This window comes from Neolamprologus brichardi, chromosome 20, assembly GCF_056152115.1.
Source record: "Neolamprologus brichardi isolate AB-2024 chromosome 20, ASM5615211v1, whole genome shotgun sequence".
Taxonomy (NCBI): domain Eukaryota; kingdom Metazoa; phylum Chordata; class Actinopteri; order Cichliformes; family Cichlidae; genus Neolamprologus; species Neolamprologus brichardi.
In genome coordinates, this window is record NC_142123.1 from 31,995,072 (window position 1) to 32,064,976 (window position 69,905).

General features: G+C 40.7%; 1 protein-coding gene across 1 annotated transcript; it reads right to left on the reverse strand.

The window, feature by feature from the left end:
- Positions 1–7,642: 7,642 nt before the first annotated feature.
- cacna1fb (calcium voltage-gated channel subunit alpha1 Fb) lies at positions 7,643–55,552 on the reverse strand. The gene is made up of 51 exons (XM_087834062.1): positions 55,189–55,552; positions 42,179–42,438; positions 41,907–42,007; positions 41,309–41,414; positions 36,935–37,074; positions 34,721–34,875; positions 34,486–34,638; positions 34,035–34,231; positions 33,826–33,929; positions 33,304–33,455; positions 32,295–32,369; positions 30,667–30,748; positions 30,504–30,530; positions 30,254–30,414; positions 29,934–30,159; positions 29,643–29,850; positions 29,445–29,565; positions 29,211–29,286; positions 29,067–29,115; positions 28,928–28,988; positions 26,623–26,725; positions 26,203–26,332; positions 23,552–23,611; positions 23,349–23,455; positions 23,099–23,186; positions 22,823–22,930; positions 22,317–22,369; positions 20,980–21,126; positions 20,703–20,904; positions 19,114–19,272; positions 18,911–19,021; positions 18,573–18,656; positions 17,570–17,698; positions 17,273–17,338; positions 16,829–16,920; positions 14,852–15,011; positions 14,425–14,552; positions 13,816–13,912; positions 13,611–13,713; positions 12,887–12,988; positions 12,665–12,795; positions 11,481–11,612; positions 11,314–11,368; positions 10,965–11,184; positions 10,113–10,220; positions 9,893–10,029; positions 9,705–9,817; positions 9,432–9,630; positions 9,285–9,347; positions 8,266–8,366; positions 7,643–8,180 (listed from the first exon to the last, which is right to left on the reverse strand). Exons 1-51 carry the CDS (start codon positions 55,208–55,210, stop codon positions 7,917–7,919), a joined length of 6,228 nt encoding a protein of 2,075 aa, XP_087690188.1. The 5' UTR covers positions 55,211–55,552; the 3' UTR covers positions 7,643–7,916.
- Between the last annotated feature and the right edge of the window lie 14,353 nt (positions 55,553–69,905).

Consider the following 69,905-nt stretch of genomic DNA (forward strand, 5'->3'; position numbering starts at 1 on the left):
CCTCAGCTCATAATTTGATTTAACAGTTAATTTAAATAAACATTTAATGTTTACACAATTTAGGTGCCAATATATGTTACAAATATAAGTAGATCTTAATCCTGAATCATTCAGTGGCTTTAATTCAATGTTTGTCAAAGTTTAAAGCCAGATTTCTGACAGACGTTCGTATTGCAGCGGCATTCATCCTGGTCCCTCTGTGCCTGCGGGAGCACTCCTATACAAATGTTCCAAAATGAAATTCAGAGTAGACAAGGAACTGTTCCCATCAGTATCCACATGTAGACTGAGGTATAAACAACATCTTTGACTGCATTATGGAGCTTCGATACAACAATAACTACTAATAATTATTTGATGCTAGCCACCTGATCACTTTTGGTTTTATGATACTACAGTCATCCTGGTGTCAGTCAGAAGTCATGTGAGTCTGATAATGAACCACAGTTAACAAAAATGAACATTGTGCTGTATTCAGGAGTACTTTAAGCCAGGACTGATTTTATTCATACCATAGTCCGTGAGAGTCTAGGTCTATTTTTCTCAGTCTTCCAAGAAACTGCAAATATGAAGTCTTCTTTCATTTTTGCAGTTACTGGAGTCGCCCCCTGGTGGTCATTAAAAAGAATAAGACCTTACTTAAACCAGCGTGCTACATCTATCCTTTATTTACAGTCTGTGCCTCTCTGTCACCCCCCCACCCTGCCACTCAGAGGTCATTATGATTAACATCATCATCATCACTTGTTGATTTGTTAAGAGATTGACGACTGAAGTTCAAAAACATTTAGGTCACTTCAGTAAGTTGGTGCTTTTTAAAGATAGTTATATTTTTAAGTTAAAGTAACATTGATTGCATTTAGTGGAATGATTAATTTAAAAAAATTGTCTCTTTATAATCTTCATTAACAACAACCATTTGCAAAAAAACACGTTCCTTTGATAAACTGTTGCACTCGTTTCCCTAAAACTTGAAGAATTGTCGTGTGTCAAGACTTTTGCACAACACAGTATCTTAAACAACCGTCACCCTGGTGTTCCAGCAGTACTCATCATGCAAAGCCACTGTTTAATCAATAAATAAAACCTCTAACAATTAGCACAGCTGGAAAGTGTGGTGCTGATTAAAAACACCACTTATGACTTCCTGCTATGGTGTGCACTACTCCCTTCACAGAAGAGAAGACACAGGCTTTGACCCGACCTGGTGCGTGCTAACCAAGAAGACAAGACGTCTGCAAGAACCAAATGGTGCTGCTCATGAAGGGAGTAGTGTGTACAGGTGGTGTGTTGTATTCATTTTGAGGGGGAAGTTTTTACTGCATGGAGCTGTTGACCATGATGTCATAATTAAACCCATAAAGGCTGATGTGCCAGACACTCATCAGTGTGTGCAAGCATCTCTGGTTAGCATTTTAACTTTAATTTGAATAAAAACAAACAAAAAAACCGAAAACACTACGTACTCCCCTAAAGATATTACATAAAAATCACCTGTGAATTTAACGTCATATTAGCTCAAACATACTTTTCTGTCAAAACAAGGGCTGTTCAAAGTGACCCCAAATCTCAGAGTGGCAGTTTTTAAGTCAAAGGACAAACAATAAATTCTCGTAGCAATTAGCAGCATCATTTCAAACAGACCTACAGGTGTGTCGGGATGGCACAGATCAGACAAATGAGTTGGAGAACACACCCAGCCCTTAGATGACCTCCCCGCCCCTTCCCCTTCTCAAGATAATTTGGACTGAAGTGACTCTAAAGAGGTAAAACCTCCAGCTACTGTTCCTAGATATGGTGGATATTGGCTTTATAAATACAGGAGAAGGTTTAAAGTGAAACAGATAAAGAGTAGAAAACAAACCAATCACACGCATATCTGCCAATGAGGAGCCTGGAAGATGGGGTTTTACGTGTGGTCATGTGGTATCCCTGGCAGAGGGAAGATTATGTCATGGCTTTCAGGTGGCACAGGTTTCCCTGACTTTTGTGCAACAAGGGCAACAGGCTACATATGTCTGCTGGTTTGGTGTGTGTGTCATGGAAATGGGCTGTTAATTCTGTTTGAATCAAATGAGCTAGCTGAGCTCCAGTTAGGGCTGAAAGACGGATTTTGAGTGAGTGATCCTTTCCATCCATCCATCCATCCATCCTTCCTTCTTTCAACCGGAGCTCATCCTTCAGTCAGCCAGTAGAGGGAGCTCAGACCACATCAGATGGGTCAGACCTGTCACTGCACACAGGTAGGTACAATGGTGACACATTTTGTTTCACAGGTAGGCCCTTGTGATATTTTATGCTACATGTTTTTATAATGTTCTTTTACAGTGGTGGGTTTTGGCCCTTTGTAACAAACCCAACCTTCAAACAGAGTTTGGGCTTTTTCAAGATAAGATTGGGAAACTGAAGGATCTCAGTAATATGCATGTCTCTAACACAGACTGGGCAGTTGAAAAAATTCAGTGTGCATTTCATCCATACATTTGATGTCAAGACAACACTTGGAAGCTACTTTTCTGATGAGAATAAAAATATAAACTTATACTGCAGCATCCCCTATTTTAGCTGTGAGTTTATGCATCTCCACCAGGGTTGCTTCCAGGATTTTAGTAGGTGGGGGACCAAAAAGCATTCAAGGGGGAAACTCACTGAAAGCTCCAGGAGTTCTAAAGCACACAGCTCCTTATTCTATCAACACGCATTGAGAAAAATGTTTGCCCTGTAACAATACGGTGACCACACTAAAACACATTTAACACAAGATAATGGAGGTGATCAAAATGCAGTTTAGTTGCAACAATAAATACATCGGATTTCATTTAATATAGTCTGTACCTGCCCATGGACCGCAGGCAAAATGAACCAGTATCTGCATTTATTAAAAGGCATCTTTTTCCTGATGACAATGATGTTTCCGTGACAAATAGAAAATAAAAACAATGAAATTAAAAGTAAAAATGTCCCACACATCCTTTGGTTTAAGTTCATTTTTACAACATGTTTTTGAAGCAGTGGACAAATACACCTATATTATTTATCATCATATATTTACAAAGGTGCATTGTTCAGATTCCTTTATTAGCATCCACAGGCACAGCCATCTATCCGCACATGCATGTTTTCAAAAACAAACAAACAGATGAGCATAAAGCGACTTAATGAAGAAGTAAAATAATCATAAATAATTCACACAGCGTCAGGTAGGAGATCAAAGCCACAGTCTCTTTCTCTGAATGAGGCCTGTTGCAGGAAAGCTGCCGTGTTTATACCATGCTGTTCTGCACCTTGGGACTCGAAGCCGTGTCCAGAAGGAAGAATGACGCGAGCTGAGGCTGCAAGTCGACAAGTAAAATTGATCCAGCCCGTCTGGGTCCATCTGGGATTCACCAATCAGCCTGTTTGAATGAGAGAGTTTCTGCTCTTTACAGATAAATATTTAAACTATGACACAGAGGAAAACAACAGAGTCAATATAAACACTATAATAATGAATAATTGTCCAAGATATTTAGAATACCTTAAATTTTCAGTCCACACAAATATATCAATTCAGTGTATAACTGAATACAGTAGTGAGATCTTTAACCAGGTCTTCCCATTAACACCTGACCTGTCCAGAGGTTCAGTCAATGAGCTCGTCAATAGCTTCAATGCTAAAATGTTAAATGTGATGGACACTATTGCTCCCATTAAGGTGAAGCTTATCTCTGGAAGGAAAAAGTCTCCCTGGAGAAACTCCACACTGGTGAAAACTGAAAAAAGAGAGTGTAGGAAAGCTGAGTGCAGATGGAGAAAAACAAACCTCCAGGTTCATTACGACATCTATAAAGAGAAACTTCACAATTATAATTTACAACTGAGGAGTGCAAGAAGGTCCTACTTCTCTGACATCATCACCAAAAACAGCCATAATGCTCGGGTCTTATTTTCTATATCAGCTTGACTAGCTAGATCAGCTAGTCAAGTACACACCTACACAGCATGTTAACAAACCGTGAAAAAAGCCACACAAAAAATGAATGATTGCTAATAAGGGTTTCTATACATTAGTATTTACGAAGGGTATGTTGTGACTTACCTTCAAAATTACAGTGGTCCCTCGCTATGACGCGGTTCACCTTTCACCTCGCTGTTTTGCAGATTTTTCAGTGCAAGTTTGCAAGCTTATTTTTTTTTTTACGTCACATTGTGTCCTGCGTCCTGATCGCTGCAGACGATCTCCTCCGTGACGTCTCTCCTGTACAGTACAGAATCGCTGCATCGATCGCTAGCAGTGTGACTCTGAAGTACAGTACTGTATGTCCACGATGTCCACGAAACGTTTTGCACCGTCAAAAAATAAAATTGGCTACTTGATTTCACCTATCGCTGGTTATTTTTAGAACATAACACCCGCGATAAACGAGGGACAGCTGAGAAATATAACATTTGAATCCATTTTCTCTTTTGCCCTGAGGCGCGGGGAAAAATATCGACAAGTCGATGAACATCATTTACAGATATATTGGGTAAATGCCCAAGACATCTATAGAAATGTAAATCGCCGCTTGATTCATTCAATTGCTTAACTTGTTTTGGACCGTAAACAAGGCGCGAATAGGACACCGGAAACAAAGCTCCCCACAGGAGTTTCCGCACCGGAAGGAGCAAATCGAGTTCAACACTGCCCCTAGCGTCCTGGAGCACTTCCGTTGTGTTTTGGAGTTTGTAAGTGTTTTGTCTCTAGGGGCCACCGTACTTACCAGATACTTTCACATTGAATAATTTGGAGAAAAATGTTGGATATAGATTGTTGTGCATCCTGCTGTATATGTTCTGCATTTTTATATGCTGTGAGTTTGCATGGGTGCCAACTGGGTCAAGTCTCTCTCGAATAAGATAAAGTTGTTTTAAGTGTGCTGTCTCACAGTATTGTGCACTGGGTACGAATATTAACACAGAAGAGTCCTGCAGTAGGTTGTTTTCAGTCTTTATTTGAGGTAAATGAAGGTTCAGACAGAGCTGTTTCTCAGCTGAACATGGTAGTTTAATGTCTGAGGGCGCTGTGAGGAGAAAATCCAGGTGTGGAATTTAAAGCCCTTAACTGCTGGGAAACTGTGCAAACTGTCGGAAAGAAAAAGAAAAAAACGAAAACACAAAAGTTCAGAAGAGACATAAACACCACTGGACCGCTGGCCGGCACGAATGAAACGGAAATCCCGTCCTTTCTGTGAAAGTCAATAAAAAATATCAAACATCTGAAATAAGAAAAGCTGAATACATCAAACAAACACACTCCTGACAAATAAAAAACAAACAAAAACAAAGTCTTTTCAGGTCTTCGTGTGTAGATAAGACTTTCATTAAAAGACGTTAATGAAACATGAGAAATAAAATGTTCCCCACAGCTGTACGAATCACAGAGCACATCCTTCAACGGCAACATCAAACATCAATAGTCCTGATAGAAAACCTGTGACTGAAAACTAAATGAAGCTCAGCTTACGCTCCACTTATTTATGCTTCTTCATCACAAGCGTCTCGTTCCCAGCCTCAGTCACATTTTCCTTACTCACTGCACAAACCTAGCAATGGAAGTTCAAGGATACCTCTCCTTTGACTTTGACACATTAAATTTTAAACTTTTTTCCCTTAATTCTTCCATATTTATAATTTTACTTCAATTCCTCTTTTTTTAAATTCATGTTTACAAAGACATACAAATGGATTATTAATTACACTGACATATCTGGAGTTTTGACATGAGCACTTGGAAAAATAAATAAATGCTATGGAAGAAAACAATCTTTTTATTTCTGCATCTTCTGAAGAAAATTTTTTCTACCACAAGAACTTTTTTGATCAACAATTTCAGCAAAATGTGAAAAGATTTATCCAGTTTATACGTTAACCTCTTCTTTCTGCTATCATTCAAATGATTAAATCATCTGCTAACAAGATGGGAACACAGCTAGCTCGTATTTATTTACTTCAGTTGCTATATTTTTATTAGCATTATTGTGTTACTGCATAAACCTTGCCTTCTTATTACCAGCTCATCGGCTTTATTCAGAGACTGCATTAGAGTAGCTTTATCAATACTGGCCATTTTTAAGTGCCTTTGTTCATTTTTGCCCGCTTACTTTTCTGGAAGCTCCTGGAACTTCTGGAAGCCGAAAGAGGGGCAGCACCAGTGCTGGTGAACTGTACTGCCGCTAATTGTTTGGTGTGTCTGTTGTTTAAAGATATCTTTGAAGTTACACGGATTAAACTTTATCTGACTGTGACATTATATAACATAAACTAAAGAAAGAAAGTAAAGACAAGCAAAGGTCCCCTTTAAAATTTTTATTAAACATTACTGAGTATTAGCTAGCAACGCAACCGTTAGTGGTTAGCAGAAGTCAGCACTTAGCTTAGCTACCCAGCAACTTGCTAATCTTTATTAAATTATGACATTTATTATAGAGTTTTATAAGTATATAGTAAGTATACATGATAGTGGTTGTATAATTTAGTGTCTGACAAAGTATTACATGCCAATTTTTTATCAGAAGTTCCAGTTTGTATTTTAGGCTAACAATAGCATAATGCTAATTATTAATCAGCTGGTTAACTATGGTATTAAATGTATCTGAACTCATAACCTTTTGTGTATTTTCTGTGTCTAAATGTAACATAATATGCCGAGGTGCCTTGCAGTTGTCAATAGCTAAAACCTTTGTGATAAAATAATAGTAAAAATTATATTATTAACATTCATTTATATTCTCTTTTGCTAGTTTACTCACAATTTAGTTAAAATAGCATTTAAGTCTGATAAAAAAACATTTTAAAAATGTATTCGTGTTATGTCACTAAAATTGTATCATATTCAAATTTTATCCTTCTAATGTCCACCAGGGTATAGAAGTATTACCCTATGGCTCTCTTAAATTATCATTACATACGTTCCTGATGGGTTTAAAGTAAAAAATGATATTGCAACAGGGTAGTCACTAATGCTCTGCTTGCTTCAAGGCAAGTGGACGATGTCATTGAGGCTCTGTTCATCTTTCATTTACAGTCTATGGCTCTACATCGCACACCACTCCAACTGTCATGTGAAAAACTGCCTGCAGTCATTGAAACAATATGTAATAAGTATAACATCAGGACTTGTGTTTGGTTTCCTCTCATTTTACTACAGCACATTTTATCAGCAATACATTTCCATATTTTCCATGTTCGCTGGCATTGGATCACTTTGAGCTGGCGGCGACATTTTGGACAAACAGGTTGCAAAAGTGAAAAGTTTTATTTCTACCTTGTTGTTTGAGTCACTGGCACACATCTGAATTGATGCAGAGTGAACTGGAGTAAACCTGTTTAACCTTTTAAACCTTTAGAGAGACTTTGTCTCCAAAAAGGCCACCAAAAAATTCCCGGAGTCACCGGAAGCTGCTGTGTTGTTGAATCACAAACACACCTGTCTGCCTAGGCCCTCCTGCCCCTCAGCTAGTCAGTGACTTGAGTATTAGCAGGAGTTGCCTCTCAAGTCAACATTTTCTTTTTTTAAAAAAAACCCTCATGTCCCTCTTTGTTTCTCATCCTTCTTTCTCTATTTTCCCACCTTCTTTCATTGTTTTCCTAACTTGTGACATTTTTAACCCTTTAACATTTGTTCTTCCTTCCCTTCTTCCATTTGTATCCAGATTTCCATCCTTTTTTATTTTCTTCCTTCTCCCTTGATTTCGTTCCTTCTCCCGATCCCTCCATCCTCTTCATCCATCCCTCAACAGTGACCTCGATCTCTCCTCATTCACCAAAACTTTAAATTAACTACTCCCCGACTCCTTCCTCTAACTGGTTAGGTGTCCTGGAAGTCAAATTCTAAACATGGCTCCTGCTGATTGCAAATGTCCCATCTCCATCTTTATCCTGATTGGTCCAGAGCCTCAGAATGATGTCACGCAGGTCATCTCATCAGCCAGCTCATCCTCGTCATGGCCTGTCCTGATTGGCTCCTCATCGCTATAGAGCGCAGCTTGGTCGCTGGCAGCGTTGCTGAGAAAGCTGTGGCTCCCTGAGCCAAGAAGGTCGCTGGCAGCCGACTCCATCTCATCCACTGTCATGTGGCACGCGTCAGCGATCTCCCTCTTCGCAAATGCCACAAACTTTGGATCTCGAGCGTAAAGACCGAGGCCCTCTGAGATCAGAACCTGCGGGGAGATTAACACAACCGGGATAAGTCGCTGATTCTGGACACAGAAACTGATCAGAGATCAATCAGCAGTCAGTTCTTACCGCCTCCACCAGACTGTCAGCTGACCCTCTTTTCTCAGTGAACGGTGCTCCAAGGTGAGAGGGGACTCTGAGGGTTGTGTACGCCCTGTATGGGGGCGGAGCTGCAACACAATCACGTGACACATTCAGACACGGAGCGTGGACACAAACTGGCCTGGAGGCCTGCTCCCTACCCAAGAGCATGCACACAGAGTTTGATGGCACAAACGCACAAATAATCTAACCATAGCACTGACTTTGGATGTTACATCTCTGCAGTTACAGCACAGCAGATACTCCTGTGCAACCTGCTGTACATGTGAATGAGCGTTCTTTAGAGAAACCTTATTGATCAAGTCGGTAAATTTCTAATATCCTTAAAAATGACAAAAAAAGGCCGTTCTTTTGTCAAATAATCTTAAAATTTTGATGCACCTTTTCCCTCCACAAATGATATCAAAGGGCACAGACGGTTTCCCTCTGTGCCCACTCTGGTCCTCCGCTGCTCCACCACTGTGTCCTCTGAACTTGGGCCAGCAGCATTAGCATCCAGGCCCTGCACAGGAGGCAGTAACTGTGCCAGAGCTGCTGTCAGTTTATACTTTGCTGACCTGCTAACTGCACCTTCCTCCCAGAGGCTGTGTGCGGTTACTGCCAGAATAACAGTTTTCACTGCCTAATTAAAAAAGAGGAGGAGGATACATTTTCAAGTTCAACTGATTTCTGAAATTTAACCTGATGACGCAACACTGTCTAGAGCACAGGTGTCAAACTCCAGGCCTCGAGGGCCGGTGCCCTGCAGATTTTAGATGTGTCCTTGATCCATCACAGCTGATTTAAATGGCTAAATTACCTCCTCAACATGTCTTGAAGTTCTCTAGAGGCCTGGTAATGAACCAATCATGTGATTCAGGTGTGTTGACCCAGGGTGAGATCTAAAACCTGCAGGACACCGGCCCTCGAGGCCTGGAGTTCGACACCCCTGGTGTAGAGTTTGTGTGTAAAAACTATCTTACTGTGCAGTTGTTCGTCCCTCTTACCTGATGTCCCTGCAGGGCCGCCGTACCAGGCTGGTCTGGGTGCCGCACCTGTCACGCTGACACCTGATGGATGAGAAAGGTGCGACTTTAAACCACAGGATCACGTTTACAGTGCGGCTAAAATCAACAAAACTGTGGTGTCCTCACCTCTTCCTGCTCCTGCCTTCTTTATTTCACCCGCAGGTCCTCCTCCTCCTCCCCAGGGTGGGCTTCCTTCCTCCTCCACCAGGATTAGAGGAGCATAGAGGAGGCGACCGCGGCGAGGGCAAGGGTTCGCCCAGGATGCCGAGGAGGCCGCCGCGGAGCGACCGGAGGAGTGACGAGACTCGAAGTTGTTGAACGTTTGCTGAGGAGAGGAACGTGTTTGATTTCACTGAAGAAGAGAGATTTGTGTGTGTGTGTGCTTGCTGTGTGTTTTACCTGTGCGCGCGTGCGACGCGGTGGCGATGTCGGGTGGTAGGTCCCGGGGATCGGCAGGTCGTCGCTGCTGCCCTGCCTCCTCAGGCACTGGATGTTAAACGACGGCTTCCGACCTGATGAACAAAAAACTCACATGAGGTGTGATGATGCAGGTACGCTGCAGAGAGGATTCTAGGACATCGTCTCACCTGTCGGGGTGGCAGGAAGTAGGCGTCTTCTGGTCGTCCTCCTCCCCTCGCTGTAGCCGTTACCATAGCTACTGTTGGTATAGGAGGCGTGGCCATCGTAATGGTCTCTGTACAGAGGAGGCTCATCAGGATAATGTCTGCAAACACACAAAGGGAAATGAATCCTTCTCCACTATGTCGATGAGTCGCCTCTGAGGATGACATTAAAGCTAAAGTGTACCTTTCTCTGGAGGTGATGCTGTCATTGTCTTCTTCTCTGCTGTAGTAACCCTGCTCGCCATACGCCTCCATGTCTCCGTTCCTCCACAATCTGTCCCGTGAGTCCCTTCTACAGGTCGCAGAAAGTGTCAAATTAAGTCAGTTTATTTAGAAGCATAATTAAAAACATTTAACTGTACAGCTCATAGAATAAAATGAGAAAACATTAGAGCAACACAACATATTAAAATACACAAAAAGAGTAAAACCATAGAAGTAGAAAGCAGCCAGAATAAATAAAGATACTGATGGCTGCCAGTACTACCCCTCACCTCCTTCTATTGCCTTCACAAGATCTTCAGAAAACTTGACCTCTGACCTTGAGCTCAACGTCACACTTAAAGTGCACTTATGGTATCAGTTTGAAAATCCTATGTCGCCTCATTCTCGTGTTCACGCAGCCCCGCGCAGTGATGACAACATGCCATCAGCCGTTTACAGCTGAGGCCTAAGACTCCGTCACCTCTGTGAGCTATAATGTGGACCTTAGGTCAGGTTAGGAGCATCTGCTCAGCAGACCTCAGTGGGAGTGTGCAAAGTTAAGCGATGAGAGAGGTGAAGAGGTCACAACCCACAGGAGAAAGCCAATATGGTAAATTTGTAGTCTTGCTTGCATGAGCCGGTTGAGAGTGCAGCAGAGACCAAGCAGTGACAGACGACACCTGAAGGAAAACTGATCTCAATTTCTCTTTAAAGGGTTTCTTATTGATCTGTAAGGGGCTGGGGCTGCCACCACCTGGAGGGGGGGGGGGCTGTGATTGGCTGTCACACCTGTAAATGTCTCCTTAGTGGTTTCCGTTGTGTGACCGCCTACCTTCGTTTGGAGTATGACGGTCTTTTGTGGCCGTGGTCCAGCAGGCCGTTCTTCACGGATGAGCGGCGGTAGGGATGTCGATTAATGGATGACCTCACGCCGTCTCCCCAGCGAAGATGTTCGTCGTGATCGCTGCCGTTTGCCGTCTTGGTGAGAGACCCGACCCGGTGTATCAGACCTCCGTTAGAGACGCTGCCGTCACCCACAACACCGCCCTGACCTGCAAAAGAAGGTGAGGTGGGCACACTAAGTGTCATGTAATCACAACTGTTTTCCTCATTTACATTTTAAATCCTTTAGTGTTGTTACGTGATGCAGCTTGATGATAATGAATTAACCGGTCATTTACCAGTAGGTGTCAGTAATGAGCCACGTCGATCTTTCTCTGCGTAACCATTTTCAGCCTGCAGACAAAATACAAACTTAATCTCTTTTAAAGGCCCATTCAAGTATTTTCTAAAAAGAAAAAGTTGAGAAGTTTGTCAGACGCTTAAGTGTGTAAATCTGAATAAAGACCTTATATGCAGCATTCTCCTCCATCTCCTCGTCCTCCATCATGGCCTCCTCCTCCTCCTCCAGGTCTTCGTTCAGAGCCAGGCGCATCTCTGGACCCAGATCCTGCAGAGTCTTCAGACCAGCTTTACAGAGCTACACGGAAACACAAAAAAAATGCATGAAGACATACTTGTTGTAACAGCATCATGGACAAATACAGATCCCAGTTTCTTTCCTAAAGGCATCTTCAAGCTTTGGTTGGACTCTAATTCAGTTTAAGAGCTCTTTCTCAAAAGCATCACAACTGACGACCGAATTAATGAGTGACTCTGAGCACTCGTCAGGTGATGGGAGAACAAAATATAAACAAACAAAAAAAAGACTGGTACAGACCCTATAATCAGCTTCATCCATGGATTCAAAACCCTGTATCCTAATTTTCTCTAGGAGCTTTCCCATCCATCCATCATCGTGTAGTTATTTCAAATTGTGTTAGCAAGCGAAACAGGTATTCCAGATGTGCGTTCCCCAGCAACATTTTCAAGATTTTCCTGAGGTGCTCCCAGGCTTAGAGGAGCTATATAATCTCTCTGGGTCTTCTCAAGTGTCTCCACCAAGTTGGGCATGTCTGGAAAACCTCCAAGGATGTCCAAGAGGAATTTTTATCAGATACTCGCACCACCTGAATTTACTGAATTTCCCAGAGGAACCCACCCGAGGGATTAATAAAGTTTCATCTAATCTAATCACCTCAACTGGGTTCTTTCTATTTCAAGGAGCAGCAATTATATTCCAAGCTACCTATGGATGTCTTAGCTCCTCACCTCTAAAGTTGACCTACCCACCCTACACACGAAACTCATTTCAGCCACTTTTATCCTCAGCGTTATTTTTTTAACTACCCACATCTCATGATGGTAGGTCAGTGCTGGGATGCAGATCGACTGGTAAACTGGAAACTTTGCCCTCCAGTTCAGCGCTCTCTTCAGCAGGAAACGAACATCACAAACTCTTGGGTTAATCTCATGCTTTACCTTCACATTACTCACAAACAAGACCCCAGGATATTTAAACTCTGTTGTTTGGAGCTTTGGTTTCTTCAGTCATTAAAAAAGAACAAAAACATGTTGGGTTACTGCTGCCTGTCTTATATGGCCTGATACTGTCGGCTTTGCAGCCTTCTGTCAGTAAATAGACAGACAGACCTGGACAGCAGACTGGTTGGGTGAGTCGTTCTCTACGGCCAGATCTCCCTTTTCTTTCCTCCTCCTGAACTTCCTGAAGTAGTCTTGGATGAGGAAAGTGGCATAAAACTTCCCAACAGTTACTTCCTCCTCTGTGGATGGAGAAGAGAGAGTTCAGTCTGCAGTACTCCTGCTGAGACTTGCAGTAACAGTACTACCTCGTCGTGTGAGCAGTAAGAGTACCTTCATGTGGCGGTATGACTTCGTCCAAAAGTTTTGGCTTCATTCTCTTCCAGATCTTCTTGATGATCACCCTCAGCTCTTCGTTCTCCTGCTCAGCGATACCTAGCAAGAGGTAAATCAGATAAAAGTTATGGCTAGGCTACTGTGTTTACAGGCTTGTGGCTTATTAACAGGGACTATTTTCTATTTTTGTATTGATTCAATAAATAAGACCTCAATAATACAGAGAAGCTAAAAGATGACCAATCAATCAATTTCACTATTTAAAATTACTGCATAACAGCATCCTTTATGAAGATATACTTTCATTTATTTAATTTAGTCTGCAAAGCAAACAGCTTCTGCAACTTTGAATTAGTCCATAGAGAGATGAAGTTTTGCTGTCACAGATCTGTGTCTGTTTGGTTTATTGTCACATTCTGGAAAGATTTAGGTAAGTTTATATGCAGATGAGTCTCTGATTTATGTTATAAATTTGATTATCAGTTACAGAGAAGTTTCTGACTCCCTCTTAGCTGCTGCTAGTTTATAAATGCATTAGTAGCTGTCCAGTATGGATTTCCAGATAGTAAAGCTATAAAACCTAAAGGTTTTCCTGAGTAATGTCAGCCTTTTAATGCTGTGGCAGAAAAGGAAAGAGGAGCCATGATTTCCTGAAGTCTTTAATTTGTCCAGAATCACTCCTGTGTGTTTATAGCAGCTCCTGCAAAGACCTATCACATACCTTCGGTCTTGATTTTAAGGGCAGTGCGAACCAGAGCAAATAACGTGGCGTTGAAGGTCACCATCCCATCAGCATTCAGAGGCATGTTCATCGCTACCAGACGCTGAGATGGTTAAAAATAGCTCCCAGTTAAATTAAGTCTCTTGAATCCAAGCTTATAACCTTTTGAACAGCAGCTACAGCACACGGTGTGTGACTGTTTTACCTTGCAGGCAACTCTGTGAGGACAAAGCTTCCCAAATCCCAGAGGAGGCTGAATCCTTCTCAGCATAGCGACAACGTCCAGGTGTTTTATCCGACCTCTGAGAACAAAGAACAATCAGGAATTTTCTGATCATCTCTCCACCTGGAACTTTATTCACTTTTCCTCCTGATTTAGGAGGAAAAAAAATCCACTTTTCTCCCCAACATCAAAAAGTTAGATGAAAATGCAGGGTAGTGAGCCCAGAGCATGGCTGCAGATTAAATCCCAGCTCGATTTATTATCTTTCCAGTTTCAATTTGCTTGACTGCTATGAAATTTAAATCACATGAAAACTTTTATAAGTTTTGTGCGTCTGATACAGAAAAATATATGAAAGAGTACATACTGCATTTAAGAAAAAGACATTTTATGGAGTGTAATCGAGGGATCTGTGTGTGTGTGTCTGGACAACTAGTTATTTAACCAGGTGTTTTAGCAGGAGCAGGAGTTTCTATTCTCACCAAAGGAATTATTATTAACTAAAACTAAACTAAAAAATAAAAAATAAATTAAAAACAAGATAAAAACACTAAATTATCCTGGGTATATGTGGACCACGGATCATCTTACTTGGCCTCTGGATCATATTCTGACCAGATCCTCTTGAACTCATCCAAATGATGTGGCCCCAGAATCGACCAATCACGTGTCAGGTAGTCAAAGTTGTCCATAATGACAGCAACAAACAGGTTGATAATCTGAAGCAGAAGAAACAAGTATATTCAAAGGTGTTTAGTTACATTTTAAATGCACATATACACTCAATTCCACTTTATTAAGCACACCTTGACCATCTGTCTTCATGCAGCTAATAATGTAAAAATGTCAGCCGTGAATAAAATAACTTATTATCTAAATCAAAGTTAAAGATGTCTCTAGTATTTGTGCTCCTATGTGCATCAGCAGTCTGCTCACATTTTCCTTTTGATTAACTATTATGTCAGAATTTTATTAAAGATATGTGTATTAAAAAATGTGTGTGAGTGTGTGTCCTGACCAGGAAAGCACACAGCATAAAGAAGCTGATGAAATAAACAATGGCGAAGTTGCTGCCGCAGCTGAACTCCTCCCCTGGTTCGTAGTCTGACTCGGGGTCGCAGCGTTTACCTGGAAGACTGGCTAACATGATCTCCTGCCACGCCTCACCGGTAGCGCACCTGCACAAACACACACAAAAAAACTTGAAAATAATTTTATTGCTCCTTATTGCTAAGGCTAAGCACTATGTCCCTCACAAAGATCTTGAAAAGCTCATTCATGCTTTTGTGACTTCTAGATTGGATTACTGTAATTCTCTCTACTTTGGTCTTCACTCCGCTCTCCTTCACAGACTTCAGCTTGTCCAAAATGCTGCGGCTCGCCTCCTGACTGGCACTAGAAAGCATGCCTCTATCACCCCAGTTCTTATTGATTTGCATTGGTTACCCATAAAGTATCGCATTGAATTTAAAATATTGTTGTTCACCTTTAAAATTATAAATAATTTAGCCCCTCGTTATCTTGCAGATCTTCTTAGTCTATATGTCCCTGGGCGAGCTCTCAGGTCTTCACCCCAATTACTCCTGGCTCAGCCTGGATGTAGACTTAAATCTAGGGGTGACCGTGCTTTTACCCTGGTTGCACCGAATCTGTGGAACAACCTTCCTATCACTATCCGTGCGTCAGACTCCGCTTTATCTTTTAAATCCCGTTTAAAAACTCATTTATTCAACATAGCTTTTCCATCTAGTTAACGTCCCTGTTTTATATTTGGTTCAATTTCTTATTTATGTACTTTATCTTTAGCTATATCTGTTCTTAGTAACTTTGTTCTTATATTCCCTTTTATTGTTGTATAATTAGTGCCCTTAACCTGATAACATATGTGGTACTTTGTTAATAGTCTTTTATTTATTGTCTTAATTTTCCTGTTTTTATTGTAAAGCACTTTGGTGTACCGCTGGTCTTTTAAATGTGCTATACAAATAAAGTTGTATTGTAATAAATTCTCAGTCCTGCTGTGGGAGAACTGCTGGTGCTTAGAAAATCAGAAAGAAGCAAAGGACCCAGAGGAGATCCCTGTGGGACACCAGGAGTGATTTAGCGAGTTTTTGAAAGAATGAAAACAGACTTGAGCACTTGAAATGAAGGTACTGGACTTCTTTTTGGTTCTTGATGTTTCACCTCTTATGCACGAGGCTTTCCTGTGCATTCAGTGAAGAACCTCAGACACCAACCACGGAAAAGCAGAATAACATCGATCCATTCTCTTCTGCTTATCCTTGTCAGGGTTGCGGGAGGACCGGACCCCATCTTAGGGCGAGAGGCAGGGTACACCCTGGTGTACCAGGTCACCAGTCTGTTGTAGGGCTAACACAGTGACAGACAACCATTCACACTCACATTCACACCTGTGGTAATTTAGAGTTACCAGTTAACTTAACCCCACTAACTTCATGTCTTTGGAATGTGGGAAGAAGCCGGAGTACCCGGGGAGAACCCACGCAAACACAGGGAGAACATGCAAACTCCACACAGAAAGACCAGCCTGATGGTGGAATTGAACTCAGGACTTCTTGCTGTGAGGCAACAGTGGTGGGACCAGAGGTGGTGTCTTATGGCACCATCTATCAGCCATCTATAATACATCTTGCAGTCCCTTCCCAGGCGATGCAGTCACCTGACCTCAACATCCCACATAATAGTGGGACGAGACAATGACTCAGAGAATTCAAACCCTGGCCCGTGTGACAGTATTGGCCCACAGTTTGCTTCACACCTTGGCTCATGGGACCTTTCACAGCTCACATGAGTGATAGTGGGATTAATAGTGGGTGAAAGACTCGGTACAAGCTCCAAAATGGCAACCACACTAGGGGCTAAATAGCTGGGGCTCGCCATCAGCGGTTTAAGAAGAAGCCTCTTAGATGAGAGCCAAAAATACAAGCACTAAAGAATCTGCACAGACATAAAAGCAGCAGGAGGAGGATCTGACCTGAAGAGGAGGAGAACAGCCTGAGGAAATGTCTGGAAGTTGTTGTTTCTGTTGATCTGAGTGTAATCCTGCATCGCTATCTTCCCAAATGTCTGACAAATACAGACGAGCAGAAGAAAAAAGTCAGCAGCTTTAGCATGTCCTTATTGTGACAGGCGTCCAGTGTTGTTAACGGTGACTGTTTGGATTGAAATGAGCGGCCAATTTACAAAATATCTGACTTGAATTTCTTTCAACTTCCTGTCTAACTTAAAGGGGTTGACACCCACAGAGATTTTGCAAGGAGACACTAACAACTGAAGTAAAGGCACAAAGAATTAAAGTTGACCAAATCAGATTCAAGTGGGCAAAACAAACCGTTCAAAGATCTTTTTTGTTGTAAAATGTTTGATATAAATAAATTAAGTCAGAATGATCCTGCAGGTTTACTGTGTGTAAACTTACCTGCATGCCGATGACAGCGTAGATGAAGAAGATCATGGCAATAAGTAGAGCAACGTATGGCAAAGCCTGCAGAGAAACAGGAACAAATTAGAGTCTTTGCTGAACAAGGCAGCAGAACTGCAACAAAACATTATAAAACATAAGATGGGAGCTGTGGCTACTGAACAATGGGCAACATTAAAGAAACAAGAGCTTTAAACCACGATTAAGCCAGAGTTCAGCCAGAACTCGATGCAGATTGACCTTGTGGCCATTAAGAAATGCCACATCTTCTTTCCAGACAACGTCTTCGCTTACCTGCAGCGATTTGATGAAAGTCCACAGGAGTGTACGAATGCCCTCCCCTTTACTCAGCAGCTTGACCAATCGCATGACTCGAAACAGCCGGAAGAAGGTGATAGACACCCTGGAGCTGTCCTCTCCACTCTGAAAACACAGAAAAGTTTGCAGATGTGATAAAAACATGTGTTAATACACTCACACAAAAACGACTGTTGTTGTAGAGCTGCAGGATCCTCCAGGCTGAGCTGAAAGCTGCACAAAAGGGTGAAGTTAATTTGACCTGCATTTAAAGTCGTTTCAAAGGAAGAGGAGTCTTGAACATCTGAAAGGAAAAACAGCACTTCTGTCAAGTCCCCCAACACAAAGTATTCAACCCAAATCTGCTGTAGTAGTTTTATTAATTCATTTTAAATTTTCTAAACAATGAAATTTGTCTAAAGTGGGACGATTTATTCAGCAAATCACGCTACAGTTACCCAAGTTTTTGGTGCTGCCTGTTGTTAACAATGGGAGAAAAATCACAGCCAAAGCAATGATACAATAAAATTTGATAAATTTGATAAAAGATACAATAAAAAGATAAATATCACTGAGTAAATGGATCAGACTTTTACTAACAGTAAAATAAAAACGCTTCAGCAGCTGCAACTGTGATCTGCTTTCTCAGAATTAATTGTTTTATATAATAAATGATGTTGTTATTGCACAATTGTACATAGCTTTTTCACTGTGTGGATGCTCATATGGACCCTGCTGCTGTAGTCACCCCTTTTAAGCTTGCCCAGCTTAAAGTTCTGGTTATCCTTTTATCAAACCAGGATTACATTCATGACCTCACCTCTAACCTCAGGTCAGGTGAGTGTTTGCACACCAGGATTACAGGTTAAATGAAACAGGATCACAGAGCAAGAGGGAGTGGGCACCATAATTATTTGTGTTATTGTGTCAGTTATAATGAGATACAATAAAGAGAACTGTTCTAAATCCAATTCAAGACAGAAACATCACAAATACTCACGCTGAACTCAGTGACCACGATGTCGACCACACTGCCGACCACAATCAGAGCATCAAACGAGTTCCAGGCATCAACAAAGTAATGCTGGAAAAAAGCAAAACAACATTTAGTGAAACTCTAATTATCCCTGATCTCAGTTCATTTCTGTTTATATAAACCCTTAATCTTAATTGTCACATATGAGTTTAAGAACACGGTAAACAGAAAAAGGAAAACTATCTACACTAAAGAATACAGCTTTGAAAACATGTCCAAGAATATGTAGTTATTAACAGGAAGACTTTCCGTGTGTAGCGGATGTATGGAGATCTTTGAAGAGATGCGCTTGGTTTCCTCACCCTTATTCTGAGAGCTGCCAGCTTGAGCAGCATCTCCAAAGTGAAGAGTCCAGTGAACACCATGTTGAGGATGTCCATGATGTAGCTGAAGGTTTTGGACTGTTCATAGTGCTGCAGGAGACACGGCAAGTTAGACAGATGAGGTTTTAGTCAAGAGGAAACATCGTGAAAAAAATCAGAGAAGAAACTGAAATATTACGAACCTGAATGGCCAGAGTGACGGTGTTGAGAAGGATCAGGACAAACATGACGTATTCAAATCCTGTCGAGTTGATGATGGACCAGAACTTATACTGAACCGGATTCTTCGGGATGTAAAGCTTCAGCGGCTGAGCCTTCAGAGCGTACTCCACACACTGACGCTGGAGAGGGCACGAGAGCATTAACAGTACTGCAACAACGCAGCTAAACAAAAAAACGTGAAAACAAAAGTATGATAAAAAATATGCTGGGACTGTAAAAAAAATTGTTTTAACGAAAATTACTTTGGTAAAAGAAAATGAAGGGAACACTTCAGTGACGTCAACGACTGGTGATTTTAACTCACTGTTGTTCCATCATTTTAATCAGTAAAGATTTATGTGAAATATGTGAATATTTTATTCATCAAGATGTGAACAAAATCCGTTGATGATTAAAAATATATTTTTAAAACAACTGCATAAGAAACCCCGATCCTATGTTTACAGTGAAAGTAACATGAAAATAAAAAACATTTTACGTAATTTTTAAACAGGATATGGAACAACAAAAACACCTTATAACTGATATTCTTATGATCAATTAAATACAATTTTATTTTGCAAGATTAAGAGTTTCTAAAATTAATATTTAAAAACATTAAATAACCAAAATAAATAAATAAATAAATAATTAATGACATAAAAATTTAATTTTATCAACTATAGCAACCTGTTACCTTTGGATTTGAACACCTTTGAACGTACTTACTTTGATCATTATTGTTTTTAACGTATACCAGGGGTGTCAAACTCAAGGCACACTTTAGGTCGCGGGCCAAACAAGATAAACATTTATTGAACACACTAAAACAATGTTTTTAAACATAAATATGAATAATAACAGACAGGAATATTATTCCAGATTGAATAAACTTAAAAAAATAAACTTTAACTTTAAATATTTTGCTCTTCATAAAACTATATCCTGTCAAAATTATGCAAGTTAGAAATATGAACATGCTGCCAAAAACCCCAGAAAAAATAAATGAAAGCAAACACAAGGTTGGAGCCGCATGTAGACGGAGCTGGGCGTTGCTTCAGGAGTGCAGCTAATAAACTGTGCGGGCCAATCAGTGTCGTTCTTTCCCTGAGTGCATCATTACACTGCAGCTCCATCTGAATCTGCACAGGCGCAGCTCAGCAAAGTCCGCTGACTTGGTTCAGCATTGCTTGGCAACAGGGAAAGTGAGGCAGGTTGTTCTGGGAATCCATCCTACCTCAAAAAACATGCTACCCAATGTTTCTGCGCAGACACCGCGCATGTGCACAACACCAAAGCCGAATTAACTTCTGTTTCTCTCACCCATCCAGAATAATTCTTATGGTTATGGTTAGGTGGGGTTAGGTTTAGTCAAGTCACTGTCAAATTATAATACGGGTAGGACGATTTGTCAGAGTAGGATGGTTTCTCAGAACACCGGGCCATGCATAACAATAATAATACATCTATATAAAATGATCTCGCGGGCCGGATGTGATTTTAACACACACGACGTATACGATGACTATGACTCTGATTCGTCTGCGTCCAGCCTGACAGGTGGGTTTACCTGGTTCTTGTCCAGCTCACAGTTCTTATATTCTTGCTCTCCCTGTTCTCTGAAGGTGATGATGACAAAACCCACAAAGATGTTCATCATGAAGAAGGCGATGATGATGATATAGACGATGAAGAAGATGGAAATCTCCACCCGGTAGTTGTAGATGGGACCAGAGTTCTCGCCGTTGGCGTCGATGGCTTTGTAGAGCAGACTGAAGACAGACGGGTTAAAATGTCAGAGTTGGTTCCCCACAAACAAAAAACAAAAACAAAACCTGAGCACTCACGCAGGCCAGCCCTCAAAGGTGGACACGGTGAAGAGCGCCATCATCCCCATCAAGACGTTATCAAAGTTAAAGTCACTGTTCATCCAGATCCTCTCTCTGACCATCGGATGGCTCACGTCTCCATCTTTGTACACCACGAAGGTCCCTCTGAACACACACATCATATTTCATCAGAACACGCTGACGTCATGTGCTGGATATTAAATTATGAAGTGAACATGGCGCCCTAAACGTTCCATAAACCCTCAAACCGAGTATTCATCTGACATTCAACCATTGAGGGGACTCACCTTTGGCCACACAGTGTGACGCTCTTATGTTCACCCAACACGAGTAAACAAGTCCAGTCGAGTCACGGAAACAAGAAACTGAACAATACACTGTATATAAAAGATGGACACAACCACTATGACATCACATGGTGTACGAGGGGAGGATCTGACTGTGAAACAAAGGTAGGCTCATTTCTTACCGACTTGTGATTGATAAGTCGTTTTCTAATGAACACATCTTGAATAATTTTTAGTTTTACTTTCATGTACAAAATTAAGTCATGTTTTATTTATAAGACCTCACAAAAAGTGACTGAAGCCACAAACTCATCAGGAAAGTGTTCACTGAAGAGAAAGGAGACGAGGCCGTTTTCTTCCACACAATCGGAAGTCTTTCTGCAACTAGATAAGTCCCTCCAGCCCAAACTTCTGTCCATTAGGGGGAAAAAAGCATGTTTTAAGGCACAGGTGTCAAACTCCAGGCCTCGAGGGCCGGTGTTCTGCAGGTTTTAGATGTGTCCTTGATCCAACACAGCTGATTTAAATGGCTAAATGACCTCCTCAACATGTCTTGAAGTTCTCCAGAGGCCTGGTAATGAACTAATCATTTGATTCAGGTGTGTTGACCCAGGGTGAGATCTAAAGCCTGCAGGACACCGGCCCTCGAGGCCTGGAGTTCGACACCCCTGTTTTAAGGCATTTCAAGCCTAGCTCGACTTTTTAGACCTGGAAGCAACGATTGATATTCATCTCGGCTGCAAACCAAGTATTGTTTTTACAAAAAAGACATAAAATCTCATCTCAAGTTGTGACATCGATAGTTAGAATCAGACTCAAATTAAAATGAAATTGCACTAACCTGAGTGTGAACTTTAAACATCAGAAACAAAGTATAACTCTAAGATACAGAATTAGATTTTATAAATCATTGTAATTGAATACAAATCAGAGGATTACCTCCGGAGTGAAATAAAATTAGATTGTTTATTGTTGTTGAAGTTGAATGTCAGTATTTAAAACACAAGCTGGCTTCAGTTTTGAACAATTTAAATAATGAGAACTCACTTGCACTGTTCGGGGGTGTGTTTGGCTTCGTCGGTGCAGCGGTAAAATTTACCCTGAAATGCAAAACAAACAGATTGGACCAGAAACACAAACACTGTGCTGACGTTTAGTCAAAAATATGAACAGAGACTTGGAGCAGAACGCATTAATGCTACAGTGTCTTTATTGTTCGCTGTAAATAAAGGACTCATGATAAAGGTTATGTTTTATAAGGTTTTTTTAACATCCATTTCTCTGGTCTGTTTTTGTTTGTTTGTTTATCAAATATGTGAAAATGTTTCATTTCCTGTTCTGCCATATCTGACTGTTTTTCTTTACTTCGGTGGCCTGTTGATGACTCTGAAAATTCAGAATCAGGGTCAGTGCTGTCCCTGTAAACAGTGTACATTTATAAAACACACTCTTTTTTCTCCCCTTCTGCCCAATGAAACACTTTTACTCCTCAGAATACTCAGAAGTTTTTCCAAAAATGTGTCCAGTGTGTAAATAGATGTCCTCAGCCTCACTTTGAAGAGCTGGACTCCAATACAGGCGAACATGAACTGCAGCAGCGTCGTGACGATCATGATGTTTCCGATGGTCCTGATGGCCACAAACACACACTGGACCACATGCTGCGCGACAAAAACAAACAAACACAAAGTTTAAAATAACACAGCACAATGCCTGGTACTCGCCTACAACCCTCAATATGTACCATCGCTACTCCCCACTGACCCCTTTGACTAGGCTTTTGTACGCCCCACATTAAGTGAACATATCACTGTACTGTGTAATGTTACCTTGAGTCCTTTGGCCCTGTTGATGGCCCTCAGAGGTCGGAGCACCCTGAGGACCCTGAGGATTTTCACCACTGAGATGGCGCTGGAGCTGCAGAGGCACACACACATTTACACACCTCAGTTTGTTTAAACACACTTACATCAAAACAGTCTCTGTCCTTAAATACAGTCCAAACACATACAGCAAACCATGCATGAGACAAAGACTGAAACAAACAGGAAAATGAATGTATGTTGTTTGGATACTGACTGCAGGAAGAAGGAGACCAAAGAGACGCTGACGACCAGGAGATCCAGCAAGTTAAACCAGTTCCTGCAGAACGAGCCCTGATGGAGGAACGCTCCGTGGACCGTCATCTGTGAATGAAAGAACATGTTAGCAATACAAGACAATCTAAAGAGGGAGAGGAGGGCCTGGGTGAGTTATTTCATTGAGCTGAAGGCAATATTTACCTTTAACAGAATCTCCACAGTGAAGATGGAGGTAAAGGCGTAGTCTGCATAGCCCAGAATCTGAACACAAAGCAAACCAGACTCAGGTCCAACATTTCAATCTTTTTCTTCAGAATCCAGAAATAACTTTCCACAGGTGAGTCAGGATAACGTGTCCAGATTAAAGCAGGTACAGCTGACGCGTTTGCTTTTCATTTATTAGCATTTTCTTTTAAATAAGATATTTTTATGTGGGCTTTTGTGATGTAACTGAGGCTGTGGATGGTGAAGTAGCTGCTGTGTTAGAGGCTTAAAGGCAGCCAAAATAAAGTAATATTATTTATTATTATTTTTTATTTATTTATAATAGATAAAAATATTGATAGAAAACTGTGAGATTAAATTATTTTCAAAACAGTTTCTGGTTGCGATAATAACATCCTGCTCTATAAAATAAATAAATAAATAAATAATAAATATAATAAATATTATATTTATATTATATATAAATAAATAAATAAATAAATAAATAATAAATATAATAAATATTATATTTATATTATAAATAAATAAATAATAAATATAATAAATATTATATTTATATTATAAATAAATAAATAAATAAATAAATAAATAATAAATATAATAAATATTATATTTATATTATAAATAAATAAATAAATAAATAATAAATATAATAAATATTATATTTATATTATATATAAATAAATAAATAAATAATAAATATAATAAATATTATATTTATATTATATATAAATAAATAAATAAAAAAGTCCAAGAAAAAGTTGAAGCAGCAGCTCAATGAGACACATTCAGTTTTCACTCAGATGATGACAGAGAGTCACACAGCAGAGACCAAAGTCCTGAACAAGTTTTAATTTAATTTGGCAGAAAGTTCAGCAAGTTGAGTTGGTGGTGGCTTTATCCATCTTTTAATTGCCTTGTGGGTTTTTCAGCATCTCAAGCTTGGTTTGGCTGCTATCGTGGAGCCTGTGCTACAGTCGCTCTTCTGTAGGATCGAACTGCACAGTTTGCCCTTTGCTCTCTGCACACATCAGAAACTCCTGACGTCATCGCTGGTTTTTACTCGTTGTTCATGCTTTTGGTACAGTAGGTATGAACCACTGGACAGGACCTGCTGTTTCAGATACTGATCCATGCAGCCATCACGTCACACTTTCGGCGTCAACAGTCACTTGAACCCTTGTGCTGCCATTTTTCCTCCTTCAGTGCGTTAACGTTCATCTTTCCTTCCTATTGAGTTCCTTCATGCAGCCCAACACCTGTCACTGGTTTTATGATGGTGGGAGTTTAAAGCGGAGAAGTCTGCATATCAAGAAAAAAGATGTTTAGCTACCTTAGCTCATCTACACAGAACTCAAAAGTCCTTGAGAAGGTTCATGGTTTCGTTTTAGCTCAGAAACAGAAGCAAAGTGCTTGAGCTTCGGTTTGCTGAAGACGGTTAAAACACGATCAATGAGAAATGCTCACTGTTCGTAAGGACGGCAGCCGAGAGGCTTGTTAATTAACTCAAGATAGAACCAAAATGTATAATTTCCACAGTTTCGTAGAGAACAGAGGAGGCAAACACAGGGTTAACGCTCAGTGTGAGCAGGTCTGATTGTATGTTTGAAGTCATTTCCTCCCTCAGCTGTTGTGAATTGCTACTTCTTGCATGAAGCCAGCTGCTGCTCTGCATGTGAGTGTTTAAGTTTGTGTGTCTGCGCGCACACACACACACACACACACACACACACACACACACACACACACACACACACACACACTGTGAGTATTCAGGATCTGACAGTGAACTGGTGATTTTCTGCCTCCATGTGTTTCCATGTGTTTCCCTCTTTAACCCGGTTAGGCACTGACCCACTTCTGCAGTGTAATCTGCTGAGGCCCCGCCCCCAGCGCAGACCACAGAGGGTTGGCACAGGATTGGATCAGCTGTAGGGATGCTGTGCTCTACTGCGATTGGTTGCTTGGCTATCAGGTAACTTGGTGATGGTGAAAGTGGTGCTGTGGCTAACATGGTGGTTGCAGACTTGTCTTATTTCATCCAGACAGGCAGAATAAATACGTTTCAAGAAGGCCTGGAACTAAGAGTACGCTGGCTTTAGTCATCCTAGTGGTGGTCCCAAGCCTGGATAATGGAGGCATGTTAGGTCAGGAAGGGGTATTGGGAACAAAATCTTTGCCAAATCAAGAATGGGGATCATCAAGAATCAGATTGGTCCAGACTACGGATGCTGAGCTACTGCTGGCTGAAGACAAAGGAAGAGGAGAGGTGGAAGGCATATTAGGAGGCAGCGAGAGAGAAAGCAAGGTAGGAGTGTTGAAGTAAGAGCAGGGACTTTAAATGTAGGGTCTATTATTGATAAAGGGAGAGAGCTGGCTGATGACTCATAGAAGGAAAAGATAAATTGTATTTGCAAGAGGCCAGAAGCATCGCAAGTGTTCAACCACGGTGTAGACAGGACAGTGTTGTGGAGGTGAAGATGGTGTCAGACAAGATCACGAGTTTGAAGCTGAAAATCAAACAGGTGATGCTGATGTTGTCGGCGTGTACGCCCCACAGGTTGGATGGGTCCCCAAAGGTACTCAGCCCTCTGTGAGTGACTTCAAATCTCACATTATAGACTCACATTGTTCCTGAAGGAGTGGGCTCTGATTGGATCCTCGGCAGCCAATGAGCAGCTGCTGAGGATGATGAAGACGAGGATGAGGTTGGTGAAGATGTGGTGATGGATCAGAGTGTGGCAGGCCACACGGATACTGCAGACGGAGACAAAGAGTCAGTGTTAGAGGCTTCACGTCCCAGCATGAAGGATACTAGAACTTCATTCACAAAAGCTGGAACACAGACAGCAAAACACATAATGTCTAAAATAACCACATCAACAAGCTAGAAAACTTCTAAAATGATGCCAGAAAATCTAACTTTATGTAAACATTACTTAAAGGGAACAATAATACATGACTCAAACATATTTGTGTGTTTGTTATTGTTCATCCTGTAGAGGTGTCAGACGGCGTGATGCACGCTCATGTGTCGACACACTCACGGGTTTGTCTTGCTGAGGCAGAAGAAGGCGCTTCCTTCTGGGATCGGGAGAACCTTCTCTTTAGGAGGAGCAAGATCGGCCATCTTTAACTGGACTCCTCCCTCTGAGAAAGGAGAAAGGAAAGTGAACGATCTGAGGGTGATGGTTTTAGCTTTTAGAACATCCATCATTTCAGTGATTGAGAGCTGGATAGATGCATGTTTTTGTCCATCCATCTTCATCCGCTTTATCCGAGGCCGGGTCGCGGGGGTAGCAGGCTAAGCAGAGAGGCCCAGACCTCCCTCTCCCCAGCCACCTCCTCCAGCTTATCCGGGGGAACACCAAGGCGTTCCCAGGCCAGCCGAGAGATATAATCTCTCCAGCGTGTCCTGGGTCTGCCCCGGGGCCTCCTCCTGGTGGGACATGCCCGGAACACCTCACCCAGGAGGCATCCTTGTCAGATGCCCGAACCACCTCAGCTGGCTCCTTTCGATGTGGAGAAGCAGCGGCTCTACTCTGAGCCCCTCCCAGATGGCCGAACTTCTCACCCTATCTCTAAGGGAGAGGCCAGCCACCCTAGGTAGGGTAGGGTAGGGACGTAGATCGACCGGTAAATTGAGAGCTTCGCTTTTACACTCCCTCTTCACCACGACGGACCGGTGCAGCGTCTGCATTACTGCAGCTGCAGCCCCAATCCGTCTGTCGATCTCCGGCTCCCATCACTCGCGAACAAGATGGGATGCATGTTATGGTACTGATATTTAAATATTCATACATTGGGCCTCTCATAGCAGCTTCCTGGTTCATCACTTGTAGCTCCTGCGTTACTCAGTTCTCAGACATTTGTCATATTGATCATATTACACTCGTGTTTTATTTACTGATTATTGGAGGGATTATTGTAAAGCTAAAAATAAAAATACGGCAATATTCATCCAGAAAAAAGTTCCAAATGTTTTGCACTTAACTAGAGCTGCATCATTGTCATAGAAAAACCCCCACAATGCAGCACTGTCTCCATGCTGAACTGGAGATGCTTGTCCACGCCTTCATCTCCTCCTGGTTAGACTGTTGTAAATCACTCTTTTCCTGTCTGTTCCTTAAATCACCTCCAAGTGGTCCAAAATGCTGCAGGCTTTTAACCCACAGTAATAAAGTCTCCCATATCACTCCCATGTTAAAATCCTTGCACTGGCTTCCAGTTGGGTACAGATTTAAGTTTAAAATCCTCACTTTTACCTATATCGCTGAGCTTCTCCAACCCTACTCTCCAAAGCAGATTCTTAGATCCACTGATAGTGGTCTTCTGTCTGATCCACGGACCCGTTTAAAAACGGAGCAGGATCGTGCTTTTCAAAGCTCCATACTGTGGAACAGTTTACCTCCCCCACTACGCACCATCGACTCTGTGGCTTCTTTTAAAAAACAGCTTAAAACACATTTGTTTAAACAGGCATTTGGGTAATGTTTGTGTGTAATATGTTGTTTTATTTTATATGTTTTTATACTCCCATGTGAAGCACTTCGTAATAGCTTCTTGTCTTAAATTGCTATATAAATACATTTTACTTTTACTTACTTACATAAAAAACATGACATCAAATGTAAACAAGCTGATTTCCTTGAAAATAGATTTTTCACCAAATAAATATCAGTTCATGTCATTGGAGGAAATGCTGGGACCTGGGCTGGACTAATTAACCGACAGAGTGAGTCAGTTTGATTGGTGGATCTCCCGTCTCCTCTTTGTCTGATTGGTGGATCTAGTTTTATAACTTGTCCCACATATTTTTAATCTACCTTCCTAATGTTTCAGCAGAGGTCTCAGCAGCCTGTTGACTCACACTACAGACAGCCGACTATGTGGAGGGTGTTCGGTCCTCTTTGGGCACCTTTACAGCGTATCCTCGCACAACTTGCAACTTAAATAAATGATAAATAAATCAATACTACATCTTCCCTCTATCTTTCTCATTAGGATCCAGCTACAATGATAGACCTTTAAAACTGGTATTAAATAGCACTTAAATCTCCTCCAGTAATCTGATTTAAAACTGTTAATTTGTCAAAGAACCACTAAAAATGGGTATCTTGTTGTCCATGTGTCTTTCTCTAAAACGGTTCCTTAAAGATCTCTTTAAAAAGCCTCAGTGTGGAGTAAACTAATGTTCTTTGATTGCGCTGTGAAGCTTGTGACTTTTCTTGTTTACAGTCGTTTCTGAGTTATCATCCAATTAAAATGGTGAATTTAGTTTTCCTGTCACTTCAGCGTCACATCTTCTCGGCTAAACTTGAAATGTGGCGATGGGCTCAGCCGAGGACTGACCTTCATCTCCTTCAGGAAGCTCCTCTTCCTCTTCATACTCAGTGTCTTCATCAACATCGACCTGAAAAGACAAACAGCCCTCAAAGAAAAAGATCGCTGATAGTTAACTGAAACATTACAGTCGGAGTTTGATGTTCACCTTCACTTCTTCTTCTGCAGCTTCCTCCTCTGCTCCCTCCTCCTTCTTACTGAAGAGACAAAATACAACAGTGCAGTCAGAAGTCAACAACTAGCTTTTGTTTCTTCCTCCCCTCTTTCCTTTTGTCCTCCGTCCATCACTTACTCTTTTTTCTTGTCGTCACTGTCTCCTCCTGCCAGGTTGTCCACGGCGATAGCCAAGAAGACATTCAGCAGGATGTCTGATGCTCGTTAAGGATGCTGATGTTTTCACAGGTTACTACTCATAAAACAACAAAGACGATCTTCACCTTGAGCACAATCATCCAATAGGAGATCATTGTTTCAGTAAAACTTTGAGCTTTGAGAACTTTGGTGCATCAGGAAGATTCAAGGATACAGTTACCACAGATGAAGAGGATGACAAAGTAAATACAGACGATCATCCCGGGAAACACGGGGCCGCCGTATGCCATGATGCCATCATACATGACCATGTTCCAGTCCTCACCTGTCAGGATCTAAACACACAGTCATCGTGAGGCGCCCGCTCCCTGCACGTCGTGACATCACTGGGAGAAAGTGGTTGCAGTGCTACCTGGAAACAGGTGAGCAGCGCCTGCGGGAAAGCGTCGAATGTGCTGCGTTTGGTCTGCGTTTCATCAAAGTTGAATTTTCCTCCGAACAGCTGCATGCCGAGCAGGGCGAAGATGATGAGGAAGAGGAACAGGAGGAGCAGCAGCGAGGCGATGGACTTCATGGAGTTCAGCAGCGATGCCACCAGGTTGGACAGAGCCGTCCAATGCCTGAGCAAACAGAGAGTGACCTCAGCGATGACTCGTGATGAGCCGTGTGACCTGCATCGGATGGTTCGGGTACGTTTTCTCACCGTGTCACCTTGAAGATCCGCAGCAGACGGACGCAGCGCAGCACAGAGATCCCCAGAGGAGGCATGATCTCCAGCTCCACCAGGATGGTCTCCACGATGCCACCGCACACCACGAAGCAGTCGAAACGATTAAAGAACGCCACAAAGTAATGGGCCAGACCCAAACTGTACATCTTCAGCAACATCTCCACCGTAAAGAGAGACAGCAGCACCTTGTTGGCAATGTCTGCACAAACAGAGACACGGACACAGAAAATGCTCAACAACATTTCAAACTGAAATATCAGTGTCTCTGTGGAGGAGAAGGAGGCTGTTGTTACCCTGGACTTGAGTCAGCCAGTCTGGTTGGTTATAGTGCTCAGAGGCGCTGAGGGAGGTGTTGAGGAAGACCAGCAGCAAAACCAGCCAATAGAAAGTTACGGATTTGACGGCAGTGCGACAGTTTCTGCGACAGACTCGATTCCAGCGACGTAACGTCCGACTGAGGCAAAGAAAGAGAGTCGTTCAGGTGAAGGTGAGTCTAACGTGCTGACTTTAGTCTGCTGAACCTCTGAAGGTCAGTGAACTCACCAGCAGCCGATCTTCATCGTCTGAGCACTGAAACACAACATTTTTTGTTTTTATGTGAAGTTGTTCCTGAAGGGGGCACTAAAGCAAGAATCATGTGACGTACGAACTGAAAGTGTGTGTGTGTGTGTGTGCGTGTGTGTGTGTGTGTGTGTGTGTGTGTTACCAGCAGGCCTGGCAGCAGTTGGTGTGTTCCTCATCGATGTTCTCTGTGTTTTCAGACGCCGTTTCACTGGCAGGAAGACTCGCTGAAACACACAAACAGACAAATATTAATAAATGATCAACGCAAGTCAACAATCCTACTTCTTAAAAAATGTGGCACTTATTAATTTCTGTACTATCAATATATTTTATTTGTTATGCAAACAAAAATATAAAGTATAAAATATTCATATCTGATTCATACAGTATATCTCACAAATTTTTCCCTCTCCGTTTGATGAAAGTTTCCCGACCTCCTCAGTGAATCTATACTGAGGTGAATCCAGCTGAACGAGCTCGGAGAGTAAGTCTGATCAGAAACAGGGTCAGATAAATATGAGGACAGAAAGAGACCCAGATATTTTACAGGGACAGCGAGGATGACGTTTGCATTTAGACTGAAAGATGTACAAACTGCACAGAGCTGTCTCTGTGACAATACAACTCATATATACTGCACATATTATGTGTGTGATTGTGCTTTTATTAATCGTACTGGTGCATAATTCTGTTAACACAGCCACCTTATTATAGGAACCAAAAATAAATCTCCATAATGTGTCAGACACACCTTCTCCAGCTGTTGTTGGATTTTACTGTATCTGCTCTTCTGGTGCAAAATGTTTTTGGCCTGTGTGGCTAGTTTCACAGTTTATTATGACTCGCACATCTGGACATCGGTGAGGGTTAAAGGGGGATGTCGTTGCATTGACAGGTGTGCTGAAGCTGTTCAGATAACTAAACTGGACGTCTCCACCATGTTTGTTGTGCTGGTGTCTTGTAGAATTTTAATAGAAATAGGTAACAGCTGCTTGGGCTGCTGTGTGGTAAACAGAGATAACGCGTTACTGTAATCCAATTACTTTTTTCAAGTAACGAGTAAAGTAAGGGATTACTATTGCAAAAACGGTAATTAGATTACCGTTACTTTCCCTTTATTTATTTTCTGCTGTGTTTTACTTGCATCTATTTGAAAGACTGAGTGTAAACACAAAAAAAATTATTATTTTATGTGCTGGAATGTGTAGAAAATAGGTTTAAATGTTAAACAAATTTCTTCCAGTCAGAGAATGTTGCAGATAATTAAATTTTTGCTTGATGCATAAAGTTAAAAGATTAAAACGAACAAAACAAGTTTTAAAAAGAGACTTTTCCATTTGATTACATTTTGTATGATGATTATGTAGAAAAAGTAGAATTGGGCTGAAAGATCTATCGCTTTATCACCTATTCAGGTTGATCACCCTCACCCTGATAAAAAATTAACTAAGTAACTAAGTAATTAATTACTTTTGAAAATAAGTAATCAGTAAAGTAACGGGATTACTTTTTGGGGGAAGTAATCAGTAATTAGTTACTGATTACTTTTTTCAAGTAACTTGACCAACACTGGTGGTAAAACCATCAAAACAATGAGTGAAGTTCCTCAGTCTCTCTCTGCACTCTTAAATATAAGAAATGTAGCTTGCTAACATAGCTTGCTAGCCTCAGCTCATGACGTTGCACCTTCTTATCCTAACAAGGTCACTTCTGGCACTAAAAATCCTCTAATGTGATGGCGACACAACAGTGTTTGCATGAGTGTCTCACCATGAGTTTCGTTGGAGTGACTGAACCATCCAAACTTCCCTCTCTTCTTATCGGCCAGATCGCCCAGAGATGGCCCTGAGAGAGAAAAACGTTTATTATTAAAATAAGCAGCTTAAAATTAAATACAGAGAGAGCGCCAGCCTCGTGTGGCAGCCAAGCCAAACACAAAACCTTTTGACAATGACTTCAAACCAGTTATTGCTGCGAGCAAAAATAACAAAATATCAAGAATTCCCAACGTAATGTGTTACAAAATAAAAATATATTCTTAGTGCTTATTTTCTGTTTTTATTGTTTTACAGTCAGGTGAAATGTTGATATTTTCTCAGACACAAATGTTATATAATGTTGAAACTTACAATCAAAGCAAGCAACCAAACAAAAGGCTTAACAAACATCTACCTTACATCACATTTCTGGCTCGTTTGGTTTCTGCTGTTCTGCTTGAGATAAAGACACAAGCAGAGAAACTGATGGTTTGGGGAGCAGGAGAAGGGATACAGGAAACAGTTTACATCTAACAGCTCAGTGGAGGTTTGAAACAACCTGCTAAAAAACACAGGGAGCTGCCATATTTAAAGCCTCTGTACTGTATTTGGGCTCCTGCAGCTCCTCTGATTGGACCCAGTCATCTAAACCCATTAACTGCTTAACTTCCTGCCTCTGACTGATGTTTTTTTAATGATTTGTGTGAAAATGACCATTAAAATAAGACAGCTAAGGCAGTTTCTGCATAGTGATTAGGATGCCACATGTTCCAAGGTATCCTTGGTCATTTTCTGGCTTGAGGCCCAGAGCTGCTGGAAGAGGGCCTCGGTTGGGACACCTGGGTTACTTTGGTGAGACCGCCCCCTCCCCGCATGACTCCAGACAAGCAGAGGTAGGTAATAATATGATCACAACTAATGTTTGGGACCAAATGTCACACTGGAGACCTAAAGGAGCCAATCTGAGTAAAGAAACCCACAACAGTCCACCAAGAAGAAACCATAGTGTGCCCAAGCCTTACGTGGGTTTCCGTCCTCGTCCAGTTCATCCATGTCCTCAGCCTGAGTGATCCAGTCCATGTACCCACACAGATCCTCCTCCATCTGCTGTTTCTCTCGCAACTTCTGGAAATCACCACGAGCCTTTGCCTTCTCCCTCTCCTTACTGAACTCTCTGCAACATCCACAAAGATGCAGACATTTAAAACTCCTCAAATACCATCAGCACGGGAAGAAGTGTTCAGATGCTTCACTTAAGCAGATATTGAACAATGATGAGTGTTGAGAACATAAAATATTACCACTGCTATTACAAGTTAGGCCTGTATTCATAATCGGGGTTAAAAATATATTTAAGATAAGATGTGCTTAAACTTATTTGAACTATATCAGAAACTTCAGCTGTTTAACCCTCAATAATGAATAGATAAGAATAAGAGTGAGGTTTTTACACTATTAAATGCATCTAAAGTGTCTATTTATTTGCCTAAGTACATATAGATATATATAAATGTGAACAGCTTTTGTGTTTGGAGATGACCGACCCGCTGAGGACTCCCAGAACGAGGTTGAGAACAAAGAAGGAGCCGAAAATCACCAAACTAACAAAATACACCCACGGCAGCTCAAACCCAATGGCATCGTTCATCTGTGCACAGACACAACATGCAGAAAGAGAGAAGACACAATGAAAAGTGAGCACCTCTTATGTTTTTGGACAGGCTGGTAAACATGACACCACAATGCATTTTACCCAGTACAGCACATCAGTCCATCCCTCCATGGTGATGCACTGGAACACGGTCAACATGGCGAAGAAGAAGTTGTCGAAATTTGTGATTCCTCCATTGGGACCATCCCACCTTCCCCGACACTCTGAGCCGTTTATGATGCACTGACGGCCATGACCAGCAAACGCACACGGCACCGGGTCATCCTCCACATAATTATCTGAGGAATATTCCATTTAAATTCAGTTTTATTTATATATCCCCAAATCACAAGAACAGTCACCTCAAGGCGCTTTGTATTTAAGGTAAAGACCCTACAAGAGCAGAGAGAAAGCCCCAAAATCTAATCGACCCCTTCTGAGAAACCACTTGGCAAAAGTGAGAAGAAGAACTACGTTTTAACAGGAAGAACGTTTTAGCTTCTACAGTCATCAAAAATATGCAGGATCTGTGTGAAGGTGTCCTGCATCATACCGGTTCCTATATAGTAGCAGGTCCTGTGCATGCGTCCGATGAAGAGCTCCAGACCGATGATGGCATAGATGATGATGACGAAGAGAACCAGCAGAGCAATGTGAAGCAAAGGAACCATCGCCTTCATGATGGAGTTCAACACAATCTGCAGACCTAACAGACACACACAGCTGAACATGTGGACAACCATTGACCATGCACACAGTGAGTCCACGCCAAAGTCTAGGAAACTTACTGGGGACTCCAGAAACCAGTCTGAGGGGCCGCAGGACTCTAAAGGCTCTTAGAGCTTTGACATCCAGACCTCCAGGTTTCCCAGGCATGTGATGGGTTGTTGCTTGCTCGCCACTTGACTTATGAGTCATTGTCTCCAGGACAACACTGAACAAGCTGTGCGGAAAACATCAGAAGAAGAAAAGGAACATCAACCTTTATGATCTAGCTCATTGAAATGTGGGCTTCAGTTGATCTCGGTTGGACCAACATCTGAGTTTGACCAGTATAACTTGAACATCACAAAAGTGTTGTTTCCAGCAGCTGCAGAAAACAATGATGTCATTCATGTATATATATATAAAAAACAACCAGATGACACCCTTCAACTCCCCCAGAGCTCGTCCCATCAGCCTTTTGAACATTGCAGGTCTATCTTTCAGGCCAAATAGCATAACCTTAAATTGAAAGAGGTCCAGATAAAGGGAGTTATCGTGCTCACCTCAGGGTCCATTTTCACCTGTAACCTCTATAGACAAGACGCAGCGCTATCCTGTAGTTCTCGTATTGCCTAAATAGGTTACACATCTGCCACCTTTATTTTGTTTACTTTGCTGAAATTCACCAAGGAAGAAAACAAAGACTGACCGACTGTTGTTAAGATATGCAGTCCATCAAACGTCTGTCACAGAAGCTGATCAGGTGGCAGGAAGTTAGGTGGACGTTCACCTTTTTCCAGCAGAGAGAAGCCTCAGACTGGGTGAACCGTGACCCATTAATCATCATGTGATAAACAATTGCAGACATACTGTATGGACAAAGATTATTTCTGAAACTGTGCGATTAAGCTCCACTGGAAGGACCGTGCTGCTTCACACACGGCTGCAAAACACCACCTGTGCCTGCTGGAGGCCCAGTCTGATAAAGCCACTCCATCTACGGTCCCTCAAGCTGGAGGGAAGAGAGACTCTGCAGTTTGTGATTCTGCATTAAAATGATCACAAACTGGAACAGGAGGAAACCCCAAATAAGACTGACCACACCAACAGATTAGATCAAGATGTGGCTTCTTTCCAGCTGAGGCAGATTAATTACCTACTGAGTAAACAGAGTAAAAAAAAATATTAAAGCTATGAACCTGCGATAACCTCCCTTAACCTCCCCTGGGATCCTTCAACACATTTAGACTCGCTGAAATCCACGATGTTTCTACAGCTATCAATAAAACATCCAATAGAAGCAACTTTTTTACAGAACATGTCTTTAAAATGAAAACTGCCTTTAAAGTAAATCCAGCTTCAGAGACAAAACACAAATCAAACACTGAACTCCTACAAGAACTCCTGAGTGTCCCACATATAGCATCCTGACTGTAAAGTGGAACATAGCTTCCTCAGGCTGTGTTACCATGACAACAGGGTTTATCATCATCATCATCACCATTATCACCCTGAGGACATCCAGTCACATCAGCGTCCTGCAACAAGGACACGAAAGGAACAAAGAGTACCAAGGTTAGGACCTGCAGGACTCAGTGTGATCTCAGTCAGTGACTGATTGGAGGAAATGACTCAGAGCTGCTGCCAACCTGTTAAACTGCTGGGCTGTATTTACCATATCTAATAAAAACTATTCAAAAATCAAGAATCTACGTCAGCCATTTCTTTTGGGCTTGTAGATAGCAAAGGCAGAATATATGCTGCAGATTTTACAGATACTGCACAATAAAATTTGATTCAACATGATGCAACACAGCAGCAAATCTTCCATCTATCTACCCATCCTCTGTCATAGTGTGAGAGGTGTGGCACCCTGGATGATACCCACAAAGCAGGGTCCATGCATCTGGTGGATTCAAACCCAGGACCCTCAGCTCTGGGCAAAATCATCAGCAACTAAAATGACAACACATCACTCAGATGTCTAAGAAGAACCATCTCTGCAGCTGTGGAGTACCAGAGGTTCAGGGTTAAACAGCGCGTTCCTGCAACGCATCAGGCTGCTTAGGTTTCCTGGATGAGTTCAGTCCACTGTGTAGAAGAGGTCAAAAGACAGAACCTGCAAACTGAGTGAAACTATGACATCACCGCTGGGCCTGATTTACTAAAAGTCCTCTGCAGTCAGATCAGATCTACTGCTGCAACATGCAGAGAGCAACAAAGAAAAGGATCCCAGAACACGGGGAACCAACAGATCCTATTAGCCTACGGTGAGAACCATCTTTTGATTTGCTTACCCAACTATGACGATGACAAAGTCGAGCAAGTTCCAGCCGTTGCGGATGTAGGAGCTGGGATGCATCACCAGACCATAGGCCAGGATCTTTAGGAAGGTCTCCACGGTGAAGATGATGAGGAAGACATACTCCACTTGTTCCTGAAACACATAATATGTTCCATGTCTGTGTGCGTAACCCGGTAAACGTGGATGTGCTGAATTTGTGAGTATTTCAGATAATTACCAATCTCAAGTCCTCATCTCTGACACACACACACATACACACACTGATCTTCCTACACTTATGAGGATCATTATCAAATGGAGGCATTATCGGTCAAATTGTTAGATATAAGCTCAAGTCCTACCTGACCTTCAGCCCAAAACTTAAAATCTTAACCCACCAACAGTCACAAAAAAAGCTACTTTCAGCTGGTCCCTTATTCACACGACATCGCCACAGTGGGCAGATCCACATGTTTGATGTGGCAGATGTTTTAAACCCCTCCTCACGCAACCCCAAAGGATTTATTTCTCCACCAGCGGATGTGTAAACCACTACACTCTTGAGCCTCCGACAGCCACAATATCACACAAACGACCTTCACTTTAAGACCTGTCCTCACAAAGAAACACAAACACACTTATGTGCAGGACTCTTTTTTCTGCTGGCAGTTATCAACTCTAAATCTCTCTTAAACACACACAAAATGTTTTCATCTCAAATACATGTTTGACTGTATTACTTTTCCCCCCATTATTTACTTTGTAGCGACAGGTGAGAGGAAGCATTTTCATGCTTCACTAGTTGTAGATAGTATCTGTGACACAGTATAAATAACCCAGTTTTTATGACAAAAATAATAACAAATCCACATCTAGGTTCTGAAAGCATTTAACAAATGCGTTCAAATATCATCAGTAAGCAGTGTTGGGAAGGTTACTTTTAAAATGTATTCCATTACAGATTACAGAATACATGTCCCAAAATGTATTCTGTAACGTATTCCGTTACGTTACTCAATGAGAGTAACGTATTCTGAATACTTTGGATTACTTAATATATTATCATGCTGTTTACAACTACATAAATGTACTATTGCTGTGATTTATTACTGTTACTGAAGGTCCGCGGCTCCGAACCGTAGTAAAGGGACCTCTGGCTAATACGGTGGGTTCTGTGTTGGGCTCGTAGCCGAAAACTAGCTTTACTTTGTTGTCTGGGTCAACTTTGCTAGCAGAGACAGAGAGAGGCGTTGAAAGGCTGCTCCAACAGAACTTATTGTTTTTGGAGGAAAACACGAACACGGTGTACAGTTGAGTCTTAATAGCTTACTTACAACTGGGCTCGTCAGGCTCTCTTCTTGGCTGCAGTGGTTATTATTATATTTACATGCTTCCAGCTCCCGTTTTGCTCGATGACAGCTCGTACTTTTCCTTTTTTTCCCTCCCTCGCTCACAGACACATAACGTGTATGGCAGTCCATTCTCCCTGCAGCACGGACTACACTGCCCATGATGCTACATTCTTTAGAGCTATACCTGTAGCATTCTGCCTATTAGCTTAGCACAACAACAACAAAAAGGCCTCTCTCACCCAGGAAACACACAGAGAGAGAGAGTGTCACCCTGTAACCATGGCAACCGTAACGCTGCCGCCTGGAACAACAGAACGTAGCTGTCAAACAAAACCCAAACAGTCCTGACCCGCCACAATATGAAACAGGGAAGTACCGCGTGTAATCCATTTATTTCAACAAAGTAACTGTATTCTAAATACCACCTTTTTAAACGGTAACTGTAACGGAATACAGTTACTCATATTTTGTATTTTAAATACGTAACGGCGGTACATGTATTCCGTTACTCCCCAACACTGTCAGTAAGTTTCAGTTGTTAGCAAAGCAACCCAGGACCACAGCAAAGCGTGCAACAGACACGGCACAGCACTGAGTCCATTTCACGCTTTGCCTCTCCAAAACATGAAATGAATGCAGAAACTGCATTACCAGCAGGGGGAGATAATATATTTAAAGCCACAAAGTTGGTAGTGAGCAAATAACGTATGAAGTATATTCCAGGGTCCTTAATCGCAGGAAACGATTAAGCTGAGGCGCCGAAAATGTATATAGATGTAAATTGTTAATAATGTCTGTTTAAAGGGTTTCCCGCGGTTTTCCCTTTCATTCTGCTTGTGTAAATAGAAGATCTCCCCAGGCAAAACGTGAAGTGGACACGCTTTGCTTCTCCAAAACGGTGGACCGGTGTCTATTACATGCTCTGTTGTGATATTAGGTTGAGCATATTTCCACTTTCAGAAGCTACAAAACTATAATAAATAATAATAATGTTGTAGCTGAACAGCTAAGCAACAAACTGAAAATAAAAAGCAGCAGAGCGCTGTTGCAGATTCAGCCAGTAATCCTCTGCAGGTTTATCTCTACCACAGACCACTGAACATTAAACTCTGTTTCCACAGTGGATCCATAAATATCAGCCTGAGCTCCTTTCACGCCGCTTGGCTAAACATGTAGTTACTGTGATTTGTGTTTGTCGAAATAGGCAGAGATGTCACTTCAGCACAAAGTGGCTGCCTGAACAGCGAGTACAGTTCAACTGTAAGTGAAGATCGAGAGACGCAGATATAAAGAGGAGAGTGAGGAGGAGCCGAACCATCAGAGCAGAAACTCCTCAGATCTGATCACAAACCTGTCAGTCATCTACTGCATCAGCATCCATGACCTATGACTTCTACCACAGGCGCAACACACACAGTGGAGCTGAATCTGCAATCAGTGCACAAACGGAGCAACTTCTGGGGCAAAAACACACTCAACACAAAAAAAGTACAGTCAGTATTTACAAAAGAGCACAGTGACAGGACTGTGTGAAAGGAAACCCAGAGACTTGTTTTCTATTGACACTGTTGCATGTGTATATCTGGGCGTAGGTCCTGTCTCAAAGTGCAAAATATAGGGAGGAGAAATAAATAATGCAAACTAATTTAATAATATTTGCAACACACAATTTATTGCAAGTTTCTGATTTAGAAAAAAAAAAAAATTGCTTAATAATAACAACAACAACAACAACAATAATAATAATAATTGTAGTGGCGGCACTCCGTCTCTATTTCACTCTTCTGTACCACCTTTAGGAGTCAGTCCGGCAACATGCATTTGAAACGCGAGCAAGTCCAGGTGCTTTTCTTGCGAAAAAGATGTTTATTGAAACTTTTAATTTACATGGCAAGACTCGGTCAAAAAACTGTGTTGCTTCCAGCTTATCCGACTCCCCAACTACTTAATTACAGTGTGCCGGAAGCCCAAAATACTAAAAGGCGCATTAGAATGTCACACTCTTATATTCTATACCTTTAACAAAACAGTATTTTGAAATTAACTAGAAATTCTATTCTTAACATCAAACATGTATATTTCTCCTCTAGTCATTTTACCAGTACCAATAAAATTAACCTTTAATTGGCTCTTACAATAATAATAATAATAATAATAATAATAATAATAATAATAAATTGACTCTGCCTGTGTTTAGAAAACAGTGCAACTTTTGTAAATCACCCATGAATCTAATAACTGAGCACTGTTCGTGTATTGCACTTGCACGCAGTTTTCCCCGTGTATTAAATCAAATGCCAAAAACTGAAGTTCTTCTAATGGCCACTTGAGGCTGTCTCTAAAAGTGAGTCCATGTCCGTAGTCTCCGAATTCAGCCATGGAAAGAAATACGTTTAGAACCTGCTACAAAAATACCTCTAAAGCGAACGACCAAGCAAACACATAACAAACATATAACAGGTGTTTTTAAAACACATCTGTCTGGATTTTCTGACAGGTATGCAGATATAAGCAACTTTAGTATCTTATATCTGCTAAACTGGACCTCTGAACTGTGTTTATGAGAAAAAAAAAAACCCCGCATGTACTTGTGTCATATGCAGCTCATCCAAGTAGATTTATTTCAGTTTTGGTGAAAAGGTGTTATCATTGGAAGGTTATGTATTTCTGTGCATTGCACCCATATAGTTTATGGATGCTGCTTCTATCCAAGCTTGCGTGATTGGTTGATTACTTAGCCTCCCTGTTGTCCAAATATGGTAAATCCTTCTTTGGAGCTTAGATTTCGCATGTCATGCATTTCACTTTCATTCCCACCACAGAGACTGACCGAGGAGAACTTAGCTTAGCTTAGCATGAAGACTAGAAGCAGATGGAAAGCACAGTACAGCTCCAGGAAACTAATAAATATCACCAAGTCCAAACTTCCATGTTTCTGTTTGATGTGAGACTACAAGGTCTCTATGGTTGATCATGACATGAGAAATTTTAACTACCCGAGTCCAGTGTGTTTGTGACTGTGTGTCTTATCTCACCAGATCATGGTTGGTGGAGTTGGAGTCATCCTCAGGAAATGGTTTGGAAACTCCCAGGGCGACACAGTTTGCAAAGATGGCCAACAGGATGAAGATGTCAAATGGCCTGAGTTACATTCAGGAAACAACTAAAAACAAGCTTTGTTTTTGACACTAGGACTCAATTTTAACCACTCCGTGACATTTTTGCAGACCTATAAATTGTGTAACATCATCGGCATTACATGAGATTTTCTTATGTCACCTGCTGGCTCTGGAGATATATTAAGGAGGACCTGTTCTGCAGATGTCCAGCTCTATATTTCAATTCTAGGACTCTAACAAAGTACTTTTGGATGAGTATAATTATATACTAGTCCTTTATGCAGCCCAATTATACCCCGAAATTCTGTGCAGTTAAAATAATCTATTAATATATACATTTTGTTTGTGTTATTGATTATAAACTGACACGCGACAATAATCTATCCAATAAAAGGAAAAAAAAGAACATTTAAGCAGCATTACAAGTATATGGCAGAAAATAACATTAAAAAAAGCAATAAAGTCATTTTTAACCTGGGACTAATTAACCTCTCCTCTCCACAGTAAAGGATACTTCCACTCAACAATATGGAGCGCAGCCCGTCTGATTGGGTTGTTGAGTTTCAGACAATATAATGCCCGGGGAGCTCGCTGGACCTGATTAGTGCCCTGCACCTGAGGAGGAAGTGACATCAAGCATGTCATCAATAGCATCATCAACATTGGTAACTCTTTCATTGTCTTTTTATTTTGCCTTTCCAAAAATGGTTCAGGTCAGCAGCTCCATGTTATAACTGAAAACCTGCCGTCAGACCTTCCACCTGCGTGTTTAGCGTGTTTTCTCACCTGTTTCTTAGCGTGTTGTCCTCTTTTTCTCTGCGTTCCTGTTGAACTTGTGGTCGAGTGAAGCGTATCTGTTCTTGTCATCCTCACACCTCCTTCGTCCTCTCCATCCAGCTCTTGATCCCACTCCGCATTACTCTCCTTACCTCCTCCTTCTTCTCTGTCCCCTCTTCCATCCACCTCTCCTCCCTCTTCCTCTTCCTCACCTTCGCCCCCTCCTTCCTCCCCATCCACAGCTTTGGCGTAGCCATTACGACCAGAACCTGGAAACAGAGAAATGCACAGAAAAATGCAAAAGTGAAAACCTACAAGATTTTTCCAGTTTTAGCCTATCCATCGATAAATCCGTCAATAAGTCCATCCATCCGTTTTCTTCCATATATCCTGGCTGGATCGCAGGGGCAGCAGCCTAAGCAGAGAGGTCCAGACCTCCCTCTCCCAGGTCACCTCCTCTAGCTTATCCAGGGAACACCGAGGCGTTCCCAGACTGACAGATATGAGAGAGATATCGATATAAACTCCTTCAGTTAGGACAGAGGTCACCAACCTTTTTTGCGCCACGGACCAGTTTATGCCCGACAATATTTTCATGGACCGGCCTTTAAGGTGTCGCAGATAAATACAACAAAATAAAACTAGTACCGGTACCGAAAAAAAAGAAGATTTATTCATAACACACGTGAAAAGACCCAGGAAAACCGAGTAAACGATAAAAACGATAACAAAATAACGCTGAAAACCGATAAAAACCCTGAAAACCATACATTTCACACCTGAGCCTCAACTCTCGCGGCCTGGTACCAAACGACTCACGGACCGGTACCGGTCCAAGGCCCGGGGGTTGGGGACCGCTGAGTTAGGACATGCCTGGAACAACTCACTCAGGAGGCACTCAGGAGGCGCCCTAAACAGATGCTCGAACCAGCTCAACTGCCTTCTTTTGACAAGGAGTAGCGCCTCTACTCTGAGCCCCTCTCAAATGACCGAACTCCTCACCCTATCTCTAAGACCCAACCATTTTTTGATCAGCGATCTTCAGTCACTGCCCAGAGCTCGTGCCCACAGGTGAGATGAAGATGAAGATCGACTGGTAAATTGAGAGCTTTGCTTGTGTGCTCAGCTCTCTCTTCACCACGACAGACCTTTGTAGCTTCCGCATCACGGCAGATGCTGACTGCATATTTTTTATCCAGTGTATTTGTATAACATTGTCTCTCAGCCTCACATAAAAGTGCAGAAGAAGAACCAGAATCTAGTATTTGCTGCTGATCTTCATGTCATAATAATATCCACTTGTTACGTCTGTTATCATTAGCCATTTCCAGGTCCAACTACTCCTTCAGTTCTCAAAATCAAGCAGGCACTGAGGCACAAAAAAAGACTTTTAATTCAGTTCAATTTAGTTCTTTTTATATAGCTTCAAATCACAACAACACCTCAGACAAAAGAACCCAAGAACAAAACTCCCAAACACAAGTTAAGCAGTGTAGTGTTTGCTGTGGAGTGCAGCGAAAAGTTCTCTAATATACAAGAACCAACTCGACAGGACAAGACTCAGCTGTACATCTGCACCTAAAGGTCAAAGGTGGATTTCAGTGTTTACATTTTTGACAGAGAAGACAGATGGTTTGAAAGAGGAGTTAGGTCGGGCCTTTGGATGTGTCAAATGTATGTGTATTTAACTCCAGGTGTTTGTGGCCATGAACCAGTCTGTCTGTCACACACGTGTGATTTTCCTTTTTTTCTGACCTCGCTACAAGGTCAAAGAGGAGAGAAGCGTGACATGGAGAAAAGAAATTAGGTAAAATGAACCGTGAGGAAGAGAAGGAGAGAGATGTGATAGAATCCAGAGGAGGTGAAAAAAGAAATTATAGTGAACAGCTGCGACCTAGATCTGTGTGTGTGTGTGTGTGTGTGTGTGTGTGTGTGATGTAGGCTGGGATTGATGTGTTGGTACCTGAACGCACATGTACACACAGACATGTTTGTCTTTATATACCTAAGAGGACCTCAACACTGAACCCTGAAACCAAGCAGACGTAAACGTCCTCAAAGGGTAGCAACATCCACAGGTCCTCACAATGATGGCAAAACAAGGACACACACACACACACAGATTATATCTACCTCTCTCCATTTAGTCCTTTCCTAGAGTTCCTGTATTTCCCAGAATGCATCGCTTTTGCATCCAGCTGCCCTTTATTTACCACGCAGGTAGAGACGGTAAGAGCAGAGTGGGACCGATGGATGCCTTCATGGTCAGTGGGAAAAAACGCCCTCACACGTTTATTTGTGCAGCCTTGTCTAAACATGTTTCTTATATTTTGTGGGTTAAGATGAATATTTGTGTTATTATTGTTATTTGTTATTATGGTTTTGTATAATATAGTATAATAATATATTATTATTTGTTGTTTGTTTTTATAGAGCCTGTGTGGTGGAAAACCTCTATACAAAAGAAAAAAATATATACTAATCTCAGTCCCAATTTTATTATTTTCTCATAAGGCTTACTTTAATTTGTACTGAGGCAGCGTACTGTAAGTATATATCACAGATATATTATTTATATTGACTGTGAAAGGACATATTGACAGTGTTCACCAGACAAAGAAAGGCTATCCAGCGTGGTTGGAGTGGTAGAGAGGACAAAAGGGGACACATTTACAAAAATCCCTGATCAAAAGCAAATTTAAAACAAAGTCAAAACAAGCAAAAACCAACGTTAGACCAATGCTTACTGGGCAGCTGGGTAGCAAACAACCATAGCACAACCAAGAACATCTAGAACCATCAATTAACCCGTGTTGAGAAAATAATACGACTCAGTTTCCCAACATAAACAGTTTTTCAAAACAATGCGTTTCTCAACTCAGCTTTTATTCCTGTTAATAAACTTAAAAAAATAACTATAAAACAGAAGGTCTGTTTATTTATGAGCCCCCTGAGGTATAAGTCATTATATGCGCCAACTCTAACACTAGTCCTATTATGCACTTTAAGACAGCAGCACCAGCTATTGCTATCAAGTGATGCTTTGCAATATCAAACTAAAACAAATACCTGAATCCCAAATATCTACTGAGATGATCTGAAATACAACACTAAATATGATTCTGAATGTTGTTGTTTTTGTTTGTATTATTGTACATAGTTTAACAGAGTCATTATCTAATTATAAAATATCTGAAAAGCTCATTAAATGCCAGCTTAGTAACATCTCTACATCAGTGACGCCTTTATGTGTCGTAAAGGAAACCTGGAAAGTGTTCCTGATATGAAATGTGCACTGAAGAAAGGAGAATTATGGCCCTCATCAGAGTTAAAGAGGATGTTAGGTTTAAGACGCGTCTATTTTATGATGGACAGATCATTTCTGTACGAGTCCTTTGAGTTCATTAACAGGTGATGTCATCCTGGTTGCAATACTGTAAAGAAGCATTTCTGCTGTACACATTTTAAAGCAGAATCGTGCTTTACTTTACTTTAGGAAAATAAAAGGACTCAATTGAAGAGCTGGTGAAGCTGCTTCACCCGCAGGACAACAAGAACCATCCAATTATCCCCGAATTATCCCGAGTCAGCTTGCATCATCGAGAGGACAGTGAGTGTGTGTTCAGGTACTTGTGTCTTTGTGGGGACCAATCCGATTTTATTTATACTTGTGAGGACGCTGTAGCCAGTCCTTACTTTTAGGCAGATGTTAAAAGGTTGAGTGTTCAGACCTGGTTTTATAGTACAAAACATTTTTTTTTAAGTTAAATGGATCTTTTGGCAAAGGATGATGTGCAAAGTGTTGACATTTATTGAAATTCTGGACATTTTTTTGGAATATGGCAGCACTTAGTTAGAAGTGAATACATTTTCTAAAGTAAATTCACAGAGAAGATGAGAATCGTTCTTAAAAAACTGAACGAGTTTCAGGTTGGGATTATTTTAATGATGGTCTTCGCAAACATGTGTGAGTGTGTGTGGTGTAGTGGTACAGTCCATGGCTCGCACAGAACTCTCCATCCGCCTTGTTAACTTTCTACTTTTCACTGCCCATTCTCAGTGTGTGTGTGTGTGTGTGTTAGTGTGTGTCACGCTACCCTGCAGCCTGGTCCAGCTGGAAGGTCATCAGTTCAGTTAGTGAATGTTGGAGCAGTTTTTTCTTCTTCACTGCTCACAAACACAGTTCTGCAGCAGCAGCCACGCTCAGTTCTCTAGTCAGTCCAGTCAATATTATAACGTTTATTATCTGATAAATCATCCGTGCTCAGATCTCCTCCTACAAAACACAAGCTTAACTGTGTTAATTGTGAAAGTAGATTCATTCTTGTTTAATTTCCTTAGAAATTATGCTAAAATGTTTCAAAATAAGCAACATCAACAAAACGGAGATAAAAGCTATTTATCTTAAATAAAATAAAAGTTATAGAAGAGATATTTTGTTTAGTTTTTACAACTGTCCATTCTATTAATAGACTAAAACAGTGGTTCCCAAACGTTTTTGCTAGGCCCCCTTTGTTTTACAAGAAAAATTCAACATCGCTATAAATACATTTTTCAAAAAATGCCTCTCTGTGCAAAATGGGTTCAAAAACGTAAACAACTGCGGGATACTGTTTGAGGAACAAATCGTGGCAGGATCAGCCTGATGTTATTTGTATCCCACTGTAACTTTACTGCATAAAGAGCAAACATCTCCAAAATGTCAGGAGTAGTTAGTCATTACAAGAAGTGTTCGTCAACTAAAAATCAAGAATGTGGGATACTGTTTGTCAGTGATTTGGAGAGCTCAGCGCTGCTCCTGACGAAGGGGAAACTCATTCTGTTGCAGAGACCTACCTCGGCACTGGTGCAGGTGAAGCCAAAGGGAAGACATGCTTCACCATATTTTCTAGTCTTTGGCTTAGAATGAAGTTGTTTTGAAAACATATGCTTCATCTCCTGCTTTGCATTTGTGTGGGGGCCCCGTCAAAAACCTGTCCATTATGCTAGCAGTGTCCAAGCGTTCTTTTTTTTTTCTCTTCATACCGCGCCCCCCTACAATGGCTCTGCGCCCCCCTAGATGCATGCATAAGTAATGTGTAAATACCTTAGACATGCATTTATTCAGCAGGGTGCAGCAACTAGCAGCAAGAAGAAGAACGCGCATATAGAAAACTATCTTACTGCTCACTCAGTCTATACATTTATTTGTAAATCATGGTAAATTAAATTATTTCAGGAGCTTTTTTAGTTTTTATTATGACAGGACAGCTGGGAAAGACATGGCCTGTGGCAGACTGGAACTTGGGCCTTTGCAATACCCTTATAGCATATGGTTCTCCTGCCTGTTCAACCCAGTGAGCTATACCAGACCCCAAACATGGTGCCATTTAGAGCCAAATAGATGATAAAGCAGAGTATGCTTCAGGCAAACAAGCTTGTTATTAAGAATTTGTTAATATTAGAATGGCTATTTTCTCATTATCTTGCAAGTTCTCAGTCACGTCCCTTGCTCATGACATCCAGCACTGAAACACTAACAGTCCAACCACCAAAATGTTTGGCTCAAAGTTTAAGTAATACATCTGTGCCAAATCCATGCAGAACCTATGGAGAACCCAGCCTATGCAAATGGCAATGGCCAAATGCCCTAGGTTATGTAGTTACAATGTACTTATGCTGTAACCTGATCTCCCTTTGTCGGTTTTGGGTTCTTAATAAATTAAAAATAAACTATGGTGTAGATAGGTAACCATTAAGTATTGTCAGGATGGCGACATGCATTTTTATATGCAGTTTTTAGGTTTGTGCTAGTATAAGTGGCTCGCCCAACAGAAGGACTCTTTGGTAAATAAAGACTCACATTTGTACTGCCAGTAAAGCTCACCAGATTTATCAGGTGACCCATATACCACAAGGCTAACGCAGGTGTTCTCTCTGGTCTTCTGTCAACAATAAATCTTTAAAAATCTATAAGAATGTGCTCCGTGAATTATATTTTGCTTTTAAATCTCTTTCAATATTAATTGAAATTCCACCCTGAACTGCAAGCAGACCAGCTTGTTTTAGAGCTTTGGAGCAGCCACAGACTGCTGCAGACAGTGAGTGAGACAGATGTTTTCAAAGGGAAGCTGGAGCAGCTGGTTTTATCTTAATAGCATCAGAGGAAGACCGATAGTTTTAGTTTAAATGGTCATCACCATATTTCTGACAAAAGCCACCTGAATATGCTGTTAACACTATCCCTGACACTGACTGATGATATATTCTGTCAGTTAACTGTTATAAACTATCTGGAAGAAACTATATTTACCGATCCATGATAGACAGATATGTACGACAGAGATAAGTGAGCTATACCTAAATATAATGTAAAACATTTAAGACTGAAAGAAGAATGAAAACTGTGAGGTGATGTATTCTTCCTTGAAACATCACTATAAACATCAACCTCCACAGTGTTTCTTTGTATTTTATGCTTTGAAATGTCTTCCTTTATATGTTTATATGACAGTTGGAAAAACAGAAGACCTAGTATAGAGCTTTGCGGTACTCCTGTTAGCAACATTAAAGCAAAGACTTCACTTAGTTATTTTAAAACACACTGCTGTTGAGATTAAAAATAATAATAATAATGAATTTAGTTAATTTCATGCTAACCCCGAGCATTTGATTTACCATGACCATAGTAGCAATAGTGCTTTTAAATCTAAACTACGAATCCTTGAGGCCAAGTCCATAACATGCAACTGTTTCAATTAGATTGATTGTCATTTTAACTGATTTTTTTATTTATTTATTTATTTTTATTTGAATTTTATTGAATTTTATTTTTATTTTATTTGTATTCTTTCACTTATTGTTGCATGTGTGTTGTTGCTGCCTGTGTTTGAGTAATTTCTGTAACTGTGAGACACCTGCTGCTGCCTATCTTGGCCAGGTCTCCCTTGAAAAGGAGGTTTTTAATCTCAATGGGATTTTCCTGGTTAAATAAAGGTTAATAAATAATAAATAAATAAATAGTAACCTTTTTATCTTCAGCAAATAAAGCGACTATTCAAATTATTGAATTATCGATTATTTCTTAGCCATGTTAGTGTTTGTATGTTAAACATTAACTTAGTTATAGTCTTTCTGGGCTTTTTGTTCTATAATATATACACTATACTTTCTACTATATGAATGAGGAATGGAAAAAAATGATAGCAAGTCTGAGCGCTATTGTTGTGATTAAATTGCAGAGCTTAAAAAGCTTTTCGGATCCTTTTTGATGGAACTGATTTCAGGGCGTTACAGACTTTTAAGGACTTACAGATTTGTTGCAAATAACTTCTTTTAAATAAAGCCCTGAGGGTGAGATATTAAAACATGGATTTCTCAGCCTTCAGATGAAAAAAAAAGAGTGACACCTGAGAAATCAGACAAGGGCGGATGTGAAAAGATAGCACCCTTCAGGTCAACATCAAGGAGCCATCAGTAACAAATCATCTGAACTAAAATAACTGAAACAATCCTGTCAGTGCGTCAGAGTCCAGCTGGATCAGGATGGACCTGCCTACTCACCTTAAAGGTTACTTGGGGGTTTAAGTCGTGTTAAAATTAACTTTCTTTCATGCGCTCAGAACAAAAGGAGGGATTAACTCTACTGCCACAGCAACAGATGAAGTTACATAGGAAATGCTAATTTCCATGACAACGTTATCAGAAAGTCCGTGAAGAGCATCTTAATTCAGTGAGCAGAGAGCAGAAAGTCTGATCCTCCTATATCAGGATCAGGAGGATTAAACTGAGTCCCTCTTAAAAAGATGGAAGCCACAACCTCCAGTAACTTCATCCCACCTGAGCTCTGAGGTCAGACCTGACAGAGACCTGAGGTTCTGTAGCATCCCTCCGTCTGCAGATATAATGGTTTTCATTGTGCAGGAACGTCTACGTCAGTCCGGGCTGCACACTTTATGAAGAAAGTAATGAAGAATTTTACAGTTCCCACCTGTCTCCATAACTGTTTACACTGAAAACATCATTACTGGAGTAAAAAACAGATCCAGAGCAGGTGGAGAGTTCAGTAACCTTATCCATTCATGCACAGCTCATGGTTAATTCTTGAAGAACCAAGCTCAGCCAACTCAGCAGACCTCAACACCAGCCCACATCAGCTATGCTGATACCCTTCTGTGCCCTGGGCTACAAAGTAAGCTCAACATAGCCAGGATATCATTCAATTATCTGGTTTTGCTTACCCTAAATCAGCCATAAGGCTAAGGGTTAAAACTGATGGCGGTGCTGGTATGGTGAAAGGGGCTGACCCTTCACAAACTGGCAGATGTTACAGTGAATGGCTGTCCTAATATTATATCTTAAAATGTTAGACTTTTGAAGGGGAACCAAGATAAAGTGGCTAAAATGAACTCAGAACTGAAATTGATATTTTTGCTCCAGGGGAAGAAATTTGGATCAGGGTGTGTAGGGAGTCATCTGATTGTTGGAGTGTTCTGTCTGCTATTGCCTATTATGGTCTTTACCTTTAGCACTTTGATGTACTACTTTAAATAATGTTGAAATTGAAAGAGTATATGAGACAAAATTTTTAGGAGTAATTATTGATGATAAACTTTGTTGGAAGCCCCACATAGAACATGTGAAACGGAAATTATCCAAGTCTGTTTCTATTCTTTATAAAACAAGAAACTTTTTGAATAAGAACTGCCTTTATTTATTGTATACTTCCCTTTGTTTGCCTTATATGACCTACTGTGCAGAAATTTGGGGGAACACATACAAAACATATTTGGATTCAATATTTAAATTGCAAAAAAGAGCTATTAGAATAATAAATAAAGTTGGATATAGGGAGTCCACCAACCAGTTTTTTGTAGGATTATCTATCTTAAAATTCATGGACATTATATATTCTAAAACTTTAGAAATGATATATCATGTGATTAAAAAGAATGTTCCAATTTGTATTTTAAGTATGTTTCAACTAAGAGATGGAAAATATGATTTGAGGGGGTCTTATAAGTTTGAAATGCCTAAAGTGAACCAATGTTAAGTATAGATGTGTGTCAGTTTTGAGAGTTGGACTTAATGATGAACTGAAGTTGTGTTTTTCTTTGTCATTCTTCAGGAAGATTTTAAAAATTAATATTATACAAGGTTATAGAAATTTGGTTTGTTAAACATTTTTTGTGTTGATTTAATTTCTTGATTGATCATTAATTTCTTTTCAAACTGTTATACAACTTATTTATCAATGCTATTTATTTTCTTGGTTAAGGATTTGATTATTTCCATGGGGGTAAGGGAGAGGATAAGTATAAGCCATAAGGCTTCAACCTATTCCTTTTTTGGTTACTGTTTGAGTACTTTTATGTAAAATTATAATCTGTTGTTGTTGACTGAAATAAAAATTTCAATTCAATTCAATGTGTTTAGTTGAATTGAAAAATTGAGGGTAAGAACACTGAATCACCGACAGTGTGTTGCACTTTTGGAGGAGGATGAGACTGAAGCTGGTGACATAGGCACACAGATAACAGGTGGCTCAGCCTGGGCAAAGTGCTAAAAATAGTCTGGGACCTGAAAGCAGAAAATCAAAAATTTTGTGAGTAGGAAGGCAGATCTTGAATTTGCTGTCTGGATTAATAAAAAGACTAAATAGCAAACTGCAACGCAAAGGCCTATTTACACATGGTAAATGGACTCATTCTTATATAGCGCTTTTCTACTCTCCTGGAGCACTCAATGTGCTTTATACAACATGTTCACTTTCTTCATGGCTAACATTCACACACATTCATGCTCCAACGGATGCATTAGAGAACAGCTTGGGGTTAGTATGTTGTCCAAGGAGACCTGGCATGCAGACATCCATGGATGGAACCACTAACCTTCCAATCAGGAGATGACCCGTCTACCTGCAGCCACACTTTAACTCCACAACTTTCCTGAAAAAGTTGCTGTTTCTTCCAGGCCAATTAGAGAGCAACACTCACATACCAATGAAACAGTGGACAGTGAAAGAAGCCACAACATCAGGCGACTGCCTAAGCTGGTACTCATCAATGTTATGAGGCAAGTACGTTTTCAAAGCAATGTATGGACTTGTGAAATGCACATCATTTCATTCCTTGCACTTGCAAAGAGGAAAATGCATCCAGTGGTGTTCACCTTGAACTCATTGACCTGCAGTCACATTCACTGCTGGCAGAGCACTTCAAGCCAATATTTCTGCTGGATTTTTATTCTTCTTTCAAAAAGGATAAAGAGAGATGCTCAGAAGATGTTAGCTCTCTTTGCATCGACGTTCATTTGTGAATAAAAACAACTTTGAAACTCTTTGAATCTTTCCTCCATTTCAGGCTATTCGTACTACCTCTGATAGTCCATGTTGAATCCACTGTCAATTATGCCTCTTCTATTCATGCCACTGCTGTCCTTCTCTTTAGGATTTCTAGAACACCGCCATACATTAGAATATGAATTGCTGCAGATGATATAAAAACCTTATTTTGACTAAAGTGGTCCTTACAGAGACATAATTACAGCCTTGTTCTTGCTAGTAGGAACTCACCCTGCAGAGTCCTCGTGTGCTACTTAAATGGGCACTCATATGGTAATGATATTACCTTTTTAAAACAACTTTAACATCTTTTTATTGATCTGAAAGGTCCTCAAGGAGAACATCAGTCTCAGAAACACACGATATCGATCGTTGTTAACTGTCATGTGTCCTCAACCATTTAAACTTTATTGGAACATCCGATTGCAGACCTGAGTAACTTTACTGAGCATCCACTGACTGAAAATCTGTCAAAATAAAGATTTACTTTGACCCACTGCTATGTTTTTATGCTGCTTTACGTTTACCTGCAAAAACTAAATTATGTTTGTGAATAAATCAGCTCAAGCTCACATGTGACTGTTTGTTACTGAGTGTTAATAATATGATACCCCCGAGGAGAAAACATAAACAAGCAAAAGCGCAAACATTAAAGGAGACATGCTCCAAATGCAGGCAGCAGAAACAGACTCATACAAGCAGGAAACACATGCACAGAGAAACAGGTGCTGCTTTAGGATGTTAGATGTTCTCAGTTTGGATGAAAACGAGTGATTCCAAGTCACGTGTTATTTTCTATATGGAGCATTATGTCACCAGGTTAGAGCTATTAGAGTCATCCTTCATGGTAACAGCGTAACTCCAGAGATGATCAGCTGATCAATGTTTACCTGAGGCTCTGACAACTCTTTAGGGCTCAATGTGGCACATATGCATCTATAAAACTTCACAACATGACATGAAGCAGAGTCATCCTTTTTAAATCGCCATGTTTTGGATTTAAGGGCCACCATATCTGAGATCTGAGGCCTGCCTTATTAAGAACAGTCGACCACTGTTAGCGTGTCCACACAGCTGCACAACTGCATCATATCCAGAAACACAACATAAAGCACAACGATAAACACAATCCAACAGCTTTAGATGCTGCACGGCTGCATCCAAGCAGGACAGATCACTGTAATCCAGTAAAGCTGATCAGGCCACAGCGACGAGGTGGTCCTCCGCCTCCACGATTCACTGCACTTATAACAGTAACATCTACTGCTACACAGCCACATACAATGCTCTTTGTGCGAGGAGGAACAGGATGAGCGCTGCCAGAACTACAAAAATGACCTCCAGCATAGCAGTGGTGTAAACATTTCTGACCACACAATCATAAACAGACTTCATGAGGGTGGCCTGAGGGCCCAACATCCTTCAGTGGGCCTTGTGCTTGCTGCCTGGCACCGTGGCGCCCGATTGGCACTTGCCACAGAAGTCCACAGGCACAGTGCTGCCTTGAAGTTTTTGAGCAGTCTAGGACCAGTTTCTTCTCCACGAACCCCCCTCCCCCTCCTCCCCCGAGTCACATGACACATCTATGACATATTCTTTCCACCTCAGTGGACAGCGCAGTTTCCCCAATGAGTGATGTTTCACACAGTAAGCAGCAAACGCCCCTTTGAAGTTAAGCATTAAAAGCACACTGTCTGGTTCCTGATGGTCGAGCCTGGATTACAAACCAGACACAGTGAAAAAACACAAAGAGCAGACCTTAAAGAGCTGCAGACCCACAGGTTGATTCTACTGCAAATCTGGTTTTTAGATCAGAGATCAAGTTCATCTCATTTCATCAGAGAGAAACTGTGAGGCTGAAAAAACGATTCAGTATATCTGGTTTTCTTTCATCATCACCTGACTGACAAACTCAGGTTCAGGGACCCAGAGCGACCAGAACTTGTGATGCAAACGACTTGCTGTTGAAAAATCTATAAAAGGAAATTAATTAAGCACACAGAGACTGAAAATAAGCCCATAAAGGCCACAGGTAAAAGCACGACTACTGTGAAATGACCACAAAAGATTAAAAAGTGGACAAACATTTAGCGTGAGGATCGTGTTCTACAGAAAATGAAGATATCAAAGCTCAAGATCTCCTCGTGCCTTCAACGTGACCTAAAAGATCACAGCAGCTTCTAAATCTCTAAGGTGTGCACAGATGTGCTGTATGAAGCTGAAGTTAGTATAAAGAAACACAAAGATCATGTATTGGTTTGAATCTCTGCTCTACACAGCAGCATCACAAACACACTCACACACAGGGAAACTGGACATAATGATAGGAACCATTAGTTCAGGTGATGTGAAGGGAATCAGATGGTAAACTGGACCAGATGTTTTCACGTCCTATATTTACTGTTGTGCTGTTTGTTCAAACTTTTATTTCTATGTTATCAAATGTGCCAATTTAGAAGATTTTAAAATTCTATTCGTGAGTTTCTTTGGAGAGAAAATTTAGTTTTAGTTTCAGATCACTTCTGCATTTCCCATAACTCTGCGGGGAACAAATAAAAGCCAAACGAGCTGTTGTCGATTAATCGCACAGCTGTGACCTTCATACAGAAAATACAGCTGTTCCAGTCCGGCTCCAGCTGAAACACAGAAATCTGAACTTTAACCAAGTGATCCACTGACAGCTTCGCTGAGCGCTTACTTCGGTGGTTCTCCTCGTACATCTTCGCTGATGCTCAGCGCCACACACCGATGATCATCGTCAGTCGATCCGAGCTTTCATCAGTTTCCTGCCGGTTCCCTCATCAGCTGCTTTATTCCGAGTCACCAACAACTTATCCGCATTTCGCTGACAAATGCACCTGAAAATTAATCCACCTTTCTTCTGATGCAGCTGCAGCTAAATTTTCCGATTCATCGATCAATTAATTAATTAATCAACCTCCAAATGAAGTTAAAAAGTATGAAGAAAAAAGGATAAATCCAGACATGCAGCGATCGAGGAGGTGAATTCAGCTTCTTTTTAAGCTTCGCTTCACTAATCTGACTCTCTTCATCTATCTGCCCATCGCTCTCTCTCTGTCTGTCAGAGGTTGTCTACCTCGCTCTCCCTCCCTCTCTCTCCCAATTGGGGATTAAACAGAAAAAACATCGGTGTTAAAGGGGAGGGCAAATGGAGACGAATTAAAGGCGCAGAGACAGGAGCCTTTATCACAGAACTGATTAAAATGATAAATGTTCTGAGGAAGGTAAAAACCTAAGACCACAAATGTAATCCCTCTGTTTCCTTTTCTTTTCTGGGAGAAAGTATTAGTCATGAACTAAAATCACAGGTCACATTTTCAGTCAAAGAGGAGACGAATAAATACATTATTTATTTTTCTTTCTTTAAACAAAAATCCTGCAGTGGGGCGCAGGTGTGTGTTATTATTAACCCTTAACGCGGCTGTTTGTCCCTTTGGGTTCCAACAATAAAAGTTTATTTTTAGACCACAAGATCAAATTATTATTTAATGGATCACTAAAAAAATGGAACTTAAAAAAAATGCAATTACATTTTAATTTCAGTTTCAGTGCAGCGTTATATCAGTGGTGTCCTCTAAAAAATGGAAATGGAAGATTTTGTGGAGGACATAGCTGACTGGCCATCGGCCGCCCGGTGGGAAGTTTGTGCCGTACTTCAGCTAGAATGGAAAAAAAGATACAAAGGTGGATTTATTCTGTGTCTTTAAGCTGCAACTGCCTCTTCTTCTCTCATTCAATCATGAAACTGACCAATGATCAGCTGATCAGCTTTTCTCTCTTGTTTGTTTATCGCCCACTTTGCGCCAGAAAGATGAAACCAGCGGATGTCGCGCTAAACAACAGCAGCACGTTTAAGCTTGATCAGCTGTTGTTAGAATTTATTTAATATTAATTTCTAGTATCAGCTGATGTTTGCTGGAGCCACAGCTGTAAAGCTGCTGGTCACGATGTCGGTTTGGATATGTGCTGAGAGGGAAACATGAAGATGAAACCAGGAGATGTCCTTACTGAATCATCAGAGCTGAACAGGTGATGGAGAAACAGGTTTACCTTTTAGGTGACATGAATGAGTTGAAGGGAAGTTATGAACTGTTTCTGAGAGACTAATAACACCAGGATCCTTTTGTAAGTAGCTGACAGCTGGTAACTGTGCAGGGGCGGGTGTAGCAAAGTGTTGCCAGGGGGCCATGTGGGGCATTAACAGGGAGAGGGGGGCACAAAGAAATACTTTTCTCTCTTATTGTCATTTAAAATTTCTCGCTTTTATTAAATAATTATCTGAATCTTACAACCAAAGTTTTTATCTGATGTAAAATGTATAGAAATCATACATATACCAACAAGACTGTACATCACTGTCACAACAGCGTCTGTTTTCATTCAAAGGCTTTATGGCTTTTCCTGTAATACCTGGGGGGTCGGTCTAGTCAAAATGCCTGGGACGATTTTTTGTCCCAGTCCAGCCCTGGTGGAGGACATCTACTCATCGGAAATATGCTTGGGCAGGATACTAACCCAGAGTTTCTCAGAGCGTGAATGAGTAAAGCACTTAACCATAGAAGGAAGTGCTTGTATGAATGGGTGAATGTGGCAAGTTTTACTTTGGCTTTGAGTGCTCAGATATTTTAATTGTGAAAATCATTTTCACAATTAAAATGATCCAATTTCTCTAAAATCTTAAAAGTGTAAAACATAAAAAAACCAACATTTAACTAAAATTGCACAAATACAATATATCAAATGTTAAAAGGAGTATTTTTATTTTTAACGTTAACATTTTGAATTTGATGCTAGCATAAAGTCTCTACAAAAAGTAGAGAGGGCGGGGCTGTCAATAAAACACATGACCGAGCATCTTCCAAACCCTGAAACTTAATCAGGTTTAAGGTCATAAAAACAGCAGAGAGGCTCTGTCACGGTTAAAGATGGGAAGAGGTTTAAAGCTCTATAGATGACTACGTGGGCCACTAGATAAAGAAATTAAGAATCTGGAGATTTCATCATGTACTGTAGATAATATCATTAAAGATTCAGAGAATTCAGAGAAATCTTTATACACCTGGGACAAGACTGCAGACTAATATTAACTGCTAGTGATCTTTAAAAACAGACTGCTTTGGAAATATCTGCATGTTCTCAGGAGCAGATGTGAAAATCACTGTGAGCAAACAGTTCATTCCTGCGTTACCAAGTGCAGATTAAAACTATACAATGCAAAGAAAAAAATCATTAATGTGAAAACAAGCCAATCGGAAATAACTGAAATCATGTTTGGAAATGACTGAAACCTGCGATGAAGAGGAGACACATTATTATCAGAGTCCACGTGCACATGGCGCGGGTGGCTTTCATATCTGTGAAGGCACAACTGGCGTCCTGCAGCCCTTTCACCTTTCACCCCACTGAAAATATTTGAAGTGTTATGAAATAAAAATGAATAAAGCAGCTTGGATCCTATATGGGGAGGAATGGGGAAACATTTTTCTTTCAAAACTTTTTTCCACAAAATCAACAGAGTTATTCAAAAAATAAGAGGTGATACAGTTAGTTTGTTTTTTATTCCTGGCATTAAATTTAAAATGAGTATTTATTTGCTTATTTATCAACAGTGGTCTTCGTTTCAGATTTGATGCTGACATGTTGTATTTGTTCTGCTGTCAGTTAAATGTTTCTGTTTTCAGTGACATTTTACAAATAGTTCTCACATTTTTGGAAACATTTCGTTTGGATTTCGTTTCATGACTAGCAGTGATTACATTTTACAAGGAAATCATTTCTTTTGCTTTTATAAAACAATCAGCTGGGTTTTCACCAGTAACCCTGATGCAGAGGGTGTTTTGGGCAAGCTGCATGTAAGAAGCTGACAGTGGAGGTAAGACTTCTGTGTAAAGATGCAGTTTTAATGAACATTGATTGGTTTTAGTGGTTTAAATTCAGTTCAGGAGACAAACATTAACAGTACAAAGATGGCAAACTGTACATTGCACTAGCTGAGACCACAGCCTCATTTAGGTTTGACAATATTTAGCGACAGGTGGCGTCAGCGTGAATTGAGGCTGCGGTTTGGAAAAGGCCTCAGAGGAGACTAACAGCGGCAGAGAATGAGCTCAGAGTATACAGAGACGGATGCAGAGTGCCTCTGCCAAAAGCCCTGGAAAAAGTCCTAGAAAACTTTCAAAGAGTTTCAGGACAATATTCAGTAAATACACAATCTAATCTTTGGGTGCAGCAGCTGTCATGCCAGCAGACTTTTCAGTGCACAGAAAAACAAAACTCTCTGCTGTGTCCTATGAGGCGAGATGGTTTTCATAGTGGAAAACCTCCAGAATACCATTCAATCAATATCATTCTTCAGTTTTAAGAACACTTAACAGCATCTGTTACTCTGGTGACTCTGGGTTCTCTCAGGATGCCCTTGTAGCTTCAGGATCCTACAATGTGCTCAGAGGGGGAAAAAAATAAGAAGATAGGAATACAGTTCACTGTCCCACATGGGAAATTTGTCCAGAACAAACAGGCATACACATAGCTGCATTAAAGTAATAAAAAATAACAATAAATTAAATAAGTAATTAATTATGTTTATGTTTCCCATAAAGCAAACGTTCAAGTGCACAACAATGTGTCATTTTAAACTGACTCTTTATTTAAAAGTGCAATAGAAGCTGGGAGAAATTAGAGCTGGTAGCAGTTTGTTTCACTGTCCTGGAGGGTAGTACTCTACTCTGAACAAGTCTCTGAATAACTCATAGTCTAAGCTGATTTCTCACATAAAAAGTCGACATGTTCTTCCTAGATTTGTCTATGTCGTTCTCATTCCCGGAGCGTAGGATACCGACGTTTTGTCACGTCCCGCGGCATTCCTGAGGAACGCAAAGGTGTTGTTATGGCTGAATTCCAGTGGAATGATGGTCCCGCAGTAATAGACGTTCCAGCCATGTATTCCAGCCCTAACCCTAACCTTATTGCTAACCTGGCCCAGCAGTTAAATGATGTAAAATAGTTTTTTCCAAAGCGATTTTAAGAAAATGAAAGAACATGTGTAGATTGAGTCCAAACGGTTCTCATGTGTTCTCCTTTAGGATCGTGTTGGGTACCGGAAAGCGTAAAATGTTGACGATTTGTCACCTAGCGTAAAATATTAGGGAGTGAGAACGTGTTGAAAAGAAAAAGTTTAACGCAGGACCGAGTTTAAGTTTAGCCTGTAAGGAGAAATTGCCTTTTAGACTTTAGTCACTGAAGGTGTCCGATAAGCTTTCTTTATGTCTCACTTTCACCATAACCTCAAGGTCTGTGTCTCCAAATATTCTTTGTACACTAATGGAAACCTGCTCAGACTTTAATGTTGCCTCAGCCTGGATGAGCTGAAACAGAAAAAAACATGGCACCGTCCACATACTTGTGATCGAGACTACAGATGGATGGATGGACGGAAGCTATGTGCCCATCAGATCAGAGATGAGAGGATGCAGGGCAGCGTGTGCGTGTGTGCGTGTGCGTGTGTGTGTGTGTGTGTGTCCCTAAGCTTCTATATTAAGCCCCTTATAATCCTCGGTGCTGCTGCTGCTGGACTCAGAGAGGATTTACCTCTTTCTCTCCTTTCACTCGTTTGTTGTTTCTCTCTAAATAAAGGACAGAATAAAAAAACAGTCTGAACTCAATCCTGAAAGCATTTCGAATATTTACTGTTAAAATCAATCCTTTGGTTCATACATAATCTTCTTTTCCAAGTCAAACCAAAAAGTGTTTAAAAAAAAATTGATTTTTGTGTTTCCAGCCTGTTTTAAATAAAACCCACCACTTTACTGAATGCGTAGCAGCTGGAACTAAAGATCAGTTTTCAGGTAGAAAGCATGTGACAATCATGTGTCACTCTCCAGAGGTCTGGAAGAAGTCAACGTGGAAGTTTCAAAAATGATTGCAGTTCCTCTTATGTCCACTTGAGGCACCTTTATTGCAGAACTAAACACCCTGGTCTAAAAAACAAAGAAAGAAAAAGGAAGGAAAAAAGTTTAACATCAGTCCAGTCGTTTATTTATTTATTTATTGTTACTCATCCATCCAGAACATTGGGTTTAACTGGATTTCTGTATTTTAAACCTCATGCTGATGCAAAAGTTCAGCAAAGAATGATTTTTAAGGAAGATGAGAACTTTCTGAAAAGTCGTCTTTATTTTACAGAAGTTTTATTGAATCAGTTTTTTCCTTTTGTATCTTTGCCTGGTTTGGTAACAGGACTCTAAACAACAAAAATGGATTGTGACTTCTGGTAAAACCTGCCAGCAAAATCTCAGGATGTTGGCAAGACAGGCTTTTGGGCACTTTTAACAACCATGAGCTGTTAAAGGCTCATTCTGTTATTACTTTTAACCACCCAGTCCACATTGAGTTTAACTCTTTACCCTCTGGCTTCGTCTATCCCTACTGCAAACCATCGCCTTAATGACCAATATCCACTTTGGGGCTTCTTATCATTATTTTTATTCTACTTTTATCTTTTTTTTCATTTGTTGTGACACTGTTTTATTCTTACGCATTGGATATGTGTCTCCATGTATTTTGTCCTGGTTGTGTGTATGTTGAACGTCCTTATTATAAATATGTATGTTGCACACATAAGTTTCTGCAAGACCAAGTGGTCAGAGCAGGACCTGCAGGGAGCGATTGAAAAACAGCCCAGAGATGCAGCACATACACAGGCAGAGAGACAAAAGTGAAGACAATAAAAATAAAAATGAAGCACAGAAACAACCAAAAGCAAAAGTTATAAACGTCAACGTCATAAAAGTAACTAATGCCAGAAACAAAGGTATTAATAGTCAGGCAAACCATCTGCAGTCTAAGTATCACAGTATCACAATAAATCCTGTCTGTCTCAATTTTTCCCCATAATCCATATGGATGATGACATCATCTTTTGTATTAAAAACTGATCTTTGCTGCCTCCTGCTGGATTAAAACGGCGTCACAACCAGTGTAGACCACAAAGAAGATGGAAAATAGGGTAGAAGAAAGAAAATGAGGAAGATGCCGATGAGATACAAACGAGGTTTTAGTAGAAAGGAGGAGGAGAAGGCGAGGAAAATTACAGAGCAGGAAGACGACGTTAGATCCTATAGACTCGTGGGGTTTTCTGTGTGATTGTGTTTTCCTCTCTCGAGAGTTTTAAATACAAAATCTTCCAGTGGAGTCTGTCAACCTTTGCAATGACAGCATTGAGGTGTGTGCATACACCTGTGTTTGAAGGTGTGTGCTCTTTTAAAACTATTATTTTGGGCCTTTTTTCATAGAGACAGTAAAGCAGAGAGAGAGGAAGACATGCAGAGAGGCTGCAGTTCAGACTTGACGGTCCTACTGCACCCTGGCCCTACGGTCACCGCCTCACCCACTAAACCGGTGTAGGGGAGACCGGGGATAGTTGTAACGTGGGTCAGTTGTAACACTTCCAATTTCTCCAATCAGGGCTAAGTTTCAAATGATGTGACTCATCCTGTGCATGCCCAATTCAGCTCTGCTATCACATGTGAAAAATCAGCACATTTGGTCAAACACAGACAATTTAACATGAAAAAAAGTAATTTGTATACCAAAAAGTAAGTTTTTCTACTTTATTTCATTTTCTAATAGCATTATCTGCTTTGCAGTTAAACTCATCAAACTTAAATTATGTTATTTGTATGTCTATGGGGATATATTCTGTGTAGGTCTTTAGTGCTAATGTTTTAGCCGTTGGCTGTAATGTTAGCTAGTTCATGGCTATAATAGTCTGGGTTAGTTGTAACAATAATGCAGATGTTACAACTTACCACACTATTACTTTAACTTATATTAAACAAGTTGGGGCAACGACATCAGCAGAGAGAGGTTCACTGGTCGCCTTTGTATATGTGGTTAATGCCATTGGCAACACAATTCCTCCACTGTTTGTGTTCCCACACATTCGTTATGCAGACCACTGTGTCAGAGATGGACCTGTAGGAAATACTGGTAGTGGAAATAAATCAGGATGGGTGCAAGAAACAGATTTCCTCATCTTTCTGAAGCACTTTGCAAACCACACCAAGGACAGCCATGATAAAAAGTAATGGAATTGCGATGCTGGTGAACAACTACATTTTTTCAGCTTCATTGTTATGTTCATTGATGCAAGAGTTGTAGGTTATAATGCCCACTGAGCCAATGAGGCCAAACTCAAGGAAGACCAAACAAAATTAATGAAATATTCAGTTGCAGAAAATTCCATAATTTGTCTTTTTTGGGGGGTTGGAATATGTTCAAAAGCTAGATTTCTGCATTCTGTCACACACACACACACACACACACACACACACACACACACACACACACACACACACACACACACACACACAGCTACATAAATGGCTCTACGTGCATTCATGTGTTGAATAAACAAAGATTACATGTTAATGTTTTGTTGGTACCCTTATTTCATTGTGTTACATTTCACCCCAGGATATGTTACAACTAACCCAGACTGTGGGGTTAATTGTAACATTTCACTCTTTGTGTTTGAGACCATACCATGCAATGGGTAATTGTGCTGCAGAGAAAATAGCTGCACTATTTAATAGCCGAGACATGTAAATACTTTGCATTACATTTTGAATCCACTACCTTAAAAGAGCTCTAATTTACAGACAGAAATGTCAAAAATGTTACAACTATCCCCGGTCTCCCCTACAGTTTGCGCTGATGATCAGCTTTGTGCTGTAGTCCTGCTGTGACCGGATTTCCTCCTTTTTCCTTTCCACAATTCCTTCACCTCCTCTATATGCTCTAGGCCACACATACAGAACATACAGAGGTTCAAACTGACTATTGCAGTATGAGCACTGAATCACACTTGTTTTTAATCTCTTCCACAGCGTGCCTTTTATCCTCTCTTCCTTCTGTCACCCCAACCCAGTGGTTCCCAAACTTTTTTTTGCTAGGCCCCCTTTTGTTTTTGGTTTAAAAACATAAACAGCTGTAGGATACCGTTTGTCCGTGACTGGGGGAACAAATTGTGGCTGGACCAAGGTAGGTATCACCGACAAAATCTATTCCCCCTGCGCCGCGAGCATTCATCGGGCACGGAGTGCGGATCCAGTTTACTTCGGCTCCGTTATGGGGCGCCATTTGTAGAGTGAAACATGTCCTGTTTTCAGCTAAATCGCTGGACATGCTGGTAGGCAAGAAGTGAAGCTGCTTATGGCGTTGAGAACCATCAGGGGAGAGCAGACACGAACGTGCTTACATTTAAATATAATATTTCGATTTAACATTTAGATGTAATATTTAACATTTATATTTAACATTTAAAACTGTGTTTTAAATATGAAAAGTTACAAATATTTTACTAAATGTTGTAAAAAAGGACTCGTTTTGAGCTAAATGTGGAAAAATGTTGCCGTTAATTTCAGCATGTTTCACTTTACAAACGGAACTTTATACATTACAGACAATTAGATGTGGAAGTAGTGATGTTTTAGTTTTGTGAAAAAGTGAAAAATTTGTGTTGTTACATTACCATTCAGCAAAAAATTATATATTTATTGTTCTCACATGACATTATTTTAACAAACCAAGCACATTTTGCCTGATAATGATTTTTATCCTCCTGTAACTTTACTGTATAAAGAGCTAAAACCTCCAAAGTTTCAGGAGTGTTAGTCTTTATACCCTTGGCATGGCAGCTGTTGTGCAGGTGAAGCCAAAGGCAAGATATGCTTCATCATATGTTCTAGTCTTTGGCTTGGAAGCATATTTAGCGATGTTTCAACTTCTGCTTTGCATTTTTTAGAAACCTGTCCATTATGCTGGCAGTGTCCAAGCATTCTTTTTTATTTCTTTTTCTTTTATTCATACCGCCCCCTGCTGCAATGGCTGTGTGTGCCCCCCACTTTGGGAACCACTGGCCCAACCGGTCGCAGCAGATGGCCCCTCCCCCCTGTCAGCCTGGTTCTGCTGGAGGTTTCTTCCTGTTAAAAGGGAGTTTTTCCTTCCCACTGTTGCCAAAGTGCTGCTCATAGGGGGTCATATGATTGTTGGGTTTTCTCTCTATGTATTATCATAGGGTCTACCTTACAATATAAAGCACCTTGAGGCGACTGTTGTTGTGATTTGGCGCTGTATAAATAAAATTGAATTGAAAACTGAATATTTACTCATCTGTCCTCACATACATCTGAACTTTTGTGACATCCTATTCTTATTCAGCAGGTCTGAGCATTTGTGAGCTCAGACCTGCTGACCCCATTCTGTGATTTTACATGTCCTACTTCCTGGCTGAGTTACTGTCATTTAAAGTTGCCTCCACTTTGTTATAACATCACTAACAGCTGACTGTGGAATATTTAGTGACTCGTTGCACAGGTGGCATCCTATCACAGGACCACGCTGGAATTCATTGAGCTCCTGAGAGTGACCCGTTCCTTCACAAATGTTTGTAGAAGCAGTCTGCATGCCTGGGTGCTTGATTATACGCCAGTGGTCATGGAAGTGGTTGGAACACCTGGATTTATTGATTTAGATGGGTGATGAAACAAAAGTGATGTTTGTGGACAAATTCCTGCCTTATAAAGCCAGTAAATGAAAACTCTCCTGGAAAATATCCATTTTCTGTGGAAAAGCTCCGAAATGAAGGACCATAGATCAGTGGATTGGATTGCTTTATACAATAACCAGGCTGAAACAACCTTGAAAACACAACTGTAATTAGTAGAGGAGCATAACGCATTTATTGAGGGGGCAAAAAAAACAAAAACATAGAGACTTGTTTTCCTGAGATAATGAGATATAGTCCATCTAAAGTGATAAAACAGAACAGGAGAAGTTCTGAGCAACCCTTTCATGAACACACAAAAAAACGCTGTTTTTCTGATTTAATGAGACCCCAAAGTCCAGCATGGAGGAGGGCCTACAGCTTCTGCTGCTAATTAGCTGAGCCCTCCAACAATATTATTGCTCAAACATGCAAGCATCTCAGTGTTTCAGATCCAAACTATTTTTTAAAAAATGGATTAAAGCGAGCAGGGAAGGCAAATCGAGCTCTGAAGTGAGACTCGTTTAGGATTTTGAAATATCTCATTAACAGAAAAATGCAGCAGATTTGTTTTTTAATGAAAAGTTTTCTGGGAAATCTAAGTTAACGGGCTCATTAATGAAGAAAAAGAGGCCAACTTGTTTTTCTCATATAAGCGTGTTATGCTTCGGCAGATTGATGCACCGACAGTTTCAGATTGAATAGGTGTGACTATGAGCAGCTGAAGGAACATAAGCTGACTTTGAAGCCGTGTAAGATTTCGAATGTAGGAGTTTTATTTCTAAATGGGAAATTCAATCACTCGGATCTTGATATTTGTTGTGCAGAATGTCTTCAAACGTCACTGTCAAGATCTGAAGCTTCAGTTCCTCCTCGCACAGATAAATGTACAGGAACACACACTACACATGATGAAGTGCTCATTAGGTCTCATATGACAGTACGGAGACACTAATGGACCAGAGAGAGAGAGTGTGTGTGTGCACGCGCCTGTATGCCTGTCTTTGTGAGGACCAGCACACGTTTAAAACCTTTTGGGGACTTTGCTTACAGTCTTAATTTTGAGGATTTAGACCAGTTTTAAGATTCAATTTAGAGTCAGGTGCAGGTTCAGGGTCAAGGACCTGGGACTGCAGTAGTTCTTGCAAACATACCAAACAGTGTGTGTGTGTGTTTCCCAGGAGAGCTCATACCGCAGAAACAAAGAGCTATTTATTAGCGTATCCACCTGTAAATCACCACAGAGACCACAGACGGGGTAGAGTCCCATCCACCCACTCGATAAGACTGAAAACATAATAGTAATAAAACTTTATGCGATTCATATTTATATATTTAGAGTATGAGAACACATAACACCACCACAAGAGAGAGATGATCATTTTCACTTTGAATGCGTCCAATGTTAATTTAAATGACACATTTTCATTTATTTTAAAAATGCTGAAGTCCTTCTTTTAAAGACATGTAAAGACATTATGTGATGTTTAGCAGATATAGTTTTACACTCGCTCGCAGCGGTGAGGAATCTGACTGCAGATTTATTCTTTTATTTTGGTCAGAATGAGCAGCACACTCTCCTGCAAGTCTGAGGTCATGATCAGTGTTCCCTCTAAGCTGTGCACGTGCGCACTGCTGCCACAGTCTCTGCGCAAAGAAAATCTGCGTTGCGCACAAAAAAAACTAACCTGAATTGAAATTAAAATTAAAACTTCAACAATTCTGTTTTGCAGTGTGAGTCAGTAAGTGACTGGCTGCTCCTGTATGGGATTAGAACGATGCCACCTTATCCCACAGTCCAGCCAATAATGCGATTCACATTCGTATATACGCAGCTAATCAACGTGGTTGACAGGCTATGGCAGCGTTCTTATGTGCCGACACCGGTGTTTTAGCTTGCAAAGCGGCTGATGTGGAGTGAAGCCACGTTAATGACAACGTGTACAACCGTTGGAGATGTGAGCAGGACAGACGGAACAATTGACGGAAAAAGTGTGGACTTTATACCAGTTTTTAAATTGTGTTGATCGGCCACGAAAACCAGAGTTATGATAAAAATATCTGCAATGTTTGGTTTTCCTGAATACTATCGTTGTTTATATTTACTGCAGGAAGAAACGGTAAAAACGGCTTTTTATAAGGAAAACGCTCGAAAGCCTGTGAGCAAAGACAAAACCAAAACCCCCCAGCCTTTCCTATTGGTGGAAAAATGTACCATGTCGACCAATCAAAAAAAATGATATGGCAACATGGCCTTTAGTTGTTAAGAAACGGGGGGAAGTTTTAGGAGTGACGGCGGTGTTTTGAGATGTGAGAGATTTGCGACGTTTAGCGCAAATCTTGTGTAGTTAGTGTGTAGTGTAGTCAGTTGTTTTGTTGTGTGTCAGAACAATGAGGCGACTGCTGAATGTTACAGGTGTTACAGCAGTGATACATCTGCTGTTGTCAGGCCTGCAGGTATCAGGCTGATGTTCTCCTTCATCTCATAGTGGACAGAAATTATTTTTTGGAGTGGCACAAATAATTTGTGTGGCATCAAATTTAATGCAGAACAGCTGATTGTTCTGTAAATAGTTTGAAATGTTTGTTTAAAAAATTAAAATTAAAAAAAATAACTGCAAAAAACTTTGTTGTTTGCCAAACTGAGTTACTTTTTTGAAGACGTAACTATATAATTAATTGCTCAACATTGGTCATTGTATCCTGTATTTTGCAGACAGAGAGTTACAGACTCTCTCCCAGACCACAGACTCATACCCATTATACAAGTCAGATATATATATATATATATATATATATATATATATATATATATATATATATATATATTGCTCTCTCTGAGCTTGTGGATGACTCGAAAACTGAAGTGGGAGTAGAGTAGTGAAGTGATGAGTTTGCTGTGGTAAGGAGATGACAGCAAAACTGTCAATGTGCTGGCTGGTGTATGTTCTTTTACTTTGGTCCTCTGGGTGTCTCTGTCATAAACTAGGGTTTGTGTTGGACTCGCGACACAGGACTCTGAACAAAAGTTGAATAGGTTTATTTACAAGAAAGTCAGAGACTAGGTTTGAGACAGAAAGGGTTTCCAAGTAGCGAAGCTCAAAGCTCCAACAGGTTAATCCAGAGTTTCCGTTCTTCACAACAATCTCTCTCAGATCCACCTCCAGGTTTCTGCAGAGAAGAGAAAGAAATGTAAGTAATGTTAATGGAGTGAAACAGAGCAAACACACATGTTGAAGGAAGCAGCGATAGTGATAGTTCAACAATCAGGCATCAACTGAAGGTCTGACTCGGTCTTTCGTAGCCAGAGAATCAGGTGATTACCAACAGGTGAGTTCATCACGTTCAGGTGTGCAGGACCAAAGTGCAGGAATCCAGAAGAGACCCCGCCCCTGAAACACAAAGGTGTATATATGCTTTCATATACACAGAGGGACAGAGAGAGAGAGCATCAAAGAGGAGAGAACGACAGAAAGAGGGAGTCAGCAGGGGAAGACTGGAGGACCATGACAGGTGGAGAACGGACAGACTGGGAAACTGAAGAACTGAACACACCTCGAAATAGCCGTCCAGAGATGTGCTGTAGCTGCCCAGCTGAGTGTTGAATAGGTCTGAGTCTGCTGAGTCCATTCTCTGGCCTGATCATTGTCATAAACCAGGGTGCCGGTTGGAGTCAAGACGCAGGAGTCTGAGGACATTTCAAAGGTCATACAAATACAGACAACGAAGAGAATTAACCATTTACACACTACAGAAATCTAGTTTCCTCGTTTATTGCATCTAGTAGTAAATGTGATGTTTCGAGCACACTTAATCACGGATGATGGATCACAGTGACCATGACCAGTGACAATATTATCCAATCAGAGACTCACAAAGGAGTAATACATGTTGCCTTGGTCTGAGTCAAAAATCAGTACTTAGAAAATAAAAAAGGAACAACAGGAAACAAATAACCCAGGAACAAACAGATGGACAGATGTAAAACCTACTCAGCCAGTTAACCACATATCCACTCAGGTGAGCAAGTGAGTGATAGAGAAAACTGGCAAGAAACAGAACAAAAGAAGAGGAATTACAAAATAAAACACCTCTAATTATAAGCAATAAATCCAGACCCTCATATGCGATACAAGATGGATGGATGAATGGATAAAACATACACAAGGTGTTTTACTAAAGGCAGAGTCTGAAACTATGTGTTTCTCTGTTTGAGGATCTTTTTTATTTCTCTTTAGCATGAAGACGTATCTACAGACCTGAAGGACATCAGGAACTCTGCAGTCAAAAGCGGAGGAGCAACCTGCAGGAAGCACATCAGACGAGCCATGCTTTGAACTGAGGTCCTTACTCAACATTGCTGTGATGAATAAACTTTGTGAAGTATGCGTCACTTTGTGTCAACTTGTGAGTCTTTTTTGTTGTTTTACATCTCTTTGTATCTGTTTCTGTCGTCCTTCTGAAGTCTTTGATCTTACTTTGTGCTATTTTGTCTCTTAGATGCACCAATTCAACGTGACATCAACACAATCCACAACCATTTATACTCCTAGAGCTGAAACCTTCCACTAAATGCAGAAAAAAGGAAAAGGAGAATCTGAAAAAGGAAACAAAGAGTTTTCCAAAGTTCACAGCAGTGCATTTGGTTTTCTCCAGCTGTTGTATCTTCCTCTGTAACGCCTCTGAATCTCTGTCCTCCTGTGCTCATATAGCTGAAAATACACATGGAGGCCGATGCTGCGCTGCATGTGGCAGGTTAATAGAGGTGCACGACAAGCAGTTGTGATGTCATTTTTGGCGCGAGCCTCTGTTCGCAAGGACGACAATGGCGAGGATAAACTGCCTGTTAA

Bases quoted from the DNA above. Each gene is read 5' to 3' on its own strand.
- cacna1fb (XM_087834062.1), bottom strand. From the start codon at position 55,210: ATGTACGAGGAGAACCACCGAA. The intron at 42,439-55,188 runs GTAAGCGCTCAG...CTCTGTTTCCAG, and splicing joins GTACGAGGAGAACCACCGAA to GTTCTGGTCGTAATGGCTAC. The intron at 29,116-29,210 runs GTAAGTGATGGA...TTGTCTCTTCAG, and splicing joins AGTGACGACAAGAAAAAAGA to TAAGAAGGAGGAGGGAGCAG.